Below are 72089 nucleotides of genomic sequence, written 5' to 3' on the forward strand. Positions count from 1 at the left end.
CAGACGCAGTTTTATAAATCACCGCAAGGTAGCGTATTCGAGCGCTGGAGTTCCGAATAGTCGTCAAGTTTTTGCATGTGTCATTTTGTTTTTGTTGGGAATATTGCTTCCTCGTCAAGCATGGGGAGGGATCAGAAAAAAAAAAAAGAAAAATATAGAAGAAAGTTTCGTGATGGCCACAACATACTAGTTTACTTTCTTCTATATCTAATACATAGAAGAAAGTATTGGATTCGTGCAAATTTTCGAATTTCGAATTTTGACGGATTCGAACGTTTTGAGGTGTGCTGAGTCCATTTCGACTATTTTTGGAAAATGTCTGCCTGTCTGTGTGTGTGTATGTATGTATGTGTGTGTGTATGTATGTGTGTGTGTATGTATGTGTGTGTGTGTGTCACGTCTGTGTGTGACCAGTTTTTTGTGGCCGCTCTACAGCAAAAACTACCGCATGAAATCGAACGAAATTTGGTACACATATGTGCCCCTATGTGAACTTGCGCCCATTGGTTTTTGGCGCGAATTCCTCCAAGGGGGGTGGAGCAATGGGACGTTTTTTGAGTTACGCGTGCTTGCTATTCCTCAGGAAGTAACTGGCGGAATCAGACAAAATTTAGTCCATATGTTGCCATTAACAGGAACAGGTGCTGATTCAATTTTGGTGTCAATAACCCAAACGGGGGTTGAGCTATAGAACGTTTTTTGTCGTCAATTGTGACTGCTGTATCTCAAGAAATAATGAACAGAATGAAAGAAAAATTTATCGGCAAGTAGTCCTTAGTGGGTATAAGAGCTGATTTTATTTTGGTGTCAACAGCTAAAAAAGGGGTAGCGCAATCGTCCGTTCTTTTTTTCCATTGTGAGTGCCCTATCTCAAGAAGTAATGCTACGTTCTGGTTGAAATTTGGAACATATGTGAATCCATATGTAAACAGGCTTTGGTTCAATTTTGACGCCAATTGCTCCAAGAGGTGTTGATTTTTTTTTTGAATAAAAATAGCTTTATTAATGCAACAATAAGAAAGATAAATCGTAATAGATTGTCGTCTGCGTATTTCTCGTGATTTTAATTGAATGGAAATGATCAGAAATATTATCTCAATGATTTAAAATTTTTAACTGTTGCCATCTTATGTTTGTTAACAAATAAAATATTTGTTAACAAACATAATTAATTCAAGCAAGGCTTTTAAAATAACTTTCAATTTTCGCTCTTTGCTTTGCTTTTGCAATAATTCAGACATTGGGATGGTAGTCAAGTTTTTGCATGTGTAATTTTGTTTTTGTTGGGAATATTGCTTCCTCGTCAAGCATGGGGAGGGATCAGAAAAAAAAAAAAGAAAAATATAGAAGAAAGTTTCGTGACGGCCACAACATACTAGTTTTGTTTGTTTGGCGAAATAGTTAAAATAGCAGTAAAAACTGTTCACTCGCTAAATCGAGTTTTAAAGCAACTGTAAATCTAATTTAATGATTTGACGAAAAGTTTTAAATTCCAAAAAAACTTAAATAGTTTTTTTTTCTTTTCGAAAACGTGTGTACGCATTTTATACAAAGAAAAACGATCATTTCACATCAGAGGGAGAGGGGGAGTCAATTTTTTTTTATTCAGCGGTCTTCCATTAAATTTTTAGCACGGGCATCGCTGTGCGGGTACTGCTAGTATTTTATAAATGGGAACGTGGCGGTGGGTATGGTACCAGTTAAAACAATTTTTTTTATGTATTTCCGTTTTGGGCTATATCCATAAAAAGGGCCATATAAAGAAGCTTAGAAGAAATTCGTGTTTCATTCTAGTGTTAAAAAGATTTCAGAGACCTTGGGAATGGAGTTTGATATACTGGAGTTCTAAATAGTTAACTTTTGTAGTTAAGAGTTATTATTTTTTTTAAAGCTGGACACTTTTGATGGTAGATGTCTTCAATTTTCGTAAAAATTTCAGGATGTGTTAGCAGTACTATGATAAGAAAAAGTGAAGTTTCTTTTTCAAAAACTTATTTGTTTGTCCTTGAGTAGGGGGTCGAAATTTAAGGTCATGAAAAAAAAAAGAGCTAAATATATGACTGCTTTCCTTCAAAAGCAATGAGTGAACCAAGCCAATTCTTTTAAATAAGGATACTACTTGATACAAGGTACATTCTAGAGTAATTGACCTAAAACTTTGATTCTTGTTGTTTCAAATTGTCAACATTGAGACTGCGTAATTAAAAAAGTTGATTAATTGCCATGAGTTTCTGACCTGGACCTTAAACTGCAGCACTCGGACTATAATTACAGCTGTGTCCCAAAGTTGTTGACCCGTCGCGATTAAAGTTATTGACCTCTTGGCCATTTTTTAAAAATAATCGATTTAGAGACCGTTAAACTACTAAAACCATGAGAAACGAAAGCTATTTTATATTTTTCTTAGTACTATATTGTGGTGAGTAGTAAATCATACACTTATTTCCAAGGGTTACTCACAGCTTTAGCAGATATGCGGGCCCGAACAAGGCATAAAAATAGAAAAAAATGCATTTTGAATTGACTTTTACCCTCAAAGCCATTAGTAAGACACCAAAATATTTATACAAGAGTGTACCTAGTATCAAGTAGTATCCTTACTTAAAAGAATTGACTCGGTTCACTTATTGCTTTTGAAGCAAAGCAATCATATATTTAGCTCTTTTTTCTCACGACCCTAAACTTTGACCTCCACTCGAGGGACAACAAGTCAAATTAGAAAGGAAAGGAGCTTCACTTTTTCTTATCACAATACTAGTAAAATATCCTGAAAGTTTCAGGAAAATTGAATGTGTCAACTATCAGTCCCCCATTCACTTTGTCCGGCTTTAAAAAAAAAAGAAAAGACTGCGAGAGGACAACGCTGTGTCATGATAATGTCATGAAAACATTAGCACAACGTTGTGAAAATAGGAACATAGGTCTTTGACAACATAATCTCTATTTTGTGACAACATGAGTACAATATTGTGACAAGTTGAGCACTATGTTGTGACAAGTTGAGCAATATGTTGTGACAAGTAGAGCACAATGTTGTGACAGGTTGAGCATATCTTGTGACAAGTTGAGGACCTCTTGCGATAATGTGAGCACACTGCTTGCTGGCACAACGTTGAGACAACTTCATAAAATGTTGTTCGCTTTCATTACAAGGAATCATATTTTAGTTATAAATGATCAATGCATTTCTTGCTTAGTGATGTTTTGGTTATTAATGAGTCATGTTTTAAGTAACTGTCATGAATTTATTTTTTACTAAATGAAGTTTCTGTCATTGATGAATTTTGTTCAAACAATAATGATAGATTAATTTCCTTTGATTTAACAATATTTATTTTATTTTTGAGTAGGAATTTAAGTAATATTGCTAACTTTAATTTTTTTTTTGACTTAGTAATGTTTGTGATTGATATAGCAAAAATAGATTTGCAAGCTATCACTGCTATGACAAAAAAACATTAAATCATTCCACTTGATAAAGAAATTTCGTAATTTGTAATAACTAAAACAAGACGACAGTGACACATTATTTGCAGAACTTCTGAATCATTTTATTATAAACTGATGACTTCCTCTATCGATTGTGTCAAGTGTTTGTAGAATTATGAATGGTATGAGGAAATGGCGCAATTGAAGCATCAAATTCATCACATATTAATTTATCTAGTTGCAATCCACAGAAAGTGGACAGTCTGACACGGCAAGCTCGTCACACATTGTTTCGACAGCTAACATTTCACACGGAAGGCAACAGCACAAGACTATTGATTACGCTGTACGATATCTTCATCATTGATTTTCTATCTGCTCGTTCGCTGTCATATGTTTCCAGAATCTTTCTTATTCCCTAAGCACCCCATATGTTTCGCAAACAGTATAACCAGATGAACACGATTTCTTCATCTGTTTATTTGAATATATTTGAAAGAATAATTAATTTATCATGAAGTAGATCAAGATTTTTTCCTTGTGTTGGAATTACCAACTATTGATGATACATTTCTTTTTAAATACATTTTTATGAACAATAATAGCAAGTGATTATTAATGAGTGTCGGTTATTGTAGTTAATTATAGCGCTGTGAAACCTACATTTCGTTTAATACTTTATTAATTAATTGTTTTCCACACAAAAGTCCAGAAACTAAAAATAACCTTAAAGTAAGAACATAAAGTATTTCCACTTACTCATTTTTTTTTCAGAATACGCAAATACGCAGAACTTCACCCATGATTAATATACGAAAATAAAGATTAAAATAAATAAATTTTGTCGCTAGAAATAGAAATAAATATATTTATAGCATACGGTTCTTCCATTAATATTTTTGAAGGTATTATGATAATACTTTAAAATGCAAAATGTTTACATAACTAATAATTTTAAATTAGTGTTTTGTCTATATCTACGGAAGAGAATATTGCGCACAAAAAACAAAATTAGTATGTGTGAATCAATGTTCCAGAAGTACAAACATAATTATGAAAGGAAAAAAAGGAGATTTCTAACGAAGCAGGAAGAGCTACAAAGAATAAAAATAACAATTAATATTAGAGCAAAAGTAGTCACTATGGAAGCGTTGGAATCTTCAATTCTTCATTTGCATAAAATAAATATGTCACTCATTTTCGTTATTATTTTCATTCATAAACGGTAAATCAAATAAAAATAATTTCTTATTTTTAAAATAAAATGATGCGTGTGCGATGGTGTAAGGTAATTGGTGACAACCTATTGTACTGGTAGTGCTTCTTTTTGTAAGTCAAAAAGATTAAAAATGATGTAATCGTTCAACTGATTTCTTATTTTTGCAAAAAAATATATTGCAGTTCGTCCATCTATAGACAGCGGACAGGGACAGATACAGGAACAATTCTTGATACGCATTGTGGGCAAGACCTCCGGATACTGCGTTTGAAGAGTATCTCACATCTGATTGGTTAATTAAAATGTTTTATCTACGATAGCCAATAGTCTACTAGGAAAATTTCAATGAAGATGTTGCGAACAAAGTTATAGTCACGCAAAACAAGTTTAAATAATTTGCATTTAAATATCATTTTATATTTAGCTTTCAAATATTTTCATTTAACTTCCAAATATTTTGTACTTAACTTTCATGCAGTTTGTGATTACCTATCGAGCTTGTTTTTGTCCTGCATAACAGGAAATGTCTCATAATGTAACGGACATGACTGTTTCCATTCTTCCCGCTTTGTATAGGATACAAAGAGGACCTATACAACAGTGCCGTTGTCAACAGTGTCAGTGTCTTGTCAACAGTGCCGTTGACAAGAGCTTTAAAACGTCAAGTAGCATTTTTGTTGAAAACAGTCTTGTTGCCAAACCCTTCATTAACAGTTTAATGAAGTACGTTTTGTGATAAATAACGTTGCATACCTAATTATTTTTGACAAACGTCTATTAATAAAAAAGCTTAAAACATGATTTAGCTCATGTGAAGCTGGTTTTAAAAAATATATTTAAACGCATTTTATCACATGCAGTATTATACGCTCGTTCGTTTACGTTCAAAGAGTTCAAATCTTGTAAATTATTCTTTAAAAAACATGGAACGATACAAAAGCTTGTAGTACCAAGTTTACGATATTCAAACTCACAGTGCAATACAAAAAATGAAATTATATGGGTGACACAATTGTTTTTTTCAAAATGGCGTATGTAATTTAAAGAAAAGGAAATTGTCATCTATGTCCTTCGGAGTACATTTTCAAGAATGCCGGATTGTGCATTCCTATTGAAACCATCATCTTCATAGAACTTTCAAAGTGCAATTGAGACAGAATAAAATTTGAAGCAAAATAGACAGTTTGAAGAATATACATATATACTCTAGAAAATCGCCTGTCCAGGTATGACAGGTGAAAATTGCTTCTACATTTGAACGAAGCAATTGCCTGTTTCGTGATATTTTGATAGTAGAAATTTTTACCCTAACTCCAGTGAATTAACCCTAAACTCCAATAGGTAGAGTTCATTGTTGACCGCTTTTTGCTTTCTGCATTCTCCTAAAATGACAGTTTTAATAGAAAAGTAGTTACGTTACCGGATCCAGTTCAGCCTTGTCAAAACAAAGCATTTCCCTACATGTCACACATTGCCAAAAAATATTATTAAATTATTGACGTTACTCGATTATGGATTTTGACAATTATATATATGAAGATACTCAAATTATCTAGCAAGTATAAGTTGGTCAAATAGTGCTAAAAGATTAAAAGCAGCATCAATTCCAACAGTTAAAGCGAATGCTTTAAACATAACATAAATGGTAATTCGTATCTGTGATAAAAAAAACCACATTCATACATCTGAGATGAATAATTTAACGCAATGTTACATGAAGTACATAATATACATATGCAAAGTAAGTAAAAAAAAAGCAAGAAATTTCATTTTACAAACGTCGCACCACAAACTTGCTCGTGTGTGCCTTTAAGTTCATTTGCAATTTAACTTAAAGTAACTACACTTCATCAGTACTTAACTAAAAACGAACTGACGCTAAAAATAGTTTGCCACAAAAGCATTCATATTCCTTCACACATTCATCTAAAACTGATCTTTCATTCATTAAGCTATTGCAAGTTAGATTTCTCCGTCTGAGCAAGGGCAAAGGAATCCATTGCATTTATTTATTGAATTAATCCACTCCCATTACATGTTCCATTGCAGTCTCCCGTCCTAATAGCCCTCTTTCATTTCTTAAAGAAACATCTCCGGCCAATAAATATATCGTGATTTAGTATCGCTCCCGAGAGTTAGATAAATCGATAATTATAAAAGTATCAAGATTTATCCCCCAGAAACTTTCGTAATTTTGGATACTTTCTAACACACTCAGTTAATGATTTGCAGTAGGAAGACATCATGTATGATTTGTGTACATTGATTTTCGTTACATATTGGAAGTGTCATCAAAAGTAGCATTTTGAAAAGGTTTATCGTTTTCCAATCGCTAAATATTTTAACACTTCAGTAAAGAGCATAAAAATACAGTGACCGCTGGAAAATTTTTGTTAAATTTTATACACTGGTGGACAATTGCTAAGGACGGATCCCAATGGGCTATGTAGTGCGGAAAAAAGTAAGTGTAATTCGATGCCAAGTGAAATAAAATAATGCCAGAACTCTAGAACATTACATCGACGATAATTTATTGTGCTCTGAAATCCAGAAGGCGTTGAAAACTGTTCAAAGAACGAAACGGTCATTTTGGGCTGAATACATGAAAGTGAAAAAACGTAATTACCGTCCCCAAGCGTTCCGGGTAAGATGTCAATAAGGGATATGGCTACCATGGATAGCGATGCAAGCTTCCACACGTCATGTGATGCTTTACACAACATTATCCAGCACCTGTTGGGGTAATGCATCCCATTCTTCTTTCAGTCAAGGACAAGGGTGTCCTTGCTTATTGTAGGGCGTTGTCGACCAGCAAGACTGCTCCCCAAAGGATCCCAAACATTTTCAATATGATTCATATCCATAGAACGTGATGGCAATCCGATGGGTTGAATATTTTGAGTGAGGCAGACACTCCTGCACAGCGATTGTTAATGACACGTTGCGTTGCCATCCATGAAAAACGAATTTATCGCCCACAGCACCCCAGAACACGTAAACACGAGACAGTAGAACACCATTAATGTATCACTAGCCGTCATAGTCTTGTTTGGAAGCACACAAGCGACGTACAGTCATTAATCATAATCCTACCCATACCGCGACACAACTTGTAGGATTCTAATCCTTTTATTTTGTGTTTTCCGGCTTGTATGCTGTACTACTCTCATGTCGGGTTGGTTGTAGTATACAATTAGACGACAGACTGAACCTGCTTTCATCTGAGAATAGTACACAAGCACAGTCGACTTCTCTCTAATTGCGATGCTGAAGACATCATTACAAACAAGCAAAACACTGACTTGTAAACAATAGAATGTACAAAACAAGCTGACGGGCGTACAGTCTTACTGCATTCAAACGTTAGGCTACAGTTTTTCCAGATATTTGCTTGCTAGTAGCAGCAGGAAACTGCTTTGCTATCTCAGTACCTGTGTTGCGTTGGTTCCGTTTCGTTGCTAGCAGTAAATAACAATCTTCTGCTGCCATCGTATTGCGTACACGACCTCTCTTGTTACATTTGCAACACATTCCATTAGTTTGAAATGATTTCCAAACCCCTGAAACAGCCCTGTGGCTGACGTCGAGCTCCCTGTCAATATCTACATTTTTCTGCCCTTCTTCGATGTTGGCAACCACACGGCAGCTCATAAAATCATCTAAGGGATGTCGGGAAGACATACCGAAAAATGCAAGTTCGTCAATTAATTCTTTTCCGTCAAAATTTGCCTTCGAACAACAACGGTCATCCCGCGCCCAATCCTTTATATCGCTTATTAGCGCTATCACGTGATCAGCAACGTCGTCAATCTAAAATTTGCATTTTAACAACACGTCTTACTGTGTTCCAAAGTTATGCTAATTTTCATATTTCCTTGCCATACATTTTGTGGTTGCTCACGCTGCTATTGCCTTCTGTCTTTAGCAATTGTCCACCAATGTACATGTGTATTCTTTGTTTCTATGACTTAAAGCGTTGTTTCTGTAGTATGAGGTATTTTGCATAATCCTTCCTTACATTGGTAGCGAAACAATATTATAAAGGAACAATTAGAATGTATATGCGTACAGGGTATCTCAGCTAGACGTTTTAGAACTTCTAAGAGGGGCAGGATGCATCGTGACATCTCGAAATCATATAGCAATGTGTGGTCGTGAATTTGTCCCTGAAGCTGCGATGTATGCAGAATAGTTTGGTTCAAATAAACTTTTTTGGGGTGTACAGAATATCCCCAATGTTTTTAGGCTTACTAATAGAATTATGCTGTAAATAATTCTTACTCAAGTAACTTGCTTAAGTAACTTCAAGTAAGTAAGCTTCAAGTAACTTACTTACTTGAGTAAGTAGGTTCTTATTCAAATATTAAGAGGATGCTCAATGATCCCTTAATTCAACATTAGCCGTGTAGCAGAGAAAATGCCACAAATTTAGAAACATTTGATTTCCCCAGCTGTTTTATATACATTTTTTTTTTCAAATTCAAATGCTTGAAAAATTTTTAACTAACAGAAAAGCAGTTTTTTTATCTTCAGCGTTGGTACAACGTTTAACTATTCTAATGAGTAGCCACCATACAGATACCAATGGGAAAGTACAACTACTGAATCAAACCACAGTAACTATGTTGAAATGTATGCGTATGGCTATAATTATTGCTATATTTACAAATGTGTCTATGTCATTAGAAAGTATTTAAAGCATGAAATTAAAAATTTCAATATTATCTAGAATGTAGAACTTTGTTTTCGAACAGTAAGTATATATATAAAAAAAACATAAATATCTTTATCCTGAATAAAACATAATTGATCAACGCATAAAATGAAAGCAAATTCGTAAAAAAAAAAATGCAGACACGTGTATTAGGGTTACACAGAGACCCTTTTTAATGCGACAAACGTGAGCTTATGAATGAAAAGCTTACGTTGGATGTTTTACAATCCATGATTTTACTTGTTGCACTTAAAAAGGTGCACCTTGTTATCCGGAAACGCGTGTCCGCATTTCTATCCCTCCCCCCAAGTTTGAGCATTACTTGCTTGGTGTAGTTCCCTTTTGCAAGTATATGTTCATGTCTTATAGTGGGGGCTAAATAAAATGTGACACTTTGTGACAAATGGGGAGGGGGAGAAAAAATATTAAAAACAAATTTTGGCATAATTTATGAATAGTCTTTCAAATAGAAAATTTTCACTTGTAAACAGCACATTTTTTCCCCTGTTTCATTTTTAGTTAACTATTACTACTGCATAACCATATCAGGGGAAAGAAATTTTACTGTATCTGAAGCGGAAATCCAATGATTGATAACATTAGATCTCAACCACTATTTTTAGAAATAACTTCTGTATATGATAGAAAAAATTAATTACCCACATAAGCATTTATCTCTTCCTTTGTGTGACTAATATTCTAACCCTCCCCCATCATTTCCCCCCAATAATTTATCATTCACGTTCATTTCACTTCATTGCTTCTGATATTCCAAACCATTTTTTCCATTGAATTTCCTCTCTTTTTTTTAGTATTAGAGGATTGAATTCTTAGCGTCTTTTCATACTCTTAGATTTGGCGGTGGCAGCTCTCTCGTGATTGATGTAGTAGAATGTTGTAAGCGTCAGGGTAAGAATTTAAGGGAAAATAAATTCATAATGTGATAAAATATAGCTTTGGATCTATGCATTCTCTCAGAGTAAAAGGTAATTGTGTATTCATATATGAAACACCCTGTTTTCTTTTTCTCTTGCATTGAGAATCAATCATTTTTAAAGAAAAATGAATGTTCCATATTTTGTAATTTTTTTTTTAAACGTTAAAAATCTCGGTACTGACTCAACGAAAGGATTGAACAATATCGGAAAATTTTGCACCAAACATTTTAAATTTTCTGTTTAATGACATATGCTAACTCAGTATTGGTTATTACGATTTTTTTAAATTGCAGTATGCCATAAAATTCGTTTTATTTGTTTGTTTTCCTTCTTTCTTAATATAATATTTTAATCAATGATATGAAAAATTAACACAAATATAATTTTACTTTAGGAGCAATTTGCAATCAAGAAACGTTTTCATAATAAACAAGCGGGGCTCTATCTCTTTTTAAAAGCAGACCGAACATCATATTAAGATGGTATTTCGCGGGTCAGAACGCATATATTTTTTTGCAAAATATAAAGCACAACGAGATTTTTTTTTTAATTCGCTACTTCTATATAAGGCTTTCTGAAACAATAATTACTGTATTAACTGTAGTGAACTGTGCAGTTACCCATGAAGAAGCGAAATTTAGTGTAAAATTACACCGGGCAATTTAGACCAAGACTCATTTGTAATAACTGACGGCTACTCTTTTGTCTGTTGATAAAAGACTGCTTGTTGACAACACTTTTATTATCAATTAGACTTCGATGAAAAAAAGGTAGATTTAAAGAATTTTTGCTGTCCTTGCTAAAGTTGGCGGATTGTCCTCATTGGTGTATTATATATTTAAAATGTTATTATATTTATATATTGGTCTATTATACAGGGTGTTCCGTTTTTACCTGCAAGACCTTTATTTTCACAACCGTTATTCCTAGATATGTACTTCCAATTGCAAAAACTTTCAAAATCAGATGCAGAGTTAAGATATTGAAAGTTTGAAGTAAAAATAAAAATAAGTCAAAAAATACAAAATTTAACTTTTTATACGGGTTTCATGTACCCTAACTTATATTTACGGAAATAATTTCCATTAAAAAACAGTTCGAACACAAAAAGTTTGAAATTAGTGCGACCAATATTCACGGAGATATGAAACGCAGCGTTTTGTGACTTACACCACTTTTCACTCGCCGTCAATAACTCTTTTTTGGGGAAATATAGCAGTTAATATGTGTTTAAATTTGAACTTGTGCACAGAGCGTGGTTTCTCAAATTGTTCGAGGCTTTGTGTGTGTTTTTGCGTATCACGGCATTACATTAACATTTATTTTTGAATAGCAATGAAAAATACAAATATCTTGTTTTTCTTATTTTGACAACCTGTCAGTCTTTTGAAAGGGTGATAAGTCTTCTGTATAGTCCCTTAGAACTTTGAACTGGAATATCTCCCTGAGTTTTGGTGGAATATTTCCCTAAATATAAGTTGGGGAACCTGGGCCCGCATAAAAAGTTAAATTTTGTATTTTTTGATTCATTTTTATTTTTTTCAAACTTTCAATATCCTAACTCTTTATCTAATTTTGAACATTTTTGCAAATGGAAGTATACACCTAGGACAAACGGTTGCGAAAATAAAGGTCGTGCAGGTTAAAACGGAACACGCTGTATAATTATATTCTGCATTATTTGACTTAAAACAGACTTAATTTGTCGCTCTGATCTTATTTAGTGACTCTAATTTCGGTAACCTTGAGTATTTTACATTTCTTCTGTTCGTGAATTAATTTGTTGAAGTTCATACTTTAAGAGTTGAATTACTAGACAATTCGAGCCTCGTTTCGGTGAGACAGCCAAACCGTCAGCAAAAACAAATAATAAAAAGTCTTCAATCAGCTCTTCTGGTGTCGACCGAGGGCCCAATCCAATAAATACGACCAAAAGAGGACATTAAGCTCGTGTACGAAGACAAAGGGTGGGCTGAAACCAAATGTGCACATGCTTCAAACATTGTCAGCATGCTCGCAAGAGAGCTCGTCACGTCTACGAGATTCGTTCAAGCGTAGCGTTCTCTTGAAACTTGCGCTGTTATGCAGTTACAAAGGAGTGTATCGCTTGATTTTTAAAAAAAAAATATTTAAAGCGGTCTGACAGATAAATACCTTAAAGACACACAAATCTTTTTTTTTTCTTGCACGTATCAGGTTACATCTTCAAAAATGTTTTTTTTTTTTTTTGTTCGACTTGGAATTTTTGCAAAGAATTTAGCAATACATTTTCATAACTGCCTCCAAAAATGTCGCACTTGCTTAGTTAAACTATTAAAATTATGTTATGGATGTTAAGTCACCAGGATACGTAAAATTAAAAAAAAATTTAAAAAAATACAATGTATAACTGCAAAACAATTGCATATTACTAGGTACACGTGTTTCGAGATTACAAGGAACCCCTTTTTCAAAGCAAACTAAGGGAAAGAAAACGCGACGTTTGAATGTATTAGCTTTTGTCCAATGTCTTCTAATTCATAAGCTCACTAATTTTGCATAGAAAAGAAATCCTTGTAACCCTGAAACACGTGTATACAGTAATATGCAAGTTTTGGGCAATTATACATTGTTGTTTTTGATTTTACTTTTCAAGGACAAAGTTATTTATTTAGTTTTACCATAAACGTTCAGAAGAAATGCTTAAAATATCAATACTTCCAAGCCGCAGCTAAAGTGAATTATTTTAGAGTCATAATTATCGCATGAAAATAGCACAAGAGCAAATATTTGAATTTAAAAGTTGGAATAGAAGTGAGAAAAAAATGTTTTGTTTATGTTCTCCACTTTTTCCATTTTACTGGTTAAATAATTAAGCTAAGAATAAGTTACAACATGTGTGCTTTCATCTTATTGGACGGCATTGTCTTCTTTACTAATAATAAAGCTGAAAGTCTGTGTCTCTGGATGTCTGTACGTCTGTTACGCGCATAGCGCCGAGACCAGTGATTCCCAACCTGGGGGCGATCGCCCCCAAAGGGGCGATCGAACTCTTCTAGGGGGCGATAGGGGGGCGACCGGTATTCGGATACCTGGTAATGGGAAATTCTTGACCATTCAAAAACTATATTTATTAAAACAAATCAGTACACAATTCAGAAATATCTTTCAGAATAGGTACCTGTGTTTTGTAATACCGAACCAAGCATATGGCACGTCAAATCAAAGAAAGTCGTTCCCAGAAAATAAGGCATGTATGATTTACAGCTCAATCCAATCTGTTCGGATAAAAAAAAAAATCCCAAAAGCGAAAAATAATATCTTTTATTTTATTGCCGTTTTCACGAGGAAGATAAAAAAAATCTTGTAAGCACTGTCTGACCGTTGGCGCCAGCATATATTTAACGCCTGAAAAGTAGATGGATATGTGTAGGAATGGATTTTTGCATTTACTTAGTTGTCATTCAGAAACTTGCAATCAGCGCATAAACCTCCTTACGTAGTTTCTATTGTTTGATTTAATTTAGTGAATTTCTGTTTGATTGTGCATGTTTCGTAGTGTGGAAGTTCGATATGAATTCGAAAAAGAAGTGCCGGCAGTACTCAGAAGAGTATTTAAAATTTGGTTTTGTCACGTCACCGCAAAATGTGCAGTTTCCGCACTGTCTTTTGTGCGATAAAACATCTTCTAGCAATGAAGCGATGAAGCCCTCGCGAATGAAAGAGCATTTGTCAAGAGTACATGGTGACAAAGTAAATAAACCTCTTAGTTATTTTCAAGACCTCAAAACAAAAGCGGATAAACGGCCAAAGGTGGGTGAGTTACTTAGAAGACAAGCAACAGATCTTGACAAAGTGCTTCTTGCTTCTTACGAAGTGTCTCTTTTGATAGCAAAATGTGGTAAGCCTCATACGATTGGCGAATCTCTTATTCTACCGGCTGCCAAAAAAATAGTCGAAATTTTGCTTGGTGAGGGCTCCAGTAAAAAGATAAGTCAATCTCTCCCCTTGAGTAACTGCACAGTTTCCAGGAGAATTGATGAAATGGCTGCTGACGTTGAGTGCAAACTCATAAACGTTTTGAAACAAAGTAAATTTGCACTACAGATTGATGAATCAACTGTGACAGATAACAGAGCTATTTTATTAGCTTACGTGAGGTTTATTAATGAACTGAAAGAGATAACTGAGGAAATGTTGTTCGCCAGAACTTTGATTACTGATACAAAGGGATCGTCTATTTTTAAAGTGGTGAAGGATTATTTTGAAGAAAAAGAAATTCCATTGACAAATGTAAGTGCTTGCGCAGCAGATGGTGCCCCAGCCATGGCGGGTCGTCATATTGGGTTTCTTGCACACCTTAAAAAAGAAGTGCCAGAAGTGATTACCATCCATTGTGTCATTCATCGTCAAAACTTTGCTGCAAAAAAATTGAGTGGTGTTTTACATGAAACCTTACAATTAGTCATTACTGGTATTAACAAGATCAAAGCTAATTCTCTCAATGATCGCCTGTTTCGAGAGCTTTGCCATGAAAATGATGAAAAATTCGAACGCTTGCTTTTACATACGTCTGTGAGATGGCTTTCCAATGGAAACTGTTTGCGCCGTTTCTTTGAATTATTCGACTCTGTAGCTGGGTTTTTCGACTTGCATGATCCTGCTTTAAGTGAGAATTTGAAACAGCGCCAATTGGAACTTGCGTATCTCACAGATATTTTTGAAAAAATGAACGAAGTCAACATTAAGCTTCAAGGAAACAAGATGAACCTCATCAAGGCCAAAAGCATAATTTCAGCATTCATTGCCAAATTCGAAATTCACAAGGCAAATATTGGCCGTAAAGAATTTACCCTGTTTCCGACTCTAAAAAAAGTTTAATCGTGGATGATGAACTTCCTGAAGAAAATTTTTTAATTTTAATTGATCACCTTGATCAGTTAAAAAATAACATGGAATCAAGGTTTGCAGATTTGATCAACTTACAAATTCCTGACTGGATTTTAGACCCATTTAGTTTTGAAGAGGTAGATGAAGTGGAAAACTCTTTGCAGACAGAGTTATTGGATTTGATATTTGACTGTGAATCAAAAATTACTTTCAAGCAATACGGTTACGAACTTGCCTGGGTGAAGCTTATGGGTACGTACCCACAACTTTGGAAAAAAGTTGAACAGCTCCTCATCTCATTCCCCTCGACATATTTAGTTGAAAGAGGATTTAGCTCTGTAGTGCAGCTTCTCACGAAGCAAAGAAATAGATTAGACATCTGCCTCAAAGGGGACCTCAGATTAAATCTCACTAATATAAAGCCAGACATCAAAGCTTTAACGGAGTTCCATCAAGCACAAGGCAGCCATTAAAAAGGTAAAAAAGAATAAATCTTAACAGTTACAATTTTCAATTTTTTCCGGATTTCAATTTAAAAAATAAGCATGTTACTGAAAAATGTAGTACTCTTATTTTTGCTAAGTATGTAAATGACGTTGGTTAATTAAAGCACATCAAATTACGTTTTATCTTTTTTCTTTTCTTTTTTTGGAAGTGGGGAGGGGAAGGGGTAAAGAATAAAACATTCAGTTTTAAAACTAATTATTGCTTTATCATGCACTTTTTGAAGCTTTAAACTAAAATTAGGCGTTCAGAAACATTAATCATCACTAAAATCAGCGCCAACTAATTTGTGTTTTTAAGGGAAGAACGTGGGGGGCGATAGGTGTAATTTAACTTCCGAAAGGGGCGATGGGCCAAAAAAGGTTAGGAACCACTGACCTAGACCGTTAGGCCGATTTTCATGAAATTTGACACAGAATTAATTCGTAGCATGGGGGGGGGGAGCACATCGAATCGATTTTCCGAAAATTCGATGTTGTTATTTTTCTATTCCAATTTTAAAAATATTTTATCGAGCAAATTATCATAACAATGTCGAGTAAATTATCATAACGTGTACGAGCAATTTACCACAACATGGGCGAGCAAATGAACATGCACTGCAAAAAAAAAAGCTGTTGTTTTTACAGTAAAATACTGGCAGCTCGCATTCCAAAGAAAAACTGCAAAAATTACAATTCTAAACTGTAAAATTTGCAGTAATATACTGTTTTATAACAGACTTTTACTGTGAAATTTACAGCGATAAACTGTAAAATTAGCAGTAATATACTGCTTTTTAATAGAACTGCCCTATAAAACTTACAGTATCAAACTGTAAAATTAGCAGTAATATACTGCTTTTTAATAAAACTGCCCTGTAAAACTTACAGTATCAAACTGTAAAATCAGCAGTAATATACTGTTTTAGGAATGACTTGACCTGTAAATTTAACAGAGATAATATGTAAAATTAACAGTTATATACTGTTTTGTAACGGAATTGCCCTGCAAAATTAACAGTATCAAACTGTAAAGTTCGCAGTATTATGCTGCGGAATCAACTGAATTGTGCCATAAAAGCAGCAGTAGTATACGGTTTTATAAATGATTTGTACAGTAAAATTAACAGCAGTAAACCATAAAATGAAGTTATCAATTTTTATGCAAAAGGTTTTTTTCACCCTATCGTTTCTTTTCATAGCCGAAATCACTGCTTTTACAGCTGAAGAACAATATCGAAAAGTAAAGCAATTGAGTCAGTATGTACGTTGTATAAATCAGCCTACATACGAAATCTGTTCCTTTTCTTAAGTTTTTCAACAACAAAAATAATGTTTTAGGCTATGAAAAGCGACAAATTAAGAAATATAAAACACTTTTACATAAAAATAGTTAACTGCTGCTAAATATATGTTTTATTGATATTAATTTCCTTGTACACAAAATAAATCAATGCCCCATCTCAATATTTTATAAACACATGTTAAAGAAGAAAAAGTGGTGCATTTTCATTTCTACAAAAAACTTTCAGCTCTATTGCAGACTTAAAAATTTACAAATTGAAGGAAATTGCAAAATATGGTCTGAAGCTTTATTTTAAGAAGTTATAGCTTTTTCATAATACAAAACTTTTTGATCCATGGAGGTAGTAAAAATGAGAAAGGTTTTTTATATATAACTGAAAATACTAAAATCGTATCTTCACTAAAAGTACTTTTTTCACTTCCAGCATTATTGTAATGCTAAAATGTGCAGCATAACGTGAGAAATGTTTTTCAATATGCAATCCATTAAACCTTTAAGTTTATTTTAACTTGATGCATGCAATTATATGCATTTATTTTTCTTTTATGGTAAAACAGAATATTTTCATGGTTTTCTTCTTTTTTTAATGTTATAAGTTGCATTTGGATCTACTTTATTTGAGAAATACTAGTAACAAACTAATTTTATTTCACACCATATGTGCAGTATACAGCATTTAGACTGCACAGAATGGTTTTTATTCTAAACTGATTATTATAGATTAGATAATACTTTATCCTATTAACCTTTTAAAATTTACATAGATGAAAACTATAAATATGTGACGATTTAAAATTCCAGAGCTACTAAACAAACAATTTTTCAATCGGTATAATAAAATCTGAAGGTTTATGAGTACTAGTATTAAAGTTAAAAATTGGTTTTACTACTCCAAAAATTATATAACTTTATATTATGTTATACTGTTTTCATGAGAAAAAATGAAACATTCACACCATTAAAAATTGCCAAATTATTTTATTTCGTATACATCACCTATAAATATCGATTAGTAGTTTTTACAGTGAAATTGCAGAAATTCATTTAAAACCGAATGCTAATTTTTTCAACGCCAATATTTTTACATTACAAACTTGATTCTTCTTTGTGACATCTTTGCCGACTTAGGTGCCATCATTAGGCCTTATATCATGAAAGCATCTGTCAAAATAAAAATTGTTAGAATCTCATAAAACTTGTGGACACCAAAAAACATTCATGGAAAAATCAAATTACGTAGGTATAAAAATACGCCCTAAAATAATTAAAATTATGACTCTGAATGATATGAAATTAAGATTGCCTTGGGAGTTGCTTTTATCTTGAAACCGCTTAACATATACCTAAATTGTAATTGAATCGTTTATTTCAGGAATCAGTTAAGCGTTAAATATGTTGTTTTAAGGAGAAAAAAAACTGCTGTGCAGCAATTTGGAAACTACGCAATTGAAACGGTGGTTTATTAGTGTCTAATTGAAATAGACCTAATCTGAATACTTTACATAGGAACTCAAAAAAGAAAAAACATAATCTTACATTTTCTCTTCCATGTAAAGAAATGCACTTATACTGGTTTCTGAAATACAAGTTTAAAAAAAAAATCCTTGTAATTTTCGGTATTTTTGAAGGGTTTTGTAATTACATATGAGATCGTTGATTAAGAATAATATTTATTTTTTTCGATCAGCTAACTGAAGTGATCGGGAGAATAACTCCTTTTATAAGTCAAGAATTCCAAAAAAAAAAAAACAACGGAAAGTTGTCCAAAATGGGAAAGCTAACATCTTGGCCTAAAGAAAAAATTAACCCTTCAAGCGGCCGTGACGTAAAATTCCTTCACCCAGCGATGTATCGAAGAGCGGCCGTGTCGAAAAATTTCGCCATGAATATTCTTCCATAGAATTTTACGCCGCAGCCGTTCTCGAAGCAGAATATTCAAGGCCAAATTTTTCGACCCGGCCGCTCTTCATTACATTGCTGGGTGAAGGAATTTTACGTCACGGCCGCTTGAAGGGTTTTAAAAACGTTTTAAGGATGATAAAACTTGAAACTAGTTTCTTCTTATAATAGGCTCCAGATTATCGGATTGCAATATGTTTACTTCAAAACAATAATTAGGATGATGTAGAGAATTATTTTTTTAGAAAATGGAGCAAGGTCGACGTTTAGGACAAGCAATTGGGAAATATTTAGGTATTCATTTAAAACAATGAATACTGTATCTAACCTCTTTTAATCCCCCCCCCCCCCCCTAGTTGCTATAGTCGCACTGAAAACCGGATATAGATGGTTTTTCTTTCTTTCTTTCTTTTATTTGGTAACCCATATTCCTTTCCAACACTTGTTAACAGCTCGAGCTATGTTCAACTGATACCAGCTTCATCTTCTTTTTCTTTGACAGCTGCTCATTATTGAAATCTGAATATGAAACAAAGTGTGACGTAAAATAATTTAGAACTCTGTCTGTACTTAATGTGAAATGTTTTACTGAATTTTTAAAATATTTTTTTTTCATGCATTTTATTCCATAATTGTGTTATTATATTATTAAAATTTAATTTTTTGGAGCTTTTTTCTTAAGTACTAAGGAATCAAATAAAAGAGTCATTTCAGTTGAAATAAAATAATACCGTAAGAACGTTCTATCTTATATATATCTTAATATTTAAGCATAATTTAAAATGTTTCATTTATATTCTGTGTCTTTCCAAATGGGGACGCCCCCCCCCCACCCCGAACCCCGTTTTGAACAGTTATTGATGTCCCCCATTTAAGCCACCAGCGACTTTTTTTAAGGAGCACTTCTTTTGAGAGGATTTAGACAATTTATCTTTAAGTTTTTCAGAGTTTAGCTGAAATCTGGAAGAAACAATCCTATATTCCCAAAATCAAGATGGCTTAAAGTCAATTCAGTAAAAAATGAAAATCGGTCAGAAAAGTTAAAATTTTTTAACAAAATAATAAATCGTCAAACATGTCAAAAAAGAGTATATCTGGTAGGGCCAGTTCTAATCGCTAAGATATTGTAAGGTCACATTTGGCCCACCGTCCTTGTTGTAAACATTGCAAACCTTCTTGAAAATGCTTTGCCAGAAGACCGCACCAATTTTAACTGTAGATTTAAACATGCTCACATTTTCAAAGTAACTGCTTTTTATTTACACTACCATAAAAATAATCTATAATTTTGTTTGATAAGTGTCACACAAGTCTGAATATGCGAAGAAAGTTTCATATGTAATACATCGTACTTTTAGCATGCTGTTTTGGTTCCTTCGATTTTAATAACATGTAAAAACAAAGAATCAGTGTTTCAAAATTTACTGGAAAATTTTTAAAAAATAATAACGAAAGAAATGTACTTCTAATTTAGCTCTAGCAACAGAACTTTCTATATACCGGTGATTCTTGAAGTGATAATATTCAACTACCCGTAAAATCTAATATTAAATTACAAATTAAAAAAATTCAGACTTAAATGAATTGTATGACCGATCACATTTCAATCAAAACAAAATAAAATTTAGTTTATCTTGTTGAAATATAATTCTTGATTGTAACATAGAACCTGACAACGGGCCACAAAAATCAGCTTCAGGGGCCCAATACGGCACGCAGACCGTAGGCTAGGCTTCAGTGGCTAAGAACGCTCTAAAACTCAAAAGCATTGGTGATTACAAATTACATCCGAAAACACACAAAATATAAATGAAAAGACATACTTAAAAACTTCCGTTTTCCGTTGCCGGCATTCATGTCACAAAGTGAATCGTCAAAACATCTTTCAGACTAGAGGCTTCTTTGAAATTCCAAGTGGAACACAAATGCGAACTGCCATCTTGATAAAGACTGCCATTCAGTTCTGATCACAAGTTACGTAGTTCTTTACATTTGCACACCACTAAACTGAAAGAAATGATACTGCATAAGTAAATAAATTTAAATGAAGTAAATTCAGGCGGCTAGAATGAAATTCATAGTTTAAATTTTTCCGAAATACCTAACCACAAACATATCACCGGGCATAAATTCAAAATGAAATCAACTACAATGGTTTTTTTCCGTGCGCTGGAGTGACAGGAACAAAATATTCGCTAGCAAATACCCCCCCCTTCTTGGCAAGCCAGCACACGCAAAAAATGAAATACTATAAGAAATGAATAAAAAATATATTACAGGCCATCCGATTGTGTGCACAAATTATAGCTTAAACATAATGGAATAATTGAAACATTTCAGAAAAAAACTCTAGAAAAATGTCATTGCAATTCAAGCTTTTCGTAAATTTTCCCTACAGAAAGGTTTTGTGAAACAATCAGCTAAATTATTTTTAGTTTCTCAACAAATTTTATTTCAAATTCATTTTTTTTTTTGATCCACATAACTTCCTTAGATTGTTCACTAATTGAAATATACTCCGCTTCCATCGTTTCTTTAACAGAATAACAATGATTTATTCAATTTACAAACAAAATTTAGATTTCAGGGATCGTCAAACCCTTCGGCTGTCTGAGAAATCTCCTCCTTTAAATCCGCATATAGATACGCATTGCAAACATCTGCTTGGAAATGGACCCAATGTAGCTTATACACAAAAATTGAAAAGAAAGTCAAATAAAGGAAAGGAAATTACTGGAGAGAACACTTGCGAAAAGTATTCCCCCCCCCCCCCATAGCTGGTGGTTACCTAAAATTACCAGTCTGGCCTTGAAGCGCATTATTTCGTTCTTCTCATCTGTTCTGTTGCGTTTTGCCAATCTTCACTTTCTGGCGTTCTCAAACTTTGTTTCAAATTTGAAGGAATTACATCTTCGGAAATGTTAGCTTCTAGCTTACTTGAATTATCCCCCTATCTTCATCAGAATCTGATACTTTTCTTGAATTATCATCACAAGTGAAATCAAAATACTTTGGGTCATATTCAATGTTATTTTCAGAACAATAAACCTCGACTTCGCGATTCGGACTTTAGAACCGTCGTGTCAATATATACTTTGCCTTGGTATTTCTTTAACCCATTTAATTTTCATAACATGCTATTTTATGATTTTCAGGATATTCTTCTACTTCAGATTTACTCAGAAGTGAAATAAAACTGTATATTTCTGTTTCCCGTTCCTGTATTTTTTCCCCGCCCAAAATTTATTTTCATCGAATTAAACATTCAGAATTTCTGTCAATTCGCTATTTTTGGGATCCCAAATTCTATAACCTTTCGTATGAAACGCATATCCTACCATAACTACCTGTTTAGCTTTCATATCCAATTTGTTTATTTTCTGTTTTGAAATTCCAATATACGAAATACAGCCAAAAAACACGGGAGTGTTTAATAGATGGCTTTCTTCCCTCAAATATCTCAAAAAAGGTTTTGGTTTTTCTTTTTAAAACCGCTCTAGTCCGTAAGCAGTGGAAGCACATAGCTGCTTCGGCTCAAAACTGCTTAGGCAAACCCAATTCATTTAAAAGTGTCCTAATTCCATTCATTAATGTTGAGTTATAGTGTTCTATGACGCTACTTTGTTAACTGGAGGATTTGTTGGTCTTTTCGATTCTTATGCTTTGGTCGCTAAGGTAAATTTCAAACCGGGAGTTCAGAATTTCCTTTCCGTAATCAAATCTTTACCGCAAATCTCTGTTCCTTTTTTGAAATCTGACAAAATATTCGAAAATCTCATTTTTTGGAAAAACTGTCTATTATTGTGAAAATAATCCCCCTCCCCCTAAATAACTCAACTGCTAAGGAACCCATCGCATTTAAATGCAAAAGATCTTACTTGGCTTTGACTTGAATCTCCGTTACAGGTTTAAACGAAATTCCCCGTTTTTTTCATTTTACACGGATAAACACTCTGACATATTTTTACTTTTTATATGCAGTGAAAGACAGTGAAGTACAGAATCACACTTTTCAGTATTTATAATATAGTTTTTTTCTTCAGCATAAACACGTTGACGCCAAACTTTAAGACTCAAAGGGTTCTTAAAGTTAAAATGTAAGGAAACTGACGAGTTCAAGGTTACAATTGTTTCAAATTCTACTGTAGTTCTCGAGAATCTACTTTTCTTAATGAGCATTTCCTTCATGCTCATTCAGAAAAGTAGATGATGTCAAACTATGACAAACAATGCATAATAATGTAAATTTTCTACTTTAAATTAAAAAACTGTAATTTTGACGAAAACGCAACACTGCCAGATCAGAAATGAAAAGCTGAAAATTATAAAATATAACCAGGCACGGCCTGAACTTAAATATATTGGAAGGCGTATAATCTCAATTTGTCGAACGGAACTTACATACTTGCCGATTAATAAAATAATGGTGCATACACACATTAAGTACGCACAATTAAGTACAATATCTAATAAATTTTGCACATTCGAGAATTCAAAAATTGCAACTTTACAATTGTCCCCAAATTTGCCGAATCACCAGACAAAATTTTCCCAATATGGCAATTTTGGGGAGGTCATAGAGACTTCCCGTGACCTCCCATCGAGTGCCTTTGAATATAGTTTCTAAAATTATTTTTAGGTTCACAAGTTTCATTGGTACTAGTGCATTTTTCCTGAAGTAAAACTTTAACTTCCTACTGACGCAAATATAAAACTTTTAAAACACAAGGGTTTCGTGTTTGTATCTAAAAATGCTTATTTTTTTTTTTTTTTTTTTGAGTGCTTCATTGATGATTTTTTTAATTATTGTTATTTTAGTTTTGTTCGATAAATATGAAAGCTGGCTCCAGATTTCAGAGAATTTTGAGTCGTTCATACATCAGAGTATTGTATTTCGAGAGGGGCAAATTCTTCAACAAAAAATATCAGTAAACTTGATACTGTTTGCATGTCTCTCGGTTACGTTATTTTATTTATTTACGTTTTATTCATCGAATTTTGTACAGGATATAAAAGTTACTTACGCTATAGCGTAAAGTTTATCAATAAAATATTTAAATGCGAACTGTTGAAGAATTTAAAACTGAACATAAGAAAGAAAAAGAAAAAAAGAAGAAATAAGTCAATCGCAATACGCTAAAAATTTACTAGACATAAAACATAAGAATTTAAATTTTAAGTACTCACATCCTATGTAACACAAAATATAATCGTAAACAAAGTCTAATTTTTTAATAACTTCAAATACGATCAAGAAAGGAATTGATTTATTTTTGAATCAAATTTGAATTTCAGAAAATGTCTAAAAAACATCATACGTGCAGTAAAATATTCAGGATCACAACAACTACTTGGACTTTTGCTATAAAGCAATCGCTACAACTTAGCAACTAAAAGAAACTGCAAAGTCAACATCAACGAATATTGGAATACGAATTATGATTTCAAAATACACACTATTATTTTACATACATTATCGATGATAAAGAAAACTGCATTTTGAGGAAAAGGGAATGAATAATATAACTATTACTTACCTTTAACTTGAATTACAGCTGATCAGTCTTGTCTCAGCACACACCCGAAAAATTACTAACATGGCTGTCGATACCTCGAATTCATTCGTTTATCTTCCCGTATGAAAGGAAACACCTTTTGCGCATCGTTTTGCGCAATTTAAAACGGTTTTACAGTTTTTCTCTGTTATTTAGCAAAGCAGTATTAAACTGTAGGAAAATATAGTATATTACTTTAAAAACAACAATTATTTTTTGCAGTGTGGCAAATTAGAGAGAAATTCATCATCCATTATTTGTAATTATACAGGCGAACCAAATGACCTTTTAATTTTCTAGCGTGGGCATTATTTTCTACTACGGGCTTTAATTTTCTACCGTGCAAGTACCGCTAGTATATATTAAAAGTTACAGTAAATTTCTAATAAAATTCAATGAGGAATTTCAAAAACTCTAAAAAAAACAGAGCGAAATACCTGTAATCCTTGGATAAAATTCTTTGTAGTACGAGTAAAATAAAGCAAGTTGCTGTAGTAAAACGGCATGTTTTTTGTTATAAAACCGAAAAAAACATTTAGTGATATGTAACTGTCGAAGTTAAAATCTTAGAGCAAACTTTAACTAATTGAAAGTAAACGCCATACATCATTTGAGTTTACTTAACGACTGTTCCCAAATATCTTCCCAAATTACCTTGGTCGAAGTACAAGTTAATTGGAATTCACTATTATTTTATCAACTCTAGTAAAAAAGCACGAAAGTCATGCTATATATAGATGAATTAACTACATAAAAGAAGATTGTGTGAATAAATAAGGAAGTTTTATGCTAATAGTTTGGAAACTGCTAAAATGCAAAATCAAATAAAGATAAAATTTTAAATCAAGTAACCTTCCAATATACTCGCTAAAGTACACATCAGAAAACAAACGTTTGCATAGTCTTTGCACAAATCGTAATGTATATTGCGAAAAACGTGTTTTGCAGTTGCAGGAATCGAATTTTTCAGTACGAACATGTTTTAAATGTGCGGGCGCTAACCAGTAGGGAATTCAAATAATAACAAGATGAAATAAGTATAATATAGATAATAATTATACAGTTACAAATTTTGCAAATCGTAATTATTTTTATGATTAGTTTGTTATGATCTGGCTAAATTTGGCGTTTATTCCATTATTTTTCATCTAAAATTATCTTAGTAACGTAACCTGTAAATAGTTTCTTGTAATGTAAATACAACCCCCTAACATTCGTATGAAGTATATAGTCTACGGATAAGATTTGTAAGTGGAATAAAAAGAGAATATGAGAAATTGGTAGAACGAAATAGAAATTTCGCAATGGAATACTGTGGAAACTTGTCAAGGATTTATTGATAGCCACGACGGCGTGATCAGAGTTAGTCTTGACTCAGCTGTTGCGCTGGAGAGTATGTTAGATCTGTTTTGTGAAGCCTCTGTGCTGTGTTTTTGCGTATTTTGATATAAATGCGTGTGTTACTGTTGAGTTTACGACGTTAATTGATATTTGTCTAATTGCTGAGAATAATTTAGCAGTTAACTACATTTCTTGTATATAGTTGCATATAAATCTCCTGTGTTTTTCTCAAGAATTGTTTCGCCATTAAAGAATTTCTTGAAGTGGCCGGACTCTTAACAATTTTAGTGCCCAACGAGGGGCTTTTTCAGGACTTTCTGGGAACAACTGTGACCTTGGATATTGTTTTTCCTAAAGACTGTTTGAACTTGGACTTTATTGTCCTAACGCGCGCAATGGAGAAACAGATGAACAAATTATTGGAAGCAATAAACTCCGCAAAAATTGATTTGGTTGCAGATCAAGAACAATTGAAAAGTGATTTGGTTGCAAATCAAGAACAATTGAAAAGTGATTTGGCTGCAAATCAAGAACAATTGAAAAGTGATTTGGCCGCAAATCAAGAACAATTGAAAACCTAACTGGGGGCAAATCAATACCAGCTTCCTGCAAATCAGGAGCAGCTGAAAAGAGAATTAAGATCCAATATTTCTTCTGCACACCAGGAAGAAATTAAAAACAACCTTGCGTCAGTCAAGAACGTTATGGAAAACAAACTTTCTTCCACAGAAAACAGAGTCTATACCATGGAGGCAAAAATAGGTGTCGTAGAGGGACAAATAGAGACTGTAGAAAACGATATGGAGAGAAAAATTAAAGAGTTAGAAAGGAAATTGACCACCACCGGAAACAGAGACTCGGTGCATGCATCTACTGCTACGCGATCATCAATCAAGTTCGCCACGGAAAGAGTGCTTGGCAAGTATACAAGACCCAATTCCTGATAGTTGCTGAAGCAAATGGATGGGACTGCGTAACCAAGACTTGCCATCCTGCGATATTCTACAGACTCTTCCGGACAGCCAGCGCCTGGATTTCGCTGCCCTCACATCTGCGCTGGAGCTTCGCTTCGGTGAGAAGTGCCAGAAGGACTTTAGTTGACTCCAGCTGAAATCTCTTCTACAGAAGACTGAAGAGACACTACAAGAACCAGCATTGGACGTCGAGAGACTGTCTCATCTGGCTTTCTGTGACAGCCCTGCAGAGTTAGATACAACTAAATTACTTCATCGACGGAGTTCAGGATCCTGAAATCCAGAAAGCTCTCGATTGATGACGGTTGTTAAAGATCTGAAGTTCACCGTGGTGTATGCCATGAAATTCGAGGCCGCCCAGTGAGCAACTGGCAAAGATCACCATTCAAACCGCGGCGTGAAAGTTGATGAGCCTGATCCGGTGTCGTTACGGTTGATTGAACTTGAGAAGCAAATCAAAGAGATAGCAAGAAGCATTACTAGCAATAAAGCTCCTGAGTTCCAAAAGAAACAAACCCTGAAATGCTGGAAATATGGCGGAGAAACATTGTGAAACTCGTCCAGAAACAAGAGGGAAGAGCATCGCTTCCTCCCAGGTTTCGGAAAACTAAGTAATGGCCATCTCGCGGGGCGGATGTTGCCAAATTAGAATGAGTTTCATCTTAAAGTTTTCCAGATCTCCTCAAGAAATGGCGGCATTAATGAACTTTTCATTGACGCTCATGTAAATGGGAATCCCTGCAAACTGATTATTGACACCAGAGTCAATGTTACCATCATTAGGACCGATGTGGCTTGTCGATTTGAACTCAAAATTCTATGGACGCCGCCCTGTGTTACCCTCCAAACTATGACTGGTGACAAAATCGAGATTGAAGGTAAAGTGGACTTGGAAATAGTGTTCGGGAATGCCACTTACCATGGCATTCGTTGCTGACATCATGGACAACTTCAATCTCGGATTGGACTTGGTAAAGAAATATGACTTCACCCTTGACTTCAAGAGCAATGAGTTGCACTTAATGAGAGAAGTTATAGCCGTTTTCCACGCAGAAAATGATGTAAAATCCGCTCATTAAAAAATGGCACAAATGAACTTCACCGTACCCACTAGAACGGAATCATTAATACCTGGCTCCATTGAAGAAAGTAATAGTTTTCGTTTGGCCTCATCGAATATCCTAACCTAAGCAATAACCCAAAAGAGGAGTACTTGAGGCATCTAGTCTTGTGGACCTTTCTAAAGATGTGATTCCTGTGAGAGTCACCAACGTGAGTGAAAGGCCAAGGAATATTCGGAAAGGTGAAGCGTTGGCAACTTGTACTCAAGTAAACTGCATCATTAGGAGAACCAATTCTCCCGAGACTGTGTTTTCTGAGTCCTTGACATTGAAGTTAATTGGGAGTGCACCATTATCGATAGACGAAATAACTACTGCGCAACAATTAGTGGACGACTTCAAGCATCTGTTTTCATCCACATCTGAGGAAGTCGGCCGTACAAATTTAACGTAGCATAGAATCGACACTGGAGATCATCCCCCTATTAAGCAGCATCCAAGACGACTACCGTTGGCCAAGAAGAAAGTGGTTGAGACCCTTCTGAAAGACATGCAGGATAATGACTTCATCAAACCCTCATCCAATCCTTGGGCGTCTCCCATGGTCTAGGTCCGTAAGAAGGATAGCTCCACCAAATTTTGTGTCAATTACCGGCGGCTGAATGACATCACCAAGAAAGACAGTTACCCTCTTCCACGGATAGGCGACACCTTGGACACCCTTTCCGGGCACAAATGGTTTTTGACCCTGGACTTGAAGAGCTGCTACTGGCAGGTAGAGATACACCCTGAAGACCGAGAGAAGACTGCGTTTACCACTGAACAAGGCTTATGGCAGTTTAAAGTGATGCCCTTCGGCCTCTGCAATACACCAGTCATATTCTCGAGTCTTATGAAGACGGTGTTAAGAGGACTCTTTTACGAATCCTGTCTGGTCTACTTAGATGATATCATCATCATGGGACGCAGTTTCGAAGTACTTTTGGCTCACCTTAGAGAGTGTGCTGCATGAAAGAAATGCTGATCACTAATTTTTTTTTTCATTATTTTAAAATTTTTATTAGAACGCAGGTACTAACTTCACGAAAATTTGTAAGAATAAAGCTGAAATCTTGTTTTAATTGATTGTTAAAGATGAAACTTATGTCACCAAGGAAAATAAACAAGAAGAAAATATTTCACTTTCAACTAATATTTTTTTTTAAATATTGCTTTCTGTTTCGCAAAATATTCATTTGATTACATACTTTGTAATGCATAGTGACGCATGATTTTCATAATTCCCATATATATCTTCATATATATGCAGAATGCATTGCAGATTCAATTATATATTTTTTTTAGAATACTTTATTGTGATAGCCATTGCGTTACTAAGTACGTGAACACTTCTACGACAGTGGGGGGAAAAATTTAAAGTGTGTTGTTCTTGTTAAAATCTGAGTGAAAAATTTAAAGTGTTGTTGTTCTTGTTAAAATATGAGTTTATGATAGTTAAAATTTTAATTTTTCATTTATGTTTACTTCGTTATGACATTGATAATGAAGACATTATTTTTCGAATCTAAGAAGACTCCTTTAAAATCACACGGATATGATACAATGTATTGAATATTTTGGTTACTGTAATCTTGTTATTCCCTACATTCTTCCTTATATATCGGGAAATTTCCTCCGAGTCAGCCTCTTTCGGTCACGTGACGAAAGCAGTGATAGGGCTTTCTACGTAGCAGGTGATGGTCGGAGTTCGTCTAATTTTCGGGCACAAGAGTCAGAATCGGAGTCAAGTGCCCCAACAAATCTCGGAGTCAGAGGTGAGAGTAGGTCGTCGAAAGCTACTTCCAACAAAATTCGTTTGAAGTAAATCCGCCTTTAAATTCGGAATCTATATTGACTTTCAGTTTCCTCGTAGGCACTAATGTTAAAAAATTTGAACTGTTCGAAATTGAACGGAAAGTCGTTCAAATCAAAATGATATTTTTTGATACATGTTCTTCATCAAAAGTAATTTTCCTACAAAGTTTGTTTGAAGCCACTTCGCCTCTAAGTTCAAGATTTATTTTTGCTTTGAATTTCCCCGTAGGCGCTAACGTTAAGTTTTTTTTTTTTTTTTTTTTAATTGTTCAAAAAGTAAACGAAAAAGTGTTCAAATCAATAAGCGAAATAAGGGAATGAGGTGTCGTCGAGGTCTTTATACAAAAAAAAAAAAAAAAAAAAAAGTTCGAATCGGACTATTTACTCAAAAGTTATTAGGGAGGGGGCAGACCGACAGACATTTTCCCTCATCTCAATACCCTACTTTCCAATTTTTAACTTTTCGATATTTGTTTGATTATTTTATTTACCTTTGCCTTTTTTTTTTTTTTGTTTTTCGTGATATTTTTAAGATGCATTAAGCCTGCTTATAGACTCTTCTCTTCTTTCTCTGACTTTTACTGGGAAAGTAGGATAAAAAGTATAATTTTGAAAAGTGTCAGACTATGTTTTCATACTTTTCATCTGTGATAGAAATAATACAAAAGCAACACCAATTAATAATGATAGTGTCATGGTGGATGTGAATCAAAATTGTTTAATTAAAAAAAAAGTAAAAAAACATTACACATGTAGTGAAAAATTTACACAATTGAAATGAATGATAATGTTAAAAATTCTAGCAGAAAAAAATGAAGTAAAACTAAATTTATCCTCTAGGAGTCCTAATGAAAATGAAAATCTATGACAAATGATCGTTTATGATATCCTGAAGTCAAATATAAGGACTAATTTATCAAAAGGGAACATATCAATTTCCCCAAAATGAGCAGGAGGTGAAAAAAACGAATTTGAGTAAAAGCAAAATAGTTTTATTATTTTTCTGGGTATAGAATTGTGCACAAAAGAGCAGCAAGTCATGTCTCAGAGTAAGAAATGTTTTTATAAAAAAAAAACAAGGAGATATCGCCATTTTGATATTGGATATGTGCCCTTTTGAACGAAAAACAGAATGTTGAGAATTCTAATTTCACCAAAATTCTAATATTTCACCTTCCTATATTCTCTTATTAAAGTAGTTGATACTAAAATTAGTGAATTAAAATTTGAAGATTTCGAGCATGTGTTCTTTTGCCTTAAATTTTTTTTTGTACTACCGACTCATTCTGGATATGTCCCCTTTTGTTCAAAATAAAAAGAGCAGAAGACGGATTTGTTACCTTTTAATCAAATAGTCAAACTTTACCCTTCAATAACCTAGGTTTTTTTTTTTTTGGTCTTTTTGAATTTAATGGCGCAAGAGCCCATGGGGGCTATACTGCGTTTATTAAGTAAACTAAGATTTGATCCGTTTGGACTTCTTGAGAGTAAGTGATTTGATTTAGGTCATCTGCAAGATTTAGAAACTCTCATAAAATGAGCTTTTCTAAAAAGTGGATAGGTTACCGTTTGATCGATTACTTCTCATGTAATCTAAGGAGTAACTATGCATAGTTAACAGAGGGGCGGATAAAAGGAGAGGGACATGAGGAACAAGCCCGCTCCCCCATCTAAACCGTCGGAAATAGCATATCCGTCCACATTGTATTTAAACACTTTATGAGTAAAAAATAAACGATGTCAGAAGTATTTTCAAATCATTACTTTTTTTTAAAGTAAATATTGAAATGGTACTTTTTTTCATTGCTTATGACATTAATTTGTAACGTTTATGCCCTATTATGAGCATTATACCTAACCGATTTGGTACTTTTTATTGATACTGAAGCAGTTAAAAAAAAATTTCGTAGTCAAAACCGTAGGTTCGTTTTTTTTTGTGTGGCGGGGGATGGGGGAGGGGGAGGCGCATTTTACAGCAAGGCACTCACTCCTAAAATGGTATTCTGTATCCGCACTTGATCAACATATCTAAGCGTAATCTTAAAAGTAATAAGCAATAAAAACAGTCAAATCGAAAGAAATTATCAGAAGAAGAAAAAACAATTAAAGTAAAACCATAGAGATGAGATCAACAAATATAAAATAAATTATTTCAAAACACTTTATCATTCAATATTGAAGAATCGATATTTTGGTTCCATATCTTGGCGTTTTTGTCAATACCTAACTACCATCAAGTTTGGATGACAGCCTTGTCGAATGTTTTTACCTTTCAGACCGGATCATTTTCCCAGAAAAAAATTCAAAAAGGAATTGCTATTTTTAAAGGCAAGAATATATCTTATTTCAATTTTAATCACTAAAAAATATAACTAAAAATTGCGCATATAAATAAGTTTAGAATATCATCATCATCCTTTATTAGTCAACAGCAGCATGTAAGCTACTCTTAACTTTTTTCAGCATTACCCTTTTCCCGCAATTTTTCTCCACTTTGCTCTTCCAAACAAAGCAATTTGTTGTATTGAGTGGTTGTTAAAAAAACTTCTTCGGAAGAAAATAAGCAGTTTACTAAAATGGTTTCTTTATGCATAAAACCTCATCTAAAATGCAGTGTCTGAATCAAATTAAAACTTAAACTTATACATAACCAGAAAGAGAGTTATGTAAGGTGGGGACAGCTCCCCATTAGAAGCAGTTTTAGGATCTCGTTTTACTTAAAACAAAGAGAACCTGTTGAGGAAAAACTAAGCACATTACATACTTTTTCAATTTTGTGGGGGGAAAAAGGATGAGTAGCAAAAAAAGGCAGTTAAAGAAAGCCGAGAAATTCGGTTCCTTTTAAGCAATTTCACCATGTGAAATATAGCATATTATTTATTATATTCGGTTATTTGCATATTATTTATGATATTCGACAAACAGCACTTTAATTGCAATAAAGTTATTATTTTTGCGCAATTTTTACATACGCTGGTTATGCAAACAGCTTTCTTTATAAATAGATGCATATACATCAGTAAATACAATCAGAGTTAGAGAACCCCCTTTCCCCCACATCCCAAAAATAGTATTGAGTTTCATTATTATTATTTTTTAATTCTAATAATGTAAGTTAAAATGCGGTTTCATTAATAAGAATAAAAGGAAAAAAATGAAGAACCAATTTATATTTAAAACATTAAAAAGTAAAACAATAAATAAATAAAATTAATTAAAAAATAAATCATTTAAAGCAATAAATAAATAAATAAAAATAATGAATAAATAAATGAATATATAAATAAAAATTGAAATACTTACATTCTTGCGAAAATCAGTGCAGTCAAAGCAAAACCATAAAAAACAGTTGCAAACACGTGTTTTGGGTTCGCAGGAAAAATATATCAGAATCGGAATTCTGATATTTCTACTCACCACTTTTTTTTTATGAAAAAGATGTGAACTCAGAGGAGTAAGACTTCAGAGACAAAAAAAAAAAAAAAAAAAAAATCAAGCACATGTTTACCTTTAATCTTGAATATGCATGTGTTATGACGTTCCTATGAAAAGGTTAATATTTTATTTTGTTTCTCTTAACGCACTATCAAATTCATTTGAAAATAAGCATTAAATTTCCCAAAAAAAAAAAAAAAAAATCGCTTTTTCTGAAGTATAGAATTACACCAAAAACTCGTATATAAAACGTTTATTACAGTTAATCAGATATCAAACAAAAAAGAAGGAAGAAAACACGCTTTTTACATAATTAAATGTCTTAATCTAAAAGTAACAAGGTTCACTTCGGTTTTATTAAATTAAATATGAGATCATTTTTTGATTCATGATTAGAATGTTTAGAATTAGAAAAATGTTTACGATGCGTTTTCATTTTAAACTTTGGTATTATTCAATGCATCATAAATTGCTGAAAGAGTATGAAAGTTATTGTTTTCTGGCGCATACGTAAAAGGCTATACAATATCAAAAAAAAAAAAAAATAGCTTTTTAATATGCTTTTGGGGGAAAAAAACGTACAAAAAATAATGAGAACAAAATATTTAACTCAAATGTAATGAGGTTAAAAGTACTTTTAGTTATTAAAAAGTGGAAAAAAAAAATCGGCTATATATAGGGTGTTCCGTTTTAATCTGCAAGACCTTTATTTTCGCAACCGTTTGTACTAGATGTATACTTCCAATTGCGAAAATGTTCAGAATCAGATGCAGGATTAGGATATTGAAAGTTTTAAGTATAAATAAAAATAAGTCTAAAAATACAAAAGTTAACTTTTTATACTGGATCCAGGTTCTCCAACTTTTATTTAGGGGAATAATCTCCATTGAAAAAAAATTCCAACAAAAAAAGTTTGAAATTAGTACAACCAATATTCACCGAGATATGAAGAGCAACGTTTTCGACTTGGACCACTTTTTACTCGCCGTCAATAACACTTTTTGGGGGAAAATATAGCTGTTAACAAGTGTTGAAATTCTTACAGCCCAGTCAATGAGTGCTCAAAACAGGGGTGTAGCGTGCATGGAATATGCAATAATTTTTGACTTCAGAATATTATTAGGGGTAGTTAGTAACTATACATAATACAGCAAAACCCCTCAAAGGTGGACACCCATCTTATACGGACAATTTTTAATTCCCCGGTTCCAAGTTAAATAACATTATTAAATCCCTGTCCTGCGGACACCTCTCTACTGCGGACAAAAAAGTTGTCCCGTTAGTGTCCGCATTAGAGGGATTTTACTTTAAAAGTCCCCGCCCCTAGGGGATGAGCTAAAGGTGGGAGAGAGCGCGGAAGAAAATTTTGGGTTTTTCGAGAAAATGTCGGAAACGGTGAAAAAAATGCGTTTAAAATAAAAATTCAAGCAAAATAAACTTCCTACGAAACTTGTTTTTACACATAAATGTCAAAGTTCCAATACTTTTCCGTTTATATGTTATGAAAAAACGATGATTTTCGGAAAATTTCTCTTTTTTTGTCAAACATTTGCTCCTTGTGCCTCCTAGGATCAGTATTAATGATTATTGTCAATGATAAAGTTGTAGAGCTTTAAATTCCCTTCAATTTGATATGCTATTTCGTTATATTTTGTTCAACTAATCAAAAGTTATAGAATTTCAAACACGCACTTTCGTGGCAAAATATGGAACACTTGCCATCCAAATTTTAAACTAACTCGAAAATTACTTTTAAATAGAAAAAACCTCCTTCAAAAAACACAAAGGAACTAAAAAGCAAAAAATAACCAATTACACTTACATACATTTCCTACTCAAAATTAGAAATGAAATTTATTTTACAATTCTAGTACAAAAATTAACTAAACATCCAATTATAAAACAAACACCGATTTTAATTACTATACGATGAATTATTTTGAATACCTAACTAATTATATACGATCTCTTAGTTTTTAATAACCTTTTGAAGAAAGGGGCCTCCTATAAACTACTACCTAACGTAACTGACAACCCACAGAAATCCTGAATTAAACACTATTAAATAAACACGAAATTAGTCTCTAAAACTAAATCTACTCAGTTACGTTAGGTAGTAGTTTATAGGAGGCCCCCGGTTTTGAATGAAAAAAATATGTAACACTTCCAAGCCCTCGAAACAGTCCAGATATGAGCGAATTTTTGAACCATTCTAAACGAAAAAATAAAGAAATAGAACTTTACAAACAAGAATGGTTTGACAGAAGGACTCATCCAAATTTAGCACCATGACGACCGAATACAAATAAATAGCCAAAAACTTATAAAAAGTATGACAAGACGTTTCGAATCTTTAATAAAATTGAAGACGGTGCACCCTTAATATGAAATGCATCAATATTTTAAAAATCAAGTATTATTTCTTTAATAACATTAAGAATTTACTATAAATTTCACAATTACTATAAAAAGTTTCACACCTCTGTACGTACATAGGTAAAACTTTTAACTGACTGTGAATATTCTTTTTTGAAAAAAAAAACTGCGAACGATGATTGCTTTTCCCAACAAATTTGTAAATTGCGCTATCTTTCTTGTATCCATTAAAGCAGTCACAATGACAAGAGAATTCATGACGAGTTGCCGACAACGCAGACAACACGTTATAACTTTTGTGGTTTTGATAGGTTCTGAAATATTACCATCTCGATTTCTGTACGATCCTTCTCCAAGTGTTAGAATTTTTATGTCAAATATCTCCTTGAATTTTAGTTTATGTGTCAATATTATTATTATTATTATTTATTTTTTTTGAGAACGACTTTTTTAAATATGACTGTGGAACCGTAAGATTATGAACAGTAACAGAAAGATTATGAACAGTATAAATATGAACTGTAAGATTGCGTTTTTTTTTTCACTAGAATAGTTTTAGGTCAAACTTTAAATATCTCAACGCTGCACCTAATTTTGACAATTTTCATTAGTCGTAGCATGTACATTAAAATTAATGCATACGTAAGTACAATTTATGAAAGTAAGTTGTGAGCAGACGCTATGTATGTTATACATATCGATCCCCATTGAATAAATATGCTAAGACGTAAGGCACAAAATACATGCTAAACGAGGTTACTCACAAGATGCTAGAGGTAAGCATGATTTAGTTCAAGAATGTCGTATGATATCTTTATCTAACACAGTGGTCTTCTGAATGATTTAGGTTGGATATCTTAGAACCCCTCTAGAGGAGAGCTAGATCTATACGACATTTTGGTTCCAAGACAGCTTTAGATCCAGTCTTGTTTCAAGTATTTGGAAATTCGTTATTACAGCCGTTGGTTGCAATCTCGTAAAATAATTGATAAGTTGAGTAAAACGTCCCTTTAGGTAAATCTGGAAGGAAATTTTTTTCTCAAATTAAATAACAGCTTATCAGTAAATGTTACTTGTAATGGACTCCAATTTTCCCCCCATACTTGGTTTTAAATGTGAATGAAGTATATCTTCTCCATTAGCACTATAAAATAATAAAATCATAATAATAATAATTAACCAGAACATCTATAGCTTAGCAGCCAGTTTTTTACACCGTGGTTACTGTAAAAGTAGTGTTTTCATGCGTACAAATTTGGAACCAAAATATCGGACGAGTGAGCTCCTCTTTTAATTGACCTTAAAATGTCTTTAAGTCAGCAACAATTAGATATGAAAAAAAATTATGATGATTACATCTCACAGAGGTTCAAACATTTAATTGTAAAACGACAATCCATGAAGGATTCGGTAAATTTATTAAATTAATTATTGAATAATCTTTGACTGTAATCGTACTTTTACCAACATTTAAAGCTTTAGTTTAAACTCTGGTTCTCTCTCCTAAGAAAGAAAAGAAGAATTAGAAAATTTAGATTCACCTTCCTTTTCAGAAACAAAAATAAACCTAGCCCTAGATCGGCGAAACATGATAAAACTCTCCTCAAATTTAATGATATGTAATTACCTACATGCGCCTTTCAACTTCCGTTTTTACGATCGAAATGGGAGTTTTATGGTATGCAATCAAAATGTTTGTTCTGGAAGGGATAAGCGATGCCAGGATTAGAGGAAAAAAGGATTTTTATACCCTAATCCTGCTGGAAAAGTACTCCACCGTCGCTGAATGGAATCTGTGATACCACTTTGCATTGAGGAAGTATAGAACCCGCTCAGTATTTATGAGCGGCTATCGTGTATTGGATTTCAATAAAAGACAGCATTTTTGAAATTTACGTACTTTTATATAAAAAAAGCTAAAACCTACCATTTCTACTTTAATGTAATTTTTTCCTGAAAAAGCTAGAGGAAAAAACATCAAAGAAGATTAATGTTCCGTGTTTGATATTTAAAGCTACATTGATAAATTTGTGAAAAACTAATCTAAATTAATTTTAATTTGATAATACTACTGTGTAAAAGACAATCTTTACTAATAATAAAGATGAATGTCCCTCTGTCCGGATCTCTGTCTGTCAGGATCTCTGTGACGCGCATAGCGCCTTGACCGTTCGGCCGATTTTCATGAAATTTGGCACAAAGTTAGTTTGTAGCATGGGGGTGTGCACCCCGCAGCGATTTTTCGAAAATTCGATGTGGTTCTTTTTCTATTTCAATTTTAAGAACAAAATTCTCATAAGATGGACGAGTAAATTAAGAAATTATCGTTACGTGGAACCGTAACATGGGCACAAGCCAACTGGTGAGATACGAAATCATCATAACGTGGAACCGTAACATGGGTACAAGTCAATTGGCGAGAAAATTCACCATACATTATTTGTAAATATACAGGCGAATCAAAAGACCTTTTAATTTTCTATTACGGGCAAAACCGTGCGGGTACCACTTGTACTAAATAATGCATGAGTGGAAGCCCATTAGAGGCCATAGTACTTTGAATACTTGCTTAGTAAATATTCTTTGCAATCAAACATTGCATCCAAGAGAATAAGGCTTTATCAGCCAATCTAACATGAAACTACGGTTTATTATACAGTGTGTTTCGTTTTAACTTGCAACACTTCTAATTGCGCAATCATTAGTCCTAGATGCATACTTCCGATTGCTAAAATGTTCAAAATCGGATGCAGAGTTAATATGTTGAAAATTTGAAGCAATAATAGAAATGAGTCAGAAAATACAAAATTTAGTATTTTATACGGGCCCTAGGTCCCCTAACTTATATTTATTGAAATATTCTTCATTGAAAAATAATACTTACACAAAAAACTTGACACTTGTGCGACCAAAACTCAAGGAGATATTCGAGTTTAAAGTTTTAAATGACCATACAAAAGATGAGATTAAAAGTTCCCCTTTCAGAGAAATGTCAGGTTGTCGAAGTAAAAAAAAAAAAAAAAAAAAAAAAAAGAATTTATATATTTCATTGCTATTCCAAAATAAATGCAAATGTTAAGCCATGACATGCAAAAACACACTACAAAACCTTGAACAATTTGAAAAATCACTTTATGCACCAGGCTTGGAGTCAATTACGAGGGAATGTAATAGATTAGGATTATGATTATGGGCACAAAAAAGGAAGGATTACAATTACGACTGCGATTATAATCCTCTGGCAAAACGTATTTACGATTACAGCAAGTATCCGATTATGTCGAAAATGTAATTGATTACGATTATAATATGCCGATTATGATTTCGATTACGATTACAGACATATTATAATGTATATATATATACACTCATTTGCATCAACAATGTGATAGTTGAAATTTATGATTTTTGAAATAATATTAAAGATAGGGTAAACGCTGCAGCAGTCGGCCATTTAAAAGATCGGTTGTTGGTGGTTTTTGTTAACCTACAAATTTCAGCAATCAACAGATCCATCCATCCTGAAAAACAAGTCATACTTATCCTATTGAAAAAGGAAATCTAAGTCAGCACACGAGTCAAGAATTAAATAAATAAAAATTATGATTAAATTCTATATATCCGTTTTGCCCGAAGGCACGTTTTTCATTTCAATAATTATAACCTTAAATTTAAAAAAAGAAGCAAACAAAATGACTATCGTTGTTTGATGTCAGAATAACGTAATATTATTGCCAGTCAAAAAAATATATAAGCTGGTCTTCAATTAATAAACAGTTGCAAAACTTCCTTTTTTTAAAGAAATGTATCATTTTTTAAAATTTTAAGTCTGGTTGTGCCATGCCGCTTTACTGCTGCTTCGCTGGGACTGGTTAAAACTCGGGGATGTTCATGCAAACACGACATACGAATGCATCGGCGATGCATGCGCTTACACACCATGGGGGGGGGGGGCATACGAAGTGCTACCCGATTTGGACAATCTACCCGTTTTGGGCCACCTTCCCCTACGTGCTGCTAAATGTAAAGTAAGAGGAGGGCGTGATCACGGATGCGCAAAACAAAACTAACCGGTAATGCATTAAATAAGGCATTAAATCATATAAACATTGTTGCCCTGGATATAATAGCTGATATATGTAGTATAAAAAAGTGCAAAATAACATTTTCGATTTCTTTGCTCAATTTTCTGTATTTTTAGTGTCTACTGTAGCCTTAACAGTAATCATCGCATTGTATATTACTCGATTCACCATAATTTCGAGCGTATCAAATAAATAAAGAAAGCAATAGAATAGCTTTGGAAACACACTGTGTAATCTTTCGCTCTCAAACTACGTGCCAATCATTACGTTATTTTGTTTCCTTTCGCAGCTATCAAAGGAAAAAACCGACCTTATAAAAGCACGTCTTATTTCCCTGATCGCGATACATTTGTCAGCAAAAGAAACACATCCACTTTGGCCGTCAGCGGAAATTTTCCGTCGCCGATAAAATTTCCCTTCAAGTAAATATAAGAGTGCTGGATCATGAAATGCGATCTATCCGTTTTCTGCTCCATCAAGGACGTTAAGCAAAACCTTTCTAAACTCGCGAATGGTAAAACGAGTGATGAGTTTTTCTTGCGTAATATCCGATTTTTTTCTAGATCTAACGCAAAAATAAAAGCTTAGGAAGAAACTAAGCTTTGATATTTTAGAAGCACACGTAAGAAATAAAACAACTTGTTCCTTGCAATAAATTGGCTAGGTTTTTAATATTGGCTAAAAATTTCGGGAAATAAACCTGAAAAACCTAGAGCACAGATGTCCAGATTCTAAACACGTTTTTTTGCAATCATCCACGTTCTTATAAAAAAGGAGATTAACATAAAAATAGCTTAAAAAGTAAAAAATAACCATTGATAATGAGAATAAACTACATGAAAGATCTTAACAAATATCCGGTATACCATTAAAATAAAGTATGCACATTTTTTCAAGTGAAGCATACAGTTTTCAAAATATGAATTAATGTTGTCGAATCTCATTAAAAGTAGATGTAGGCAAAAGTTTTAGTGATCACAACATAGACAACTATGTATGAATACATGATAAGTTGTTTTTAACTTCAGAATATTAGTAAAACAATAGTAAGAAATTAAAAAAATTACTAAATAAATAAATAAAAATAATGAACAACTCCATTGACCGACCTACAATGAAAGTTTTTGTATACAAAAATAATAAACTATAGTAAACGGGCAAGCGTTCTTAAAACAACTTAAACTTGCACCAGATTTTTTTCTTTTAAGTATTTTTGATTACTGCAAGCGTATCGGAAAATAATGTCACTGCATATTTAACTTATCTAGTAAGTATTCAATAACCAAAAGGTGTCTATAATGTTCTTCAATAACAAGAAAATTTATTGAAAACAAACTATATCAGATTTAAACACATTTTTTTAAATTTCACAATGTTTATTCACTTCTACGTTGTGCATACGTACTACCACACTTCAGCTCTTCGTAGTTTTAAGAAGACTAGTGTTCGACCAGTGGTCGAAATTCGACCATATTCATAAATGAATATTTGAGAAAACTTGTATGAATTTAACTATTTGCAACATTTTTTCTTCTCTTACTCATGTTTACTGCACGTCTGGAAACATACAGTTTTTATTCGTACACACAATACCTAACAGTAATAATTTATTCCAATTTTGCTTTTGTCTGTTAATCTCAAAATAAATGGATGAAAGGGGATATTTCGTTTCCAAAATTTTAAATGTATTTTTTTTCTGAAAGAGCATGGTTAAAACATGGGTTTTAACCACTTTTTAAATAATTTGATAAATATTAATATTTTTTGACACTTATTTTAATCGGTGCGCAGATTGAAGTTCACTTTTTACGCTTCTGCGTCTGGCATCAAAAGCGATGAAATGCCATTTACTTATGCCATTAGCGCACATCGCAAATTATCATAACTTGGAAATGCAGTTGACAGCAAAAATTTATCTCGGCAATGGAGTAGCGCGCCAAAGTACACTTGTAACGTCATAAAGACCACGCCTTATTTCCAAAATCGGACATTTAACAAATTTAATAAGAAAAAACTGTTGGGAAAACAAAAGTGTTTTCTGGCACCACTTTATTTATTTATTTTTTGCTTATTCCATCAATTTCAGTGACTAAAAGTAGCACTTTTGACTGAAGAAAACAACCTCATTGAAAAATTTGTGTGGTCGTCAAATTCTTGGCTGGAATAATTTTATTTTGGAACCATGTTGCTTTATGTGCTATGGAAACAGATATTTCCCTACTCTTTGTTTACGTATGCAAAGGAAAAACATTTTTTTTCGCTGACATTGGAAACAAAAAATTTCACGCCAAAGGATAAACATCGCCAATTATTCAATTTTCGAAATCTTCCCGTATGAAATGAAGCATGAAAACTCAGTTTATACGTAAAACTTCTGTGTGAACAATATTACTGATAAAACGTCTATTATTATTGAGTAAGTTGCTTCTTCGTCATTAGAAATATAAATTTCCATGTAATAAATGAACGAACTCTACTTGTGGCAACATATGACTGTCCAATTAGGGTGGTCACAAGGTACATGGGGGAAAACTTTTTTCAACTAATCTTTTGCGGCACCCCCCTAAAATGTGCCAATAGACTACAAAATAAGGTTTGGAAAGTTTTAAGTCATTTCGATGACATTAACACGTGCTGCAAAGAGGCTAAAGTTATGAAAAATGATAATTTTTAGCAAAAAAACGTAGTTTATCATCTGTAAAACCAAAACTATTCATTCTAGAAGCTTCGTTCTGGTCTCATTTTATAGGGAATTTTATTTTCTTTAAGTCTAATTTCATTTAAATTCTTGTAAAAATTGATTGAACATTATTCAGGATTTTTCAAGTCAGGTCGTAGCTAATATCCTTAAAATCGCGTAAAAAGAACGAATCATTATAATATAAATTGTATTGCTTCTTTTAGTTAATGGTTGTAACCCCCTTACAATGTTTAGCTATCAGAGCAAAAACAGCAATAGTATCAGATATATATGCAGCGAAATCCTGTTACAACGAACACCGATACAATAAAATATCTGTTTCAACGGAAGAAATTTTCTGCTCCGATTTGATTTCCATTACGTTGCTTGAATTTCATTGCTAATAAAACCTCGTTACAATGAAGAAAATTTCTGGTAATTTGAAGTTCGTTGTAACAGAATTTCACTGTAATAGAGTTATGTCTCTAAAACTCAAAGCAAAAACAAACAACTGCATGTAAAACTTATGAAATTTGCTGTAGAGGCCATAAATACGGAACGTTTCTCTCCTCCTCAGTGGTCAGCGCTAAAAACTAGCTTAAAAATCCCAGACATGTAAGGGTTTTCGACCCCCCAGAGAAATTAAAAATTACGATTCCCAGGAAAGTGGCCTGTGTTCTTAGACGAGGACTTGTTAGGGCTTTCATTAAAATGACAGTCATTTTATGGCTCCTTTCTGCAGTACAAACCTGCGTTTTGTGAATACTGTTATTACAGGAAAAGTTTTTGTATTTCGCATGTCGCTACCACATCTTAGAAGTTCTTTTGAAAGCAGTTTTAATTTGCAAAATAGGTACGTCCACTAGTCCTCAACCAGAATTTTTTCAAGAATTTCAGGATGAATGGTGTAGATAAGAGGCAATTCAAAGCAAGTATAGAAGATTAAAAACAAAATAAGCAATCCAGGTGAAATTTCAAGCTTTCTTTTTGAGAAATAATATAGTAGCAGCTTAGGGATGCCTATAAAAAGTTTATTCCCGTTTTCGTATTTTATATGATGGCCATATGAGGCAGTGAGAAGCAAAGGGATGCAATTGGACTATTTTAAGTTTCGAGTAAAACGCTTTTAAAGATCAGATCCTAGGTAGGCTTTCATTGAATTTTTTTTTCAAAATCATGCTATACAGCAGCACCTACCAGGGCTGCTAGTACAATCTCTTGCCCCAAAACAGAGGAGATGTTCATCTACCATTTGTACTGCTTGTCTCCAAATTTTTAATTTTGCCGCTTGCATCCCTTTGCTTCTCACTACCTCATATGACGTAGTGAGAAGCAAAGGGATGTAAGTGAACTTTTTAAAGTTCCCCATAAAATGCGTTTTAAAGTTCAGATCCAAGGTAGGCTTTCGTTGAACTTTTTTTCTAAATCATACTATATAACAGCCCCTACCAGAGCTACTAATACCATCTCTTGCCCCTAAGCAGAGGAGATGTTCCCCTATTATTTGTAATGATTACCTCGAAAATTTTAATTTTGTCAATCACATTCCTTTGCTTTTCACTGCCTCATATACTCTTTAAAAATATATCTTCTCAGGGATTAGCTTTTCTTAATTGATTTAAAGATACAAGGTGTTGAAGATATTTAGTTGTTTATCAACAATATTTATGGAAAAGTATGGTATATTGTCTGCGATCCAGCTTTGGCCCCCAACCAAGATCTGCAGTTAGTAAAATCTTTCATTCATTACAAGAGTATTTATGAAGATGATGTAGGCACAAAACTACCTAAAATAATTAATCATTTGTGTTCCCTGAACTCAGAGAAGGTTGCATTTTCCCTTTTTTTAATGACTTTAGGAAGAAAAAAGAAGATCAAAACAAAGAAGGCTGCAAAATTAAAATCCAAAGTAGGAGATAATGAAGATGATTGTGATGATAGGGATACAAAAGCACAGCTCAATCTGAAAGAAGCTTAGTTTACTGGACAAAGAAGTAGATTTTTTCATTTCTTCTCAAACTTTTAAGAGATACAATTTTTTTTTACAGAGATTCGAAATCGATACAAAGTTTTTAAATTGTGATCTTGATAAATAGTGTGATAACCAATATTATATTAAAGCTAAAAAAGTAGTAAACAGTTTAAGGGCTGTCAATGGCACAGCTGAAGCAGGTGTAAAACTAATTTCTAACTAACGACAGTTTCTATAACAAGTTATGTTTGAATGCAGGCACATTTTTCCACATTTACCAAAATCTGTCATATCGAGGCCTTTACCACTTTAACTTCTCAATGAAAAGTAATAACATAATGATGTATAATTTAACAGTGTAAGCAATAAAATGCCTTAGATTTTTTCTTTTCTTTTTTGTAATTTTTTTAACTCTGCTTTCTCTTCTGAACTGCTTAGTTATTTAATTTTAAATCAACAATTTGTTGCATTTAATTTTTAAAGTACCTCCAAATAAAGCCTTTTTAATGGATGAATTAAAATCAACAAAGAGCAAATAAATGTAATCGCTGATCTTTGCATGAAAATTACTTATTGATGGTATTTTCCATAACCTGACCTGAAAAATGCCCAGTACCATTCTATAAATATTGTTTAAAAAATGGATGAGATAAATCATGACGGGAATAAAATTTCCTATAAAATGAGACCAGAACGAAATTTCTAAGATGAAAAGTTTCTGTTTTAAAGAAGAAAAATTACGATTTTTTGCTAAAAATCAGTTTTTCGTAACTTTAGCCTCTTTGCGGCACGTGTTAATATTATCGGATTGAGCTGAAACTTTGCAAATCTTGTTTTCTAGTACATTGGCATATTTTAGGGGGTGCCGCGGAATAAATTCGAAAATCGATTTTTTATGACCACCCTACGTCCATTCGAAAACACTGGATGTCGCAATAACACCACAATTTTTAAAAAAGGTCGTCTTTGTGATTTGTTTATGGTTAAGGGTGGGGCATAACTGATGTCACACTTTTCAACATTTTCAACGCTCTCCCACTATGTCATAAAGTTTCGCACTTCATCATACCCCCTCTTCCCTTTGTCACATGTCAAGTTGTTTTCATAAACTACTGAAAAAAGGATTATTGTCACATTCTCCCCATTGTATGTCCCTCTTGTCATTTCTTTGTCCTCCCTTGTCACAAACTGTACTATTTCGTGAACCCCATCTTTAAGAGGGGCTTTATTCGTGGAGAGCCCCTTTTTTATTTTAGCCGTATGCAATATATATTTTCCTTCTCTTTGTTCATGTATGCAAAGAAAAAATATTTCTCTCGCTGCAATTGGTGCCAAACATTTGACGCCAATAGATGAAGAGCGCCAATTTCCCAATTGTCGAAATCTTCCCGAATGAAATGATGCTGCAAAACTCAGATTATACGTTAAACTTCTGTGTGAACACATTTCTTTTAAAAAGTTTAATATTATTGAGTAAGTCACATTTGACCTCCGCCATTAGAAATATAAAATTTCTAACATTCAAATGAACGAATCCTACTTGATACACTAAAAATTGTCCATTCAAAAACACTGGACGTCGCAATAACAGTGCAATTTTATAAAAAAAATCAACTTTGTGATTTGTTTACTCTTTAGGGGATAACTGGCTAATGCACTTTTCAAAATTTTTGATTTTTCTCCACTTTGTCACAAAGTATCACACTTCACCATATCCCCTTTTCCCTTTGCCACATGTCACACTGTTTTTCATAAACGTTATTAGCAAAAAAGGCTTGTTGTCACATTCTCCATATTGTATGTCCCTCTTGTCATTTATTTCCTTCCCTTGTCACGAATGGTTACAATTTAATAAATCCCACCTTAAAGAGGGACTTCATTCGCAGTCAACTCCTTGCAAATAGACATTTCTCTCCTCTTTTACCCGGTGCAAAAGAAAAATATTTCTCGCGCTCCATTGGTTCCAAAAATTTGGCACCAATGGATAATGTTCGCCAATTTCGTAATTATGGAAGTCTCCCTGAATGAAATGATCTCGCAAAACTCATTTAATACGTAAAACTTCTGTACAAACAATATTCTTTGTGAAAGTAGACATGACCTTTGCTGTTAGATATACAAAATTTCCAACAGTCAAATGAACGAACTCTACTCGCTGTAAAATATAATTGTCCATGCGAAAGCACTGGACGCCGTAATAATACGCCAATTTTATCGAAAGTTTCACCTTGACATCTGTTTGTGGTGATAGCAAATGCAGATATTATTAGGAGCTGTGTTTTTTTTATTTTTTTTTTTTTAATGAAGGTGATTTTATTGAAACTGAAAGTCCTCCCTCGCTCCGGAAAATGCTTTACTTTAATATTAAAATTGCGAAAACATAATCAAAATGATAATATTTGTATTGCTCCTAGTTACTCAAAAAAGATTCAATAATAAAAACATATGCAATAATTTAATTTCTTTACGCTCAAATGAAAAATGGCAACACATAATACTATCCAGCGATTTCTTCACGCTAACTAAGTCGCGTGAAAAATCAAATAAAAATGAATTTTAGCTAACTTAAAATTGCTTCTAGCTCATTTTCTAGTCATCGTAACGAATTTCATTTTTTGAGCCGTAAACGGGGATAAACGTTTTTAGAAGTATTTTTTCACGAGCTTTTGAACCCATACCAAGCTCGAAGCATTAAAATGACTTTTTCGTGTAGAAAAAGCGGTTTAAAAAATGAATTAAAACTTAATGTTTCACTCTTCCAATAATGAGTTTCAACAATGGAAAAGAGATAAAATTAAAATTTTTGAGTTTCGCTAACTAAAAAACGCTTATAACTTTTTTCTAGTGGATTTAAGTTATTGGACCTTGGGCGCCCTGACAATTTCTTCGTTAGGAGTATTTTTTAACCACCTTTCTAACGATGTCGAATTCGAAAAAAATGAACCATCCGTTCGCGTAGAAAGAGTCATTTAGGACGAAAATGCGTTTTTTGTTAATATCTCCGTTAACTAGCGTTCGATTAAAAAAAATTTTGTTGATGACACTAAAACTCGGGCAACAGCTCCTGAATAAAAAAAGAAAGGAAATCGGTTCACAAACAGAGGAGAAATCGGTACCGAAAGAAAACGGCTTGCCTATTAATATATAAAGATTTAAATGATTTTACACTTCTTAGAAGGCTTACCTGCGCAATCAGAATTTCTTACCTTCTGGGGGGGGGGGGGGAGAGGATAGAGTTTAGTCATTATAACATTCCTTACATGAGTATAAACTGTCGTATTATTATTGGAAATACGAGTTGGAACCAAGGGGTTCTGATAGGAAGACCCTCTATCCGAGCTTCTGGCATGCTATTGCACCCATTATTATGTCCTTTGTTGTGATAACCTAGGGAAGCAATTTGAGGACACTTAATCATCGACAAAGGCCCGATGTAAAAGAATGCACCGATTGTTTTCTTTTATAGACACCATTTTCAGTTTTCGATGTTCAACTATGATGTTTTGGTCCTTATTTCAACAACCCGATGTTGTTGAAATCAGGATCAAAATGTAAATGACCTATGCATAAACCTGGCCTCATTTTAAAGGCTAAGCAGATCCCATTCAAAGTAGTAAGACGCTTACAAATTAGGTTTATCCCAACTATAATTTTATTTACATTATTTTCTTTATCAGCCTATGGCTTTATAAGCACAATGTAATATCTGAATATAAATTTAAAAAATAAATGACGCTTTTATAAAACATCAAGCAGTGTTTTTTAACGCATATATTCTGTTTATCTTAGGTTTCTGTAACTGTAACTATAAAGCTAAAAAGAGCAAGGGTAGGTGTCTGTAATGGAGCCCCCGTGGTTCTGTGGTAGATGCTTCGTCTTCTGAGCCGTAGGTCAGGTGTTCGATTTCTACCGATGACCTAGATGATTTTTCCATCTCTTTAGCTGTAAATCTTTCGTAAGTGTGTCCGAAGGCAAGACTCTTTGTACGCTGCACTCTACATATGTAAATCTGTACACTGTACAGCTTATGTATAAATAAATGAATAAAGTGTCTGAAATATCCTGTTTTTTTCCCTCTGCCTTATGTAGTTCGTGAATTGCTAAACATATATATATATATATATATATATATATATATATATATATATATATATATATATATATATATATATATAATATATATATATATATATATATAAGTAGACACAATATGATGTTTTACGGAAATGAGTGTCTTAAGCGCAGTTTTGCTGCGCATTAAATTTTTTCTTTCGTCAATTACTCAATTACTTTAAAAAATAAACGAGGGATTTCTTTTAGTTGAGTTCTTTTTATGAAAGCCGTTTTTTAAGCATACAAGAATTTTATACACGAAAAATAAAAAAAAATACATATATAATAATTAAAATAAAAGCAATAAAGATCTGGTCACAGTCGTTATGACTGTGTTATTCATATAAAAAGTAATTTTTCTGCCATAGCATTTCTGAAAGGAGAATGTTTGCAGGTTAAAAACTTTAGTCTAATCTAAATGGAAAGTCTAAAATGTAAATTTAATCGTTTTGCTAAGATTCCTGGGGTTTGTAAAAGCAATTCTGAGTTGTAAGGGAAGAAAATACAAAGTAAATATCTTGCTATTTTACATAAATGCATACTTTTGTTCAATACTGGAACCACATCCGTAATTGCTTTTCAGGTAATAACTTAATCGTTTGAACAAGCTTTCCAGCTTATGAAGTAAGTGGTGTGATAGAAAAGGGAAAACTCATTTCAAAAACGACATTTTCACGCTAACATTTTTTTTCTTAAAAAAGCAATTTCGAAGTCTCGTATTCTAGTTTTTACTGCTTACAAGCAAAAATTTAAAATATTACACTATCATGTCTTAAGGAAGAAAAAAAAAGGCTTTCATTTCAAATTATACTTACTCGAAAATTATTTTGGCTGTCAACAGTAAACTGTTTGCTTGTTAAAATTAGTGAATTCGTTTACCCGATTAAGACCAAGAGGACTCATACTGGTTCAAGAGTTCATAAATTGATTTAAAAACGTTTATTCAGTACTTTTTCTAATGAAACTAATGCGTTTGACATCTTGCAAAAGCGTTTTATTGGTAATAAAATATATTAATAAAGTCAAAACTTCACAGAACGTATTACTTTGCGGAAAAAACCCCGGTAAGTTACAATTTCAAAACACTTGTGCCTTTACTTACGCAATAATTGAACTCAATTAACCTACTGGGCAATATGAATAATTACTCATGAACAATTAAGTTTAAGTTTTAAAATGAAAAACTGGTATTTTTTAATATGTACATTTTGCAACTACGCAGACCATTATTGCATATTTGTATTGTTGGTTTTATTAATGTATTAACGAAATCTTTTTGCCAAATATGTGGGTATTTTATGACGTCGCATCGCACTCACGCTTTTTTTTAAACACTATTTCTCAGTTTCGAAGCTGAAATACTTATTTAATGTTGAAAAGTTTTTTCATTTACGTTCACCTGTTGTAGCAAACCTTTCTCACGGGACTACAATTTAGTTCGTTTCTTTGTTCTGACGACATCTTTATCGGAACAATATTTTATTAAAAAGAAAATTGTCTTCCTCAACTTGGCAAAACAGTTTCTAATATTTAAGTGTTTATAGCACAGGTTAGAATTTTTTAAATCAACCAGTAATAATAATAATAATAATAATAATAATAATAATAATAATAATAATATAATAATAATAATAAAGATTATTTTTAACTTGCCAGATGTTTTCCTCTTTCAAAAGCTTACGATTTTTCAGTAAAACATTTTGTAAAACAGGATAAGGGAAAAATTTGTGTATAACCTTCATCAAATTCTCAAATGGTCCTGGTTTTTATTTATTTGAGACGCTTTTAAAACATGCGGATCATTTGCTTTTAACTGGGGAGGATAATGAAAACAAAGTCAATCAGCCAATAGAACTATTGGACTGATAACTTTTCTATATTATTTTCAATCTTTAGTTATTTAGATAAATCCTGCTACAAACAAAAATTATAATGATTGTGTCATCTATTAAGAGGTAATTTTTATCTTATCATCTATCGTTCCATCTCTTTCACCGAAATATGAGTAACTGGTAAAGTTTTAACCTACTAACTAATTTAAGAGATACATATTAAGAGATACCTGTGCAGTGGTAACAATTTTTCAATCATAATGAACTTTTTCCTCACTTTTGCTTGTGGAAGGTTTGGGAGTTGAAAAAAGTTAGAACTTTCCTCCATGGAAGGTGGCAGTATAAACAGGCTTTAAATATACATTACCATACAGCGTAGGGAAACCGAGAATTCCAAGGAAACGGAGAGTTGACCCCAAAACTTACCCATATCTGCTCTCTATCATGTATTTTTATTCATAACAACCAAACATTGACCCCCGCCTTTTTTTTTTTGAAAAAGAAGAATGTTTAAAACAGAAAGATCTATATCAATCTTTCAGTTTTATTCTTTTGAATATTTTTTCAAACGATGCTACAAGGTTTTCCCTCTGTTTTTTAATTTTTTTTGAGTAATCGCTATGATGTTTGATAGCGCAAATTTTAGGCAGGGGCAAATAAAATTGTAAACAGAAGCAGCTATTCATGAATCGTTAATTATTTATAAAACATGATTGTGCTGCTCGATCTTAGCGCGCTCCGTTCGTTCACTGTTTCCAAAAGATTTTTAATGTAGCCCCGTAACTCTTCTGAGCTCTCTTACACAGGAATGACAAAATTGAATATATGATTTTTTTAAATAATTATAAGTTCTTGAACAAAACTTTGTTACATCTAATTAATAAATTTAAATGCATGGCTGTTACATAACCCGTAAACACCACGTGGAGGTAGCCATGCGTCGTGCGTGATACCTTCAATAGCCATTTAAAATATAGTTTGGCTATATCCGTCGATTGGGTTGTTTCCCTTTTCCAGAAATATTTTTTTTATGAAAGAACACGGTCGAAAATAAATCGCAAGGGTTACCAGAATAAATTTTCAGAACACAACGCGGCGGAAAGAGACATTAAAAGGCGATATCTTACCAGAAAATACAGCCACGTCTGATTCAAGATAGCTTTCATCACTTGTAACGTCACACGATGCAATATTTTGGTTTAAAAATCAGACATTTAAAAAAATTAATTTTCAAATTAAATGTCGAGAAAATAAAAGTATTTTCTGGGTTCATGTTATTATCATTTTTTTTTTTGCTTTATCTACCAATTTTAGCGACTAAAAATAGTACTTTCGACTGAGAGAAATTCTCTCATTAAACGATTCACGTCATTTTTTTCCAGATTTTCAGTTTTCGTCTTAAAAGTGCTATACGTCTAGACACATCAGCTAGATCTAACTCATGACATTTTTTAGCTGCTATCACTGGTCATTATCATTGTCATTCATCAAAACTTCCTAGTTTCCTATATATATATATATATATATATATATATATATATATATATATATATATATATATATATATATATATATATATATATATATATATCCATGGTGTTCCGTTTTAACCTGCAAGACATTTATTTTTGCAACCGTTAGTAATAGATGTATACTACCAATTGCAAAAATGTTTAAAATCAGATGCAGAGTTAAAATATAAAAAGTTTGAAGTAAAAATAAAAATAAGTCAAAAACTACAAAATGTAACTTTTTACACAGGTCCTAGGGTCCCCTGACTAATATTTAGAGAAATAATCTCCATTGAAAACTATTACTGATGCAAAAAACGTGACATTTGTGTGACCAAAACTTAAGGAGATATTCCAGTTCAAAGGTTTAGGGCACTATACAGAAGATGACACAAAACGCTGCGTTTCATATATTTGTGAATATATATTTTTCAATTGAGTTTATTTCCCCAAATATAAGTTAGGGGACTTAGGGCCCGTGTAAAAATGTACATTTTGAATTTTTTGACCTATTTTTATTTTTACTTCAAACCTTCTATATCTTAACTCTGCGTCTGATTTCGAACATTTTTTTTTTTTTTAAATTGGAAGTATATATCTAGGAGTAACGGTCGAGAAATAAAGTTTTTGCAGGTTAAAACGAAACACCCACACACCCATATATATATATATATATATATATATATATATATATATATAATATATATATATATATATATATATATATATATATATATATATATATATATATATATATGCTTTGATAAGATTATTTTTATACCGAAGTATCTTATGATTCATTCTCTTAAGTTTTCATTTCAAAATCAACTCGCAAAATCGGAAGACTCGGGACGTTAAAAAAAAAAAAAGCAAAATAGTCACCACTCACAACTCATGTATATATTTTATACTTAATATTATTTTGTCTTTAATCCAAGCACTGAGTTATCTTGTAAACTCATATTTGACATAGCAAGTCGAGCACTAAGTGCCCCTTAGATCTCTAAAGAGACTTGTCTTACAGCTAAAGGTGATTGTGAATCACTTTAGACTCCATCAAAGTGTCATACCGATCAATAACTTCCGTATGCCAGTGGGAAAACTCGGACACTCGGAGAGCGAGCCTTCTTCTCTATTGAATGAAGGCAGGCGGTTTTCGTGTTTTTACTCATTGTATGTTTTTAAGTATTATACCTTAAATACATTTTTTTTTCCAAATTCAAAATCTTGCATACATGAACAAAACATGACAGTGATGTGATTTTTATAATTTATATTAATGTGGCTGATGTTAATAAAATATTTTCTTAAATCGATTTTTTTGGTTAAAACTACGTTAAGATTTGCATAATTATTCAACCCTAAAAGAATCAAGATTTTTCCAAAGTTAATTGTTAACTTTTAAAGGTCAATGATAGCTAAATAAAAAATATTTTCTTTTTAAGTTCAAGAAAGAACATTTAATTAAGATTTGCATTTGAACACAACCAAACAGGTTATGAACGTCTGTTATGATCAGAAATGCAAAGTACTAAACATACAATGGTATTTTTTGTGTTTTATTTTTCACTTTTGTTTCTTTTCAAATAACGTTGACACTCTTAAAAGTTCAATCAACAGTATGGCAAACAATTTACTTGTTACTTACTACGATGAGAGAAAATGATTTATATTCCAAAACTAAAAACGTACTTGCTGAACAGATTGCGTTCACCTTTTGTAAAGGCCATTTTTGAAGCAATGATGAACAAAAACTAATCGCAATTTGTTTTTAAATAGGTTTGAAAAGTACTTGCAGAATGATTAAAATCAGGAACAAAGATAGATTGTTATCTGTGTGAAGTGAAGAAATGTCACTAAAATTTGTTATTGAAAGCAATTAAACTCTAGACTGCCAAAAAACACAATTGTATTGAAATATATTGAGATAAACTAAACATCACGTTTTTATAGAAATCTTGTAATATACGTATATAATTAAGTTCATAATATGCAGTAAAAAAATACTTTTAACGTCAAAGTGATAAAAAATTTGAAAAGGGAAAATTGATAATGGACATGTTGATATTTTTATCAATAGATTTTAATAGGAAAAAAACTCTTTTTTTTCACGAAATTGCAAGAGGATCCAATAAAACAGAAAGTTTCAGAGTACAACGACGAGCAATTGAGAAAATTGGGAATTGCAAATGTTTACATTTCTTCCCCAAATCGCAATGGAAATCGAAAAAAATGTTTTCCCAACTTCAATTATTGTTATAAAAATTCAAGAAAAATGTGCACATTGATATAAGAAAAAAATATTATCCCACAAAAAAAAGTACATTTTGCGTTTTCATTTGTTATTTACGAAGGAAACTTTTTACTTTTCTAAGCTTGAACTAATTTTTTAAGAAGAAAGTTAGCAGAATTTGAGGCAGCAAAATTTCGAGCGCAAGTTTGTTAAATTTCAAATGATTTTATGGTTATTAAACGTACCTGAAATTTAATTTCTTATTTTAGAGATTCAAATCGTACCCCAAACAGAAGGGCAATCTTTACAATCAATCGGCAAAATTTTTGTGCCTTTAATACAAACAGGATTCGAATAAGAAAGTATATTATTTTCCGTTCTAGGACTGTGTTGTTGTACCTTCAAGAATGGTTTGATTTACAAACGCATATTAATTACAGAATTTTATTACTTTAAAAATACATTATTTAAAATAACGGCTACCAATTGAAGCAATGAATAAATATTAAGAACATTAAACTTATTTTAAAAAGAGATTTGCTTGCTACTAATAAAGAAACACTAATAGAGCGGTAACATTTCTTGTATTAACATGATAACAAATGTGTCAGCTCTTCCTCTTGAAAATAATTCAAGAAAATGTATAGCCTAATGTTTGAAAAAAGCAATAGAACAGCCTACATATAAATTGTCAGAAGACACATGAAAAAAAAAGAAAAGGAAATGCAGCGAAAATCACATTTGCTTAAAAAAAATAGTAACATATCTGTAAGGTGACATAAATGAGTATCAACCCTTTCCACCAAATAAGGAAGACATAATACTTGCCATCGCTGACATCATCTACAATGGATTTTGTAAAATTATAATCCACCTATTTAGGGTAGAACTTACTTTGAGATACCCTCTTCTTCAGCAATGGTTCCTAAACTTTTCCGACTGTCGGCACTCTTTGAGAACTAGTGTATTTTTGAGAACTAGTGTATTAGTGAATATACCTTTCATGGTATATACATGCTACCATGAAAGACTGAAATAGGTCCAATGTCAACTTCTACCAGTGCTCCATCTGAAGTATTCGGTTTTTAAACCGATCTGTGGATGTTGATACTCACTGACTAATGTTGACATTTTCCCGGTTTCCGATTTTTACATTAACTCATTATATTTGAAACCGTGCACACTTCACGGCACCCGTCCGCCTTTCCCGATGGCACCCCAGTGTGCTACGAAAACCCATTTTCGGTTCTATAGGACTTATTAAGTAATGACAAAGTGAAAAAAACTGAAAGCATTAATCATATTAAAACAAATCAGTTTTAAGGAGACGCGGATAATGCAGCAAGAATTTCAACAAATATAATCCGACATAGCATTTTTACTGGATTTTATTTTTTTTTATTTTAAAAAATATATACAATATGTGATTTTAAAATATGCATAAAATTAAAGAAAGAAAAACGTTTAACTAAAAAATCTCGCAGGCGAGGTTTTTTTGTTTTTTTTTTTTTGCAGATGTATCAACATCGCAAAAAATAAATGTTAATGTAAAGCATTGGTTCGTAGAGTAATTATTTTTCAAGTCTTTAAAAATGAAAGAACAGAATATGGTTAAAATATTATATTATTAACACAATAAAGTTTGAAGTTTACTATGTTATATCTTAAATTTATCTGTTTTGACTTCTACTCGGGAAAACATGTCTTTTACTTGTGAAAAACGTATTTCAAACTAACTGTTTAGCTAACCTTAATCATTGCAAACCATGAGATGAACAAGTAAATGTGTAGTAATTTGTAGTAAAGGTAGTAAATTCGTAGCAAAATTAAGTAACAATGTTTAATTTTTTAAAATAAATTAAGATTTCTCTTTTTGCAAGTTTCTTCTCAGGTTGTGGGTCCATTGGAAACAAAATATCTAGGGACCCATGTGAACCGTTCCCATATCCTTTCCGTAATGTAATAGCAATGTTACCTGTTTAAGATTCGTAAAAAGTGTAAATATTATTATAATTATTAATTTCTTTATTCAGATTGTAAATTTGTAAATTATTTTTGTAACTACTATTTAGTATTTATTTATGTATTTTTATCATTTGCATTCTTTAATTATTTTGTTACTAAAGAGTTGGTCTAAAACTAAGTGTCATATTATACTTACATTAAATAAAAATACAGACAATTATAATACTTAAAAACTAATCTTCAAAACATTTCAAAATATTCATTCAAAATCATTCTCTGCATAAAGTTTAGAAACAATAGCTTAGTAGCATTTAATTAGAATAATCATTAAATAAAAAAGAACTATGTTGCCTAATAAGAGTTTCTTGTGTCTCTCCAAGGATCAGAACAGGGTACGAGTTTTAAAATTTGACAGAAGGCAGTTATATTTTCGAGAAAAATTATTTTGTTTGTGATACAATTATTGTAACTGGCTGTTTAAACTGACGCAGAATACGTTACAAATCGCTCAATGTAGTTGGGTCATTTTCTCTAAACTGCTGAATTCTTGTCTTGCTCCAAAAATAACTAACTTGTATAGAAACTGATACTAGAATACTTTAACAACATGTTTTATGTTTGTAAAATAAGCTAAAACCAAACTCTCGATTATTATTATTATACATTTAAATAATATTTTTACGAGATAAATGTTATTCCTCCGTATGTTTCTACCTCCACCGTAAAGCAAAATTAGCTCTAAAGATTCAGGAAGCCATGCATATTTATAAAGATATTGTAGTTTAACCTATTAACAACTGTTATGCAGTGTTGTGAAATGGAAAAATAGACTTTTCAAGTTTCGCACTATTTGGAAAAAAAGCAAAAAATGCCCTTTGATTTTTTTTTCATTCCACTGTCAAAGAATGGAATGAATGTTTCTCAAACCTGATAATAGTTGTATTAACCCATAATGTAGTCACTGAATTCCGACCTCATTGTTGAAATAATCTTAATTGGTTCTTTTTGCAAAAAAGTATAATTGGGTGATTTCAAGTTAAATCTTGTTAAGTATGTTTAATGACTGTGATTACCCTGTTTCTGATAATTAATTTAAGTTTGAAATAATCACTTAATGAGGGATTGAGTCTTGTTTGTATCAAATTTTTCCACCTTACTTTAAGTGACACTGATTTTTGTTGTTTGCATTTATGACAATATATAAGTTAATTTTAATTTTTGTCATTCCCCTGTCGTCAGTTCCCTGTCACATGCAAGGGAAACAAATGACCACAACAACAACTTTTTGCACACCACCACATTTGATCTTTTTAAAATTTCATAAACATAGTGTTTCCTTTTCCTACAGAAATCATATAATACCATGAGTAAAATGCATTATTCTCTTTTAGTGTCATTTCCCTGTCAAAGGTAATGCCATTTCTTGTACTGTTTAGGGAAAATAATATATAAAAGAGTAATTCTTTAAAATATATGGAGCTTGTCCTGCATTTTTAATCGTGTTTTCATGCGGCCAAAGTCTGTTCACGAGTACCTTCCTATATGGCCACATTTGAAAAAATAAAGGTATTTTTTAAAAACATTTTAAAAATATCATTACGTAAAGAAATAATCTTTTAAAAAGTCTTTTTAAAAAATCCATGGCACAGAAAACGACTTTCACTGATAGGGACATTTTTGAGCTCAGAAGTTCGTAATAATTTACAAAAAAAAATAAATAAATGAAAGAAAAAATGTTCACACGTGCCCTCCTTCTCCCCACTACGAGTGTAAGATTCTTTTATTATTTCCTGAAACAAAATCTCAAGAATTAACGTCCTTTTTTTACGCAAGACTACTTATATATAGTTTTCATTCTCTATTAAATTAAAACCAAATAAAAAAGTAATCGATTTCCAGCAGAGACGTATTTGATTAAACTCCAGGTACCATCCAGTCAACTGCTGCAAGCGCAAAGGCTGAAATAACGCGATAGTAATAAAAGACGAATCCGTGAAGATATTTTGATGTTTGAAGAACACCTTGAGTTGCGTTTGCTACGTTCCTTTGTCTATGAAAAGACTGTAGTTTACCTTATTTCCTTCTCTAGAGATTAGGATATATCTTTTGTATTTATTTTTCCTTTGTAGTACAAAGTAAGAACGTTTTCTAGATTTTGAAGCATTCTGAAAAAGAGTTTTGTAGTATAAAATTGAGTATAGTATCACTAAGCTATATATAAATATAAATATATATATATATATATATATATATATATATATATATATATATATATATATATATATATATGTGTGTGTGTGTGTGCATGTATAATGCTTATTTAAAAAGTCTCTATTTGTCGATTTGTCTACTATTCTTAGACTCCTTCCCCCTCTTTCCGCGAAATGAAATCTTAACTACGCAACTGAATCAAATGAGTTTTTCTCTAGTTAGAAAGGGAAGTTTCTACCCACCATTACTACACTATCCCGGATCTCTTATGAAATATTATTCACTCTATCAACTGACGACCTTTCTTTCTTGCAAGCAATTTTTGTACAATATACGAAAAAAAAAAAAAAAAAAACACCCGATAGTTACCGGTCATAACTACCCTTCCCAGATAATAACGGGGTTAGATCCAACAGTTGCAATTGTACTCGGCACTGATCTTTCACACTAGTTTAAAAGTTGTAATTGGCTTATATTGAAAAATAGGCTGTTCGTCTTAATTATTTTTTGAGCAATCACGATTGCTTATTGCTTTCATTTGACTGTTTTTGACGTTCCTATCATTTTCCCCACCGCCACCCTCCGCAGCATCACCGTCATCCGGTCCTCACGATGCTGCACCTATAGCGAAAACCGTCTCCAGGTTTCGTCAATATCCTACACTTACACGCACACATACACGCACTTACACACATATACATATATACACCTACACACACATACATACACCTACACACATACACACAAACACACACACATACACACAACTACCCACACACTCATGCCTGCACACAGACACAAACACACATGCCTAAACACACATATACCCCCCCACACACAATCACACACGCTTACATATACACACACATTCGTGATTGCGAAAAACATAATTTGAATTCAAGATGACAAAATTCAAAATATTTTTTTTAATTATTTTTTTTAAGTTAGCACCAAACGTTTTTTCCTCCTTTTTTGTGTTTCTAAACAGAAATTCGGTTTTGGATAGCATGATATTTATTTTGCCCTCAATTGAAATTGCTTTGTTGTTTGTAGAAACAGGTTTCAAATGGCATTTCAGATAGCAAAAAATAAATAAACAAATATAGAAACTTTGTTTTGAAATAGTAACATTCAATTCAGTGATGAACAATATACGTCCCTCTTAAGTAGAACTTGGAAAAGACTAGTGTTATTGTGGTAGTGTTGTTTGAAATTTTGAATATATGATACATTACGTATAATTATTTTTCCTTAAGAGTTATCTGCATTCAATGATGTTTCAAAACATTACTTAATGAATTTGTAACAATGAACTGTAAATTTTGAAGATTTCTGATAACTGAATTCGGGTATTTTCAAGTTCTCACAAAATAGTGGCACAATCTAATGTTTTGATTTTTGTGCAAAATAAATTCACGAATAACTATAATATTTTAAAGTTTATATAAAATAAAAAAGAAATAATTTTCTTGGAGTAAGAGCAAAAAAGTGGTAAATATAAAATGAAATTGAAGGGTCTTACCGATATATTACTAAAAATTTTTTGCTTTACATTTTAAATATATAACGATAAATTGTAATAACTCTTAAAAAATATTGTTATACTTTATCGTTATCACAAGGAATTATTTAAAAATTAATAAGAAAAAAGGGAAATATCGTTTTATTTTAATGATGTCGTCATTACAATTTATGATTCTGCTACATTTTAGATATTTAAGAATTCTGAACCCTCCAGTTCGAACATTAATTTCGTAAAGATATAAATTCGCTTTAACTAAACCATTTTACGATGACATCATAAAATTGAGTCAGGTGGTAGTTTTCTATTGCGATAAAAAACATAAAAATGAAGTTGCAAAATAAGAAAGACAAACTCTTTTGAGGAATTTTAGTAAGACGGCCTTCTATCTTTAAAAAAATCTATTTTTTTAATCATTATAAGTTATTTTCTTATCAGTCATTTGATGTTTTTTAAGTAGCTAAAAAAAATATCTTTTTAAAGCGTTTGTGTTCTTATAACTTGCAATAAACGTTATAGTTAAAACATATCCTATCATGCATTCTATTAACATGTTTTCGCAAATGAGTCTAGAACAGTAATTGATAAATGCTATTTTATCAGACTCATCATCAAAAAAAAAAAAAAAAGTAAAAAAAAAAGCTATATGTAAGAGATTCATTTATTGCAATAGTAGTAGTTTAAACCAAATACTTTGCAAATATAGTTGCGCAACCTAAGCATAGAAACTTTTTTGTTATCTCTCTCTCATTTTGAAGTTAATGACTGCAGTAAAAATGGTCGGATTGAAGTTTCAACACACTTGCTTTTTTTCTTCTCCCATACCTATAACGCGGCAAATCAAACTTGGCAGCGTAATAATGTTGTGATTAGGATCTACGCAGCCTTCACAATGCTGCCAGGTTAGTTTTTACCCAGCTATAGACTCATTAAGATACAATAGGGAAGTTGCAACCTATTAAATGTTCATATTTTGGCTATTGGATATTGTTAATTGACCCTCAAAACTAAAAAATTCACCATCGCCGAATTTTAGAACACCATGGTTGATTTTTAAAGAATTTTTAAAATTCCACGCGCAAAAGTGCGCGCTTCTGAAACGTCACGAGCCTACGTCACAGGGCGCGAACGGGCAGCCTTCCGCCGAAGATCCCTTGTTTTCGCTAGGGACATTTTGAGCGCGCCGATATTTTTATTTTTTAGAAATTCAATAATCCTTTTGAACACACTATGGAGGTCGGATTCGTTAAAGCACAATCTAAATAATCTTCCTGAAGTAATACCAATGATGATATTCGAATATTTACGAGAGGATGAGAGGTTTAATGTTCCAGAAACGCGAGGAGTTAAATGCGAGGAGATAAGCCTTTTACGTTTCGTCTTCGAAGTCGAAAGAAATTCTTCAGTTTCTCCCATCACATGGGAACCGGTTCGCTAGCCTTTCTCTCCTATCGGAAAGCGCATGACGTCACTTCCTATGTCATTTGACGTCACAAGGGCTTGAACTTTAAAAATTAATTAAAAAAAAACTACTTATCGTATCGCAAAATTTTTTTCACCTATGATGTTCATACATGTTACTCTATCACATAAAAATAAAATTGAAAAATCGAAAACTTCCCTATTGTCTTAAATGACCAATCACCAATTTCTAACCCTGAGGTGGGAGGAGAGTATTCCCGATTATTTTTTGATGGTTAGTCAAACTGCTTTTTAAGAGTTACCCACAATAAACTAGCAATATTAACTAAATATTCCAGTTAATATTGCTACATATATTTCTAAAGCCAATAACAATTGTTAATATTAGAACAATAACGACAATATTGATGAGCCATTCCATTTTAATTTAAGGCAATCGGGTGTCATGGTATATGATACAGGGTCACCACTAATATTGATCCACAACACCAAAGTAGGGATTGCAATACCGAACCAAAAATTCAATACAGGTATTCAGTATTTTAACCCGCGAGAACGCGCGCTACTCGGACGGACACGAGAACGCGCAAGGGCTGTCCTGCATCCCAGTGGAGAATTTACATAATTTACTAAGCAAAAGTTTATTTTTCATGGTGTTTTTTAAAACTTCCTTACGCCAAACATAATTATTACTTTAAACTTTGCAAAGCAAAATGTTACATAAGTGATTTTCGCCAAATTAAGACCAAAATTTGAACTTTATTTCATATAAACAGACACTTACATTAATTGATGCATTCGGTACACATGGCATCAGAATGATTTTTGCAAAAAAATGTTTAAGCATTTTAAACAACAAGATTTTGTTGTCGTTCTTACTAACACAGATACAACAGCACTTGTATGACACCTTTTTTGTTTTTGGAGTTGGCTCCGTTGAAATACTACCTCTCAAATTTTAGTCTTGTTTGCGGCTTGACATCGCTTTTTGATCCGCATGGTTTTTGAATAGTTGAACTGCAAAGTCTTTTATGAAAGGTCTTCTCCTTTTTAATACTTATTTGAGAATCTTTGATTAAGAGCAGCAAAACTCTGCGATTGAATGTAACTATATTTAAAAGAGACAAAAACAGCACTAGTGGACTTTTTTTTTCAAATCCATGCCGTAGAATAAACATCTAACCAATAAATGTCTTTAGTTTATCTTTGCTGATATCATTGGCTTTATCGAGAAAATTTATATCTAATTCTTTCAATAGGTATTAGTAGACTTCATTAAAAAAACCAGAATGCTTTCAAAATAAAATTGAAAATGATTCTGAAGGTGTTGAAATATTACTCGCGTGCTTCATATTTCTCAGAAGTTTCTAAATAATGCTCCTTTCTGGTGTTCTTACCTTGGAACGGTATTTTTCTTTCATCCATTTTGTTGATAGTTTCTCTTTTACGACCAATTATTTCATCATCTTCAGAATTACGGCGACTCTATCAGAACTATATATATATGTATGTAATATGAAAAATCCTTTGTTAGGCCTTTTCCATATTAAGTTCTGTTCACTTATATGTCAGCTCGTATGAGTCACAGACATTATTTATTACTCATTCAAATGCTTCTCATACCATATATGGTTATGTTCTAGGTTCAGATGAATTTTCCCTTAAAGTACCTACCAGACACTATTTTTCCCTCCAGACTTAAGCCAGCCTCTGTCTGCGGTGCAAAGCCCAATAATATTTCGTTATTGCAATCTGCTCCTCCTGTATAGATCACGTGAGATCACATGATCGAGGGATAATTATCTGTAATCTTTTAATGATATTCCCTATATAAAAATCGTAGCACAACTAAACAAGTTGGTTAGTTAAGAGAAGTTCCTGCTGGTATATTCTATGTAAAAATAAAGATGTTGTGAATGTAACTTTGTCCTCTTCCTACGTGGTAGATTATCACGGCACAACACTGCAACTTGCGAAAATCAAGATTCGTAATAAGAACCGAGCGGCGGTTCTTACATATATATATTGATAATCAGAGGGAACTTCATCCAGCAGCTTTTACAAATGTGTCATACCCTCATCATACGTCATGTAGCGCGACATTTTCGACAAAAATCAGAGAATCACAAGGACGCGCAAGGGGTGTTTAACACCCCATATAACTAATTCCAGGAAAACTGCTGCAGGAATGCACACTGCAAACATACCCTCCATTAACAAGTGACCTTCAAACCAGCTACACCGAGTTTGATCCATTTTCAATAAGGGGAACTTAAAAAGTTCTAATAATAAAGTTCTGTGGGGTGTCAAACACCCCCTTGCGCGTTGGAATAAAATATTCATATAGCAAATACATTTGAAATGACACTCGAAATTAACTTTCACAAAAAGGAAAGTGAATGATCAGGGAAATAGAAAAATAAAAACATGTTGCGCAAAAACGAGATTCATCTCACCATTTAATAATGAAAATATCATTTTGCAATCTTTTCACTACTTTTGTTTAATGATATTCTATTATTTCGTGCTTGTGAATCCAAATCTTTGTATCAATAGATTGATTTTGGTTTTATATCATGGAAAAATAAATGTACATTTAAAATATAAGTACATATTTAATAAGTTAAATTGAAAATTCTTTAATTAAAACCATTTATTATTTTCAACTAATACCGAAAATACCGGCATCTTACCTCAACAAATACCGGTATTACGAAATTGCAAAATTGCTCGAAATACATTGCAATCCCAAAAACCAGGGTAGCCCAACTGCTATGCTTTCGTCGCATGTGTTGGCATTCATATTAGGGCTCCCGAGAGCCATTTTACAGGACAATAGTTGGTCACGTGCAGCAAGGGTGTCCGTGGACTTCCTCTTCTGCGTTGTCACCATCTCTAGCCAGCTCGATCCCCTGATTTGTTTCAGATCGAGCATATCTGGGATCATTTTTGACGGCAAGTTTGACTGCCTACGTCTTTTAGCGAATTAATGGTGTCTTTACGGTATATGTAGAACAAGATGAACTTGGACATTATATAAGACTGCTATACTTCAACGCTTACTTGCATCGCCTCGTAAACTCACATTGAGGTGGCCCAATCAATAGGGTACTAAAATCTCCGTTCTTTGGAACTATTCCAGCAATAAATGATCATTTTTGTTTCATTTTGCAATCACTTTCTTACATCAGTGTTATTCGAAGGTATGCAAAATTTCATTTCATTCTGACATCTCCTTCTTGGGTCGCTTTTGTTTTTGTTATAGAGTGTTATTTGCGAATACATCTTTAAAACAAAGTTTATTAAACGGTTTAAAAATGCTTAGATCTATAAACGAAACAGCGCATTACATATGAGTAAATAAAGTCATTCCGTAATGAAATGTTCTAGAATTCACGGCAATATTTCATATTTTATTAAAATCGTTTTTTTTCTTAAAAAATACAAATTAGGTGATCAAATTTTACCCCAGAAATGTAATTCAGGAATCACCCCATGTCACACTCCGATAAATAAAAAGAAAACAATAAAACAAATAAATTTAAAACGTAAAAATTGTAGTTTCTTTACAAATATACAGTATATTACTTCGCTAATAATATAATAAGCATAACTCAATGCAATTTAGAATTAGATTTCGATTCATAATTTGATATGCATAATTTGATTCCATAACAAAAGGACTTCTCAATTTTCTTCCCATTTCATATTCGATAGACGCAGTGCATTAAAAGGTTCAGTCTAACGCAATATTATCTGATTAGGTGGTTTTAAAAGCCGCTTCATATTAGAAGATATACGTGATGTTCCGGGCTTTGCAAAAGATAACCATATTATTGGACTTATCGTTCTTAACAGCACTCTGAAAGCTCACAATGCTCTTTTATCATTAATAGAGCTATAGTAGCTGTTTTGTTCTCAATGCGACTTGGTAAAAAATATTAAGGAAGTTAAAAAAAAAGTAAGAAAAAAACTTTTAGTTAACTTATTTATGTAGCCAAAATGTAGAAAAAAAAGATTCACCAAGAAATAAATTAGTACAGTTACATTTTGTCGACTAGTGTGATATTTTCAGAAATCACTCTTCGTTCTTTCCGTGAAAAAATATGTTCTGGTTTATTTTCAGAGATTTTTGTCAATTGCAACTATAAGTTAATTGTTATTTGAAAATGAATGTTATTTGGTTTTTTTTTGAAAAAAGGGTCTTCTGTAAATAATGAGCCCTCTTCAAAATTTGAAAAGGAAAGTGAAAAGTTCAGAAAGACAAATGCAATAGCACATAATGTAAGGGTCTGAATAGTAAAATACAAAAATATCACATAAAAATAAATACTTAGCATCATCATGTGACATGGTTACTAGCACTTTGACAAGTTCTGTTATATGTGACGATATGTTTAGTTCTTTTTATACGGAATACAATGGAGTACTTGCTGCCATTTTATTTTACAAAGATATGTAGTTGTTTTTTTAAATTTTATCTCTCTCTCTCTCTCTCTCTCTCTCTCTCTCTCTCTCTCTCTCACAAGAGTCTTTCGCACACACAGTAGAAATAAAACATAGACATTCAGGTACTTTAGTGGAGTAAACGAACAATTCTGTTCTGTCAACAAAACATTTACCTGAAGTGATAGCAAATAAACTCTTTAGTAAAGCAAACCTGCCAAAAAAACAACAACTTGATTTAGTGTTGATAGAAAGTATCTGTACTACCTTAGAAGTATAATCTAACATGCTTGAAGAATGACCTTCGCAAATTTATTAGAAAAAATCTTTCTTGATCATTTAAATTTTAAATTGTAATAAGCTTGTGAAAAAAGATTTCAGAAAAGAAAGAAAAGCACAATGTAAAAATAGTTTAATGTGATATAAGAGATATTTTAAGAATGTTTTACCCTGACGTGTAAGTATAAAGTGTACTAGAACGTAGATGGTTACATTTAAACCTAATAAAACTGAATGCTTTTGCAGGTGCCAGATACATTAAATAGTCATAGCTAATTGAAAAACGAAGAAACCGAAATAGAGTGTACAAATAATAGATCTAGTACAACTTGATATACAATTTCGTAGAAACAGCCACTTGCCGCTATAGAACGCGCAAAACTTGAATTAGACGGGTAGCCTACCCAGAGTCCAACTTCAACTACTGATCTCAAGGAAACAGATAGGAAATAAATAAGAACTAAATAAATACCTTTGTGCAGAAAAATGAATGGTAATCAGCAACGTTTTGACGCACAAAATTAGCACATTACTGCATATACGTGTTTTGAGGTTTCAGGGAACTTCTTTTTCAATGCAAATAGTAGGCTTTTGGACAAAGAGACATCCGGTAAAAGCCTAAATGTAGTGTTTCCCTGATCAAATGTAGCCCTGAACTCTAGTGTTTGGCAAATGTTGTTCGCACGCATTCGCGTTTGGCTGGCCAAGGCTTCACTGGATACGCGTCTTATCAGGATCAGCCATTTCTTAAAAGATCAAAGACGCCGACCATTGAGAAGAGTTAAAATGGAGGGAGCGAAGACTTTGTCACGTGACTCAAGTCACGTGAGAGATTTTAAAGCAAAGCATTGGAAGAAATCAGGTTTCTATCGCTCATTTCAAGCAAAACGTGTAAACCATTCATTGTTGATGAGTCACGAGACAAGGTCTTTGCCTCAGCTTTTGCTAAGCCAATGATTGGGCTTGCTCCCTCCATTTACTAATTCCTGCTCTAAGGCGCCTCAAGAGAGCGCTGCAGTATACCTGGAAAAACTTTATTTACAGTAGTAAACAAATTATTTCTGCAGTAAAAAGTTATGTTTTTTCAATTTTTAAATTAAAAATTAATCCCTGAAGCACACTAAGTCTTATTGAATAAAAGTGAATAAATACTATTTGCATTTTTCGGGATAACGACCGAAATTTAATTGTATTGATGTGAGTAAATTTCGTGAAGGGTGTAAAAATTACTTTTCCTCCGAACTGAAAAAAATGTCTAGAAAGGAACATGTGTTGTTTATAAGATATGTAGCTTTATTGCAAATTTAAAGGAGGTATTTAATGACGCAGTTGTTAAGATTGTAAAAAATAATCGTTTTATTCAGATCATATCGGTAAGAATACAATACATTTTCTCTTACGATATTTTCCGTTATAGGCTTGTCATTTCGATGGTTAGTTGTTTTCTCTCTACCTTGGCGAAAACTAAAAATTTACACTTACATCATCGCCGGCGAAATTTGAAAAATTAGGTTTACATCGCCATTATGTTTGCTTTTTTTTTTCAAATTTTACAAATTTATAGAGACTTTTAATTTATGACTCCACTTATATATTCAGCTGTTATGTAACATGATAACGGAGAATTAAAAATTAATTTGGTGAAGTATTTTAACGAGATTTTCATATAATTTAAACGCTCATTTTTTATGTGGTGGATATAATTTTACTATTTAAATTAAAAATACACAAAAAAAGTATAGTTTTACCAAATAAATAAATTAGTTCATCAAAATGCATCCAAAGCTTTATTACATACATTATTGTGTACATATTTATTTAAAGTTAAAAAATACCTCCCAGTAAATGAAACAAGCCACGAAATGACATTAAAAGTTTCAGTAAAAGGTGAAATAATTCTCTGAAAAACTATATTAGACAACAATAAAAGCTTCATTTTATTGAAATCAAAAGACCAAACACGGCAACAACAAATAAAATGAAAAATAATCACCAATAAAAAAATATTTATAAACTCCCGTTTGAAAATTACAACACCAGGAAAGACTTACGCGAGTGAGCTGAAAATTGCACGAAAATAAAGTAGGGCATGATATGCAAATGATTAGAATTGCAGACCGGTAGCGCATGCTTATGCAGAGCAGCGCCCTGTGAACGGCGGATCGAACCGAATATAAATAGACGGCTGTAACGAGGCGTGTATAATTATCGGTGGTTGTATGCTAGAGTAAACATTAACTGAATCTTTACTATGCCTCTTAGACACAAGAAAGCGAAATTTGAGCAAGTTTCGGAGTTTGAACGAGGCAGAATCGTCGGCCTTCGTGAAGCTAGGTTATCTTATCGTGCAGTAGCCGCTCGTGTGCAGCGTAACAGCAGCACAGTCTTGCGTGTTAGGAAGCAGTGGACGGGCAAGGGTCGGACAGCTCGGAAATCCGGGAGTGGTCCCCGAAATGTGACGTCAGCTCGCGATGACAGACACCTGGTGCGTATGGCGCTGATGTACCGCACAACTTCTTCTAGACAATTGGCAACACAGTGGTCAACAGCTACAGGTGTTTCATTGTGTGCTTCATCAATTCAGAGGCGTCTGCTGCAGCGTGGGCTGCGCGCAAGGGTTCCTTTATACAGGATTCCTCTCACGCAAAACCATCGCCGCCTGCGGCTACAATGAGCCAATGTGCATAGAAGCTGGCGTGCTGATTGGCAGCAGGTTCGACTTTTCTGACGAATCCTGCTTCAATTCGTGGAGCCATGCTATGCCGGTAAACGGCACATTCCGGAGTGCATTATCGAACGCAAAGTGGGCGAACATCCGGAGTTATGGTCTGGGGTACCATAGCATTTCATGAACGATCACAATTGCTACAATTTGTGGGCAATTTGAACAGTATACGATACATAAACGAAGTTTTACAGCTCCAAGCTATTTCTTTCCTGCAAGGATTGCCAGTTGCTGTATTCCACCAGGATAATGCCCGTCCACCGTACGTATCTCCAGGACTGTCAAATCCTACCTTGATTCGCAGCAGGTACAGCTTCTTCCTTGGCCTGCATATTCCCCGAACATGTCACCCATTGAACATGTGTAGGATTTCGTGGGGCGGCGTCTCGCTCATGATCCTCGTCCTGCTGCTTCGACAGACGAACTTTGGTTGCGCATACAAACAATTTGGAAAACTCTTCCGCAGGCAGATATTCAAACTTTGTTTCACTCCATGCCGAGTCGTGTAGCAGCTCTTATTGCGGCACGTGGTGGCCACACAAAATACTAATTTCTATCTTTTTTTATTGTTTGTTTGGTTTTAAAATGTAATCATTTATTTGTACCATTACCACTCAACTGTGTATTAAATTTCATTCAACTATGATGCTTCCTTCATGGTGTTGCAATTTTCATAAACAGAAGTGTGGCAGGTCACCAGTGATTGGCACTTCCAACAAAAATGTATTAAAATAAGATTCATGTCCGATATTTTAAAATTTGAAGGCTATATACGAATTGAATGTACGAGGATTATTTTTTTTCAAAGTCCGATCGATCTCGAAGTTAAGACCACAAAGACAATGGTAACATTTTTATTTGGAATATGTCGACATTTGTCGTAGCGTGGTACCAATCTTTAGATACCCTCGTTATTGAAGGCAACCGTCTAAGCTTTCAGGCAGTTCTGTGCGATGACCTAAAGCTCCGCGTCGGAGTTAAACGTCTGTCCTCATAGCCAGTGTTTCATGTAACCAAAGAGGTGGTAATCGGAAGACGCACAAAGTCTGGGCTGAATGAAAGATGATCAAACACTGTCCAGCAAAACTGCTGCAGGAGATGTTTGGTTAAAGCAGCAGTGTGTTGGCGCGCATTGTCGTGCAGAAGGACAATGCCTGATGACAAACTATCCTCTACGTTTGTTCTGGGTTGCCCTTTTTTTTTAGCATTCAGAAATCGAATTACAGCATGCACTTCACACTTGGCGGGAGACGCAATTGTTCGAGGCATGTTTCGTCGTTCACTGCGTATTCCGAAATAACCACAGCGATCTGATGTACTGCACACTCTTACTTGAGAGACTGCGCAACAAATCTACGCACAGCGTAATCAGCTTGACTTTCTGATTATCACTTCGCGATCGATCGAACCTTGAAAAAAAAATAGCCCTCGTCCATTTACTTTGAAGATAATAACTTCAATTCATGTTACTAAACGGTAGCCGTGCTAAAGAAAGAGAAACAATTTTGGCTTGTGTCAAATCAGCCATTTTTGTTGCAAAAGCTGCTTCTCTGGCTTAAGGATTTTGGTTGTCAAAAGTTTTGTTTTGTTGAAAAGTGTTACTTTGAGTGGATAGAAGTATATTTTTGTCCCTTTTTGGACTTTTGAAGAAATAATGGATGCCATTTAGTGGTGCTTCAGTTTTGCTAGTCCCCAGTAATTAACACATGTGCCCATAGTCACAAATTTGTTGTGCAATGTGTCACTGGTTTGATTTCTGATACCTTTGCAGCAACAATATTACATGGGTTCTACTATTGATTTCAATCTTACAGAATCTACTGCTAAATTTTTAAGAGAAACAATAAAAAACAAATATCTATGTTTGGTCATCGCAGTCAGATATTCGAGTGCGACTGCAGAGAATTGCTTCATTCCCTTAGAATCATCGGGTAATGTTCCTTTTTCTGCGGAAACTGCTATAATCGTAAAATTAAAACTGCATACCGACAGATAAAACAGCAATAATCTCGATATTTTTTTGCATGTAACATTCCAAATTTGTTTTTATTTCTCTAAAATACTTTTTAACATTAAATGTGTGATTTAACGTTAATATATGTAAAATTGCCTACTTTAGATTAACGTTGTTTCTTATAATAATAAAATATGTATGTAATCTAAAAGTGAAAAGTAAAGTGATTTTCCAGTTCTTTTAACATGTCCCAATCACTAGATTACAAGGGGTCATACACTGGGGGGGGGGAGGAAATTACTGGTGATTTTGGTAGCTTTATATATATATATATATATATATATATATATATATATATATATATATATATATATATATATATATATATATATATATATATATATATATATATATATATATACTTTTATGAAAATATCTATTTAAATATTTTTGCTTTTAGTGAACTAAATGGATGCACAAACGTGCATTCTTTGATACAAAAATATTTGCAAGTGAATATTTTTTTTCTAAGTAATGAAAACAGAGGTAAGTTTAAGGACAAACTCTGAAAGTGCCAATTACTGAGGTCGTTACCCTACTTACTAAAAAGTTGTAAAGAAATATTTTTCAAGCAAGCGAAAGAAAAGAGTATTATCTTGGAAAAACTAGTAGTGGAATAAAAGTGGCAAAAGGAATTGTTTGGTTATTCAGCGAATTATAAAATTAAATAATAATTATTATGATAAAAAACTCAGGTAATTATAAATTTGTTAAAGTATAAAATATAACTTAATGTATACAGGGAAAAAAGACAATGTACTACTATCGATTGCTGACTTAATTTCATACAGAAAATGTTGAAAGTGCAATTTTTTCCTTGTCTATTATGATTTCCACAAATTTCCAGATGGTACGGTTCTTTAAATAATGATACAATATTATTGAATGTATTATATGTACAAAAAAGAACGAACTAGAGCTCAAAAGCGTCGTTCACGTGTATATTTTATGAATAAAGTTCGATATAAATGTCCTGAAATTATACTGAAAATTTTATTATTTTAGCGTAAATTTCTCTATGCAATGCAAAAAAAAAAAAAAAAAAAAAAGGGACCCGCAAGGGACCTGCATGAAAAACGGCAGCGCATTGCATAAAACAATACCTGAATGCAAAAGAATAAAGGTCTAAACCTTTTTTAAGACCAAGAATAGTTAAAGACTTTACTAGTTCAAGTCTTTAAGAGTTCAAAATGCTTTTAAGTCACGTTATTTTTCCAGTAAGGATAACTTGTCAAAGGAAAGAAATGTTTTAGTGAAGGGAAATTCTTAGATGATCGTATTTTTAAGCGCAAGCTAAGAAAAACTTTTTCAATTTTTAAATATTTAATCCAATTGTAGATTTTAGTAAAGACGAGTCGACATAAAGATCTTTTTTCACCGTTTCGTAAGTAAATATTTTTCTTTATAACTGAATTTATTGAATTGAGTTAAAGGTTTCGGAGTATTCATTTTTCTTAATTATTTTTAATCATTTCTAAAATATTTTTTGTAGTAAAACTTTCTCATTACCCTAAGCTCCCCCCTCCCTCCTTTTTCTCAAGGGAAAATTGAGAGAACAGCATCTAATATTAAATTCAAAATGTTTGAAATCATAAAAATCCTCAGAAAAATTTGTTTTGCTTCG

This window comes from Uloborus diversus, chromosome 1 (genome assembly GCF_026930045.1).
Source record: "Uloborus diversus isolate 005 chromosome 1, Udiv.v.3.1, whole genome shotgun sequence".
Taxonomy (NCBI): domain Eukaryota; kingdom Metazoa; phylum Arthropoda; class Arachnida; order Araneae; family Uloboridae; genus Uloborus; species Uloborus diversus.